The 71864-nt window shown below is 44.5% G+C and overlaps 1 protein-coding gene across 1 annotated transcript; it reads right to left on the bottom strand.

Annotated features, from left to right (window-relative positions):
* Nucleotides 1–39965: 39965 nt before the first annotated feature.
* ETS2 (ETS proto-oncogene 2, transcription factor) lies at nucleotides 39966–55480 on the bottom strand. Its single transcript, XM_030020558.2, has 10 exons — nucleotides 55168–55480; nucleotides 51649–51720; nucleotides 48485–48605; nucleotides 46478–46597; nucleotides 45851–46051; nucleotides 44938–45021; nucleotides 43896–44138; nucleotides 43475–43738; nucleotides 42641–42759; nucleotides 39966–41682 (listed from the first exon to the last, which is right to left on the bottom strand). The coding sequence occupies exons 2-10, from the start codon at nucleotides 51718–51720 to the stop codon at nucleotides 41467–41469; spliced, it is 1440 nt and encodes a 479-aa protein (XP_029876418.1). The 5' UTR covers nucleotides 55168–55480; the 3' UTR covers nucleotides 39966–41466.
* Between the last annotated feature and the right edge of the window lie 16384 nt (nucleotides 55481–71864).

Here is a 71864-nt window from a genome sequence, read left to right as displayed (position 1 = left end):
GTCATTGGAGCTTGATGAATATGTGTTATTTGTTCCTTGAACTTACAGTATCTCTCATGTTAAAGTGTGCCAAAATGCTTCCCAGCCTCTTTCAGAAAATAGAAGGGGAAAGGAAAAAAAAAAACAAAACACCCTGCTCCTGCTCCTGTTGAGGGTGCTGGTGTTTTGGCACAGCAGTGTAAGAGGAAACATTAATAATGCCCGAAGGTGGTACCCAAATGTGCAGCACCGGGAGGTGCACAGGCAGAATAGACTAGAACCACAGCAAGACTTGAGCTGTCTAAGTATTGCTGGAGGTTACGTCTACAGCAGCAAACAAAAATGGACCGGTGCTTGTTTTCCAGTGCCAAGGGCAAGACTTCTGCTTGCGCAGCTAAGCTCTCTTCCCTGCATCCTTGCAAAACAGGGCTGCCTTGTTCCTGCTGTGTCCTGGGAGAGTCCCTGGCCGATGCTCTTCCCATCAGCAGGGGCTGGCTCAGGCCACAACTGGCTGGGGCGCGGGCAACCAACAGTGAACACGAGGAGAGAGCCCCGCGGGCAGTGCCGGGGACCAGGTCTTCTTGGGCAGGAGCAGCCTCCGATTCCCAAGTCACTTGTCACTGCTGATGGGGAAAAATAGTGCCCAAGCAAAATGACCTCACCGGTGGTCCCTGTGTCACCTGCATTTGACTTTAAAGTCCTGGAAAATGAGGGAACAACCCTGTGGACTGGTTAAGGCTCTCCCTCTGGTTTGTTTCTTGCATACCCGAGCAGGTTGCTGCTTTACATTAGGTGCTTTTTAGACTAAGTAGAAAAATTTCAGACTCCCTTTTGGAGGTGGTGGCCCTCACCCTGGCCACAGGCTGTCATGCTCGCCCCATGCCCTCTCTTCCATCTGCCTGGCCCTGTATTTTTTGTGCTAGGCAACAGGCTTGGAGTTCAGAGGTACCTCACAGCAGCAACATAATTCAGTTAACAGCAGTGACTGTAAAATGCACTGATAAAGCAGAGCAGATGTTAAAGTGCAAACACTGGTTCCGGACATGCGTGCTTAGCTTTCCCCAAAGTGGCTGTGCAGGGCAGAACTGCTATTGATTCAGTGATGTTGTGCCGACTGGAGAAACTCTCCTGTAATCAGATAGCTGAGAAATGACTGAGAAATGTCACTTGAGTGCTTTTCATCAGCATCTCCTGCTGGATATTCCCTTTCATTTGTACATAAGTTACCTGCAAAAATAATCTGGCATGAACACAATGCCCACTTTTTCCAGTCTCCAAACCTCTCTTCAAGAAAAAAAAAAAAACTATTCTGGAGGACAACGATGTGTTGTGCACAAATTTGTATAATGTATATTCTCAGCTTGGAGCAAGGAATGACCTTCTTCCATGGGGTTAAGGCACAGCAGACAGAATGTGTGATGAATGGCTGGGGGATATTGTTAGCACGTGTGCCTGGCACATGGGAAAGAAAAGATGAAGTATCTGACTTGTTTTTTCCAGTCATTTTCATCGTACATCAAAACAAACTTTTCCTTATGTAAACGGAGATAATTAGTTAATCCATATACTGCCAGTATCTACTTTGCTACAAAATCAAACACTGTCCTGCATTCAGGATATTTTTCCCGCGATAGAAACAACAACAGAAGTGATATATTCAAGTCTCGTGAAATGGACTGTAACATTTGGCAATGCATGCAGGTCTTGGAATATGTATTTTACTAAGACTAAGCTGTGCTGAATATAATCCTTTGAATTCTCAATCTCACACACATTCAAAAAAAATAAACAGCAGAGTGTTTATTGAGCAACTGTCTTTGCCCCTCAACTCAAAGGAGGCATTGTGCTGTCCACCTGCAGATCTTCTTAACTTTCCTCCTGCTTTCTCCTGTTTTGTAATGATGAAAGCTTTCCCACTTGAAAGGACAAAAAGACATTTATTGTTTTTACGTTGAATTGCAGACCTTCATACGTGGAATTTCCAGGCAATATAGTTAAGATACAGAAGGCCTTCAATTTTAAAAATAAATAGCAGCCCCCTTTCTTTAACACGACAGAGTAACCTCAGAAAAGCTGAAGGGGGAAATCACTCAGTGCCTCTACCTTTTGGTGTCTAGTTCTTATGCAAAACCACGATGCTGCATGGTAACACCGTGGTGTAACACTTCTTGCCCACACTGTGTGGTTGTGTGCACCTCCTGCCATTGTAATGTGTTGCTCACACACAAGCAAACTTTATTATCCATATGATTTTCAAATCTGAGATGCAGCAACAATGTATGGTACTCATATGGTTCTTGCTGCTTCAATAAAGTGACTGGGGAATTATTCAGCTGTACTTTAGTAGCTGTGATGGTTTAACATAACTCTCATTTAAACTCTCCCTCTTTTGTTGCCCTGTTTGTAGTAGAAACAGAGACTACTTTAAAAGGCTTAGAATAAATCTGTTAAAGGAATTTCTTGAAGAAATGCAGGGCCCAATTGAGGTCATTGCTGTTCCTGCTTGATCTTGAGTTGCCACTGGCACTGAGGGATGCTGAGGGTTTGCCACTGGCCCGTGGGTGGTATGTATACTTAGCCAGGCAATCGCTGGGGTAATGCAAAATTCAGTGAGTCATATAAGCTACTTCTTAAGAAGATCTGAAGCCTTTCAAGCATCTCTGGCTCATTAAAATCCAAACTGAATGGGAAGGACGCAGACCTGACAGCTCAATGAGTTGTATGAACTCTTACGACATTTATTTTGATACCATAAAAACTATGTCCAAAAAGTGATGCCAAATCTCAATCTAGAGCTATTTGGGGATATTTGTCCTAATTTCATCTCAGTAACCACTAAAAAAAAAAATAAATCAAACTTGTCCTCCTGCCATAGTACTGCCTGCATGTCCCTCCCTTGGCCGGCAGTCTGGACACAAACCACATATGTTAACTTAAGTCTTATCTACAGGATTGAAAAGTCTGCTGCTCTTATAACTTTTTTTTTTTTTAATAGGTGTTAATGTTTCTGGATACACTTTAAAGGATACTTTACAGATGTGTATGGATAGTACTTACCAGTAATGTATTGTAAACCAGGCATGCACTGCAAATTGCACAATACATCACTGCTATTACTAAGCCCTGATAAAATGACTACTTCTGTGATAAATGTGTTCTAGCCTTTTCATATGTTACTTGAGTAAATGATAAAAGCTGCAGTTAAATTTTAATAGGGTATGTTTACAAAGGGATTTTTTAACTAATGCCAAAATATACAATCTGTAGTCTGTATTTTTATACACCCCAAGGTGGAGTCTAGGTTATTTTTATGGTAAACATATGGAAACTTGTTTTACTTACTATTTTTTTCCAAATAAAGTTTTTTTCATTAGACTGGGACTTTTTGTTGATGTATTCAGGCTGTTGGAAGAATTGGGAATGATGGATGTATCATGACTAAGTTTCTCCCCCTTTTGGGGGAGGATAAAGGGCTGGCATACATTCACTGCTTCGCTTCAGTTAAAAACAAGTAAAGTGTACAAGACAAAAAAGAAAATTTGGGCATATGGCTAATGATCTGAATCTGATGAGCTTTTTCATGGAAAAGCCATTGTTACCTGCTGGAGAACTTCTGAATCTTTGTCCCAAAATAAAAATGTTGGGTCCTTTTCTAGGAGCATTGTAATGGGGTAATATTGTCTCTGGCATGCTATTCCTGTAGCTTTTTTTTTTTTTTTGATCCTTGTACAAAAGGATCCACAAAAACAGTCCACAAAAATACCTTCTCCTGGGGCTTGATCCAATGCTTATTTCAGCTGAGGGAGGTTTTTCTTTTACTTCAGCAGACTGGATCAGGACTAAACTACTGCAAAAGCAAAAACCTTTGAAACTCTTTGTAGCTGAAGAAATGGGAAGAGCCGTTCCATGGAAATGGGGAAGAGAGTTCACTGGGAAATGAATGGTTGTATTAGATGCTTTGGCTCTCACTTAAATCTCACTCAGCTGTCTTAGAGCTCAGTGAGGCAGCAGCACCTGAAGTAGACACCTACATTAAGCAGTTTCTAACCCAGTCTCAGTATCCTGACAGTCCTTATAGAGTGTGTGTACACCTTTTGTTCCCTGCCTGATACTTAAACCCACTATATGCACAGTTTATCATAATAGTAATAGTAATAGATCACAGCTGAGTGAATTAGTTCACAGGAGATACCGTTAAGTCAAAAGAAAGTGTTGTCTGTCCTAAATGCCATAAAATGTTACAGCTCAGTCCTGGCTAATAACTGTGGTGATGGATGAATGTTAATACACAGGTACAAGCACTGGGATTTATTTATAGCTTGATCCCATGCCTTGTGCGGGCCACTTCTTTTGCACCAGGATGAGATCAGGAGACATCTGGCTGCTGGGTTTTACAGCTGTGCTCTCTGTTCCTTTCTCGTTTTGAGGGATGGTCCCCTGAGCCAGCCCTGTACTGAGGCTTTGGAGCCACAAGATCCTACATTTTTTCCTGTTTTTCCTGTTTGTGACAACAGAGCCTGCTGTGGGATGTAGCAGACCTCCAGACCCAGCCACAGTCGAAGGGAGTCTAACCAGCCCCTTCCCTTTCAGTGGCCCTGAGCCTCTGTGCTTGTGGGCACGTGCTTTCCTTCACACATGGGCATAGAGGCAGTGCAGGTAACTCATGCATGCAATTAAACAAGTATGTTCTTGCTCGTAGGGTTGAGGCCAAAAATCAGATCATACTGGCTTAGCAAGGGGCAAATTTGACCAGCAGTTTTACCAACCCTGTGACATCACATTTGCTTGACCTATCATGAGTAATATAATTACAACCTGGGATGAGCAAGACATGAAATATAGGATGCAAGGAGAAAGAAATTACAAGGTAGTGACGAGACAGAAAAGTTAACTTCGGAGGCAGGTCCAGCAGAAGTGAAGGCCAGAGATCCGGGGAGATGGTTGCAAGCAGTGATTTTTGAGAAGAGGAGCAGAGACACCCAGATGGGTTTCATTTCCCTTAACACCAGCAGTCACCGAGCGAGCTGCCCATGCCAAGCTCCTCCTGCAAAGCATGGGGAGAAGTGGGTACCTCCAGGGATCTGGGCATCCTACCAGTCCTAGATGACTATTGATTTTTGGGAGGGTCTGGGGGGCCAAGCTAAGACTAGAGCCTTCTTAGATGATGAAGTGATTTAGATGAGATAAATTCCATACAAAATCACGTAACACAGGAGGGAGGCAGCAGCTGGGACTAAGGTCTGAATCAAAGTTGCTGGAGCTCCACAGGTCCCTTGAACAAAAGGTGCTTGGCACTGGCCTCCAGAGGTGTAGGGGAGAAGTGAAAGGGGAATGAAAAAGGCCGTATTTGAGACAGATAGACTTGTTACATGTTACACTTTGGGTTGCTTTGTGCAGGGAGTAGGATGGTGGTCATCTGCCTGTGTGGGAACTGGTCTCCTGGAGAAAAAGGTTGCAAGAGCAGTGAGGAGAGGTGGTAGCCTGGAAGGAGGAGGTTTTTGGATCAAGAGAGGTGGAGCAGAGATAACATCTTGCCTGGTTAAATGGTAGGGATGAGCAGGGAGGCACATATGTATCTCTGGGGAAGGAGAATCCAACCTCAAGGCTCCGGGGTCAGCAGTGGCGATGCGGAGGCACCAGCCCCAGAGGGTATCGGAGAACCTGAGTGAGAGGGAGGATGGAACAAAGTTCCAGCTGTGTGCTGGGGTGAGAGGACATGTTGAGCTGGAGGGAGACTGCTGGGCAGGGCTTATTCCTTCCCTAGGCAGGACAAGGGTGCCTACAGGTGTTCCATAATAAAGGTCCTCTTCAGGAGCTGGTAGTCTGTCAGCTCATACTCGCTAACTAGATCCCAGAAACCACCTGGTTCCTGAGCGTGCATGAGGGGAATCCATTGAAAGAATTCACAAACATTTCCAAGAGGTTGAAAATTTATCGGTTTGGGACCAAAAGTCTGGAATTATTTGTTCTGCCCACAAGTGAAACAAAACTGACCAAATGCCTTCCCTCCTCATCACTGAGGAGAGTGGGCTGACACACATGTTGCATCCTTCTTTCATCTGTGACACCATCACTTCAGCTAATTTCATACTTGCTAGGACAGGACTCCCCAGAACTCCCTTTTGGGATGGATGTCAGGTGTGGAAGGGGGACTACTGGAGCCATTAGCAAGAAGGCAGGTCCCAAAAGGGCTTTGTTATATATGCTTGTGAATTAACCTTTTTCATGAACGCGTAAATAATGCTCTGGTAACCAAGCATAGGTCTCAAGTTGTGGAACCCATAACTGAACCCATGGGAATACTACAGCTTCAGGGGATCATATTCCTAGGACTGTCCGCTTCACTCACCTTGACAAACCGTAGCATCAAGTCCTGGAAGAACTGAGCTGAGGAGAGTTACCTGTCCTGGTATCTTGCTGAATGTATAAGCAAAGCAAGCTGTCCCACAGAGACTGAAAGCCACAGGCTGAGAGTTGCTGTGAGCGAACTTGGTGGAACTCCGTGATGTCTCCCTTTGCAAAGATGATATCATGCAAGTGGGATGGTTTGGTGCAACTCACACTGGTTAGTTCTTCATTAGCAACCATTACACACCTGATAAAAACATCTTATACTGCCTGTAGCAGGATGTGGCCTTAAGTGTCACTGAGTAAGGCATGTTACATGGACACCCCTGTGTAGTGGAAGTTTTGTAGGCACGTGCTCTGGAAAAATGTTGCAATCTCTGTCCACCCATTACTCGTAGGCAGCACTGATAGGATGTCAAATGTGATGAAGCCACAGTACCGCTCAATGTGTTGAAAGGGATGTTGTGATGAGCAACACAGTCCTTAGTTTGCTATGTAACTGTAAGCATAGTTGTTAGATCTGGGGAGGGGGGTATGGCCAAACCCAAGTTTTGTCCATAGTCTCAGGAAGCTGCTTGCCCTGGAAACATGAGTAATGTGGAATTCAAGCAGCTGTAAGGGATGGTCCCTTCTTGGCATTGTGTCAGCCTCCAGGGGCCCCAGTGAAGGCTCGGGACATCATTGAGCTAGTGGCAGGGCAAGCATGGATGAGGATGGGATAGCTGGTGTAAGTTTTCCCAGCTAGTGTGAGAGATGTTTGTACCTGGTGGCTGGTACCTGAACTCAGATGACCTGGTCAGAAATAAAAGACTTAAATCAACAGAATTTTTGCTAAATATTATCTATACTTTTGTTTCTGAATTAGCAAATGGGTCTTGTGTTATTTTGAAGATTACTGCAGTGACACTGAATGATGAAGATCCATCACTGTAACCTGTAAAATGTACCTGTGGCACGCTGGGCTCCTAACCACTGGTTAAGTCTCCAAAACGCAAATTGTGCTAAATGTTGTGGGCAGACTCCTAGCAGGTGTCAGTCTTTCAGTGGACAGAGGATGCATCAAAACAGTGCAGTGAAGATACCACTGCTCTTCAGTATGGGACTTCCAGGACTAGATGCTACTCTTTGTTGAAGAAGCAGTCCCAGGGACGTGACATTCTGAAATTAGAGAGTGGCCACTGACTTAGTCAAGCTTGGGACTGGACTTTGCATATTCGTGCATTCCCATGGGCTGTGGTGTGTGTGGCAGCTCTAGTTAAAAATTGTTTCCACAGGTGCCAGCCACTCATGCTTTTTGCTCTGGAGGGTCTCAGGTTAGTTTTCGGCATGTTGGCTGGGATGCCAGGTACAACGTAAACTCTTGCAACTTCTCTCGGATCTTGCGAAAGTGTTTATCTTTTTCTTCCCCCCCCGCCCCCCCCGTAGTGCTCAGCTCCCAGTTATACGAAGAAACTTCATGTGTGTATGTCTCTGGGGGGGGGGGGGGTGGGTTGTATATACAGCAAAGTTTCTGGTCTTCATGAGATCGGAGAAAAATGGGAAGTGCACACCCAGAAGGCCAGAAAAACAGAAGGCAAATAAAAGGAACATTATGTTAACATGAAAATTAAAAGGTTCTTGAAAGAAAAAAATGTTTTGATATTGGAGCTTTCCAGTACATGTTTTTTTTGTAAGCTTGCAATTGACCATAATGGTCTTGTCTAATGCAAAATTGAGTGATATAGGCCTTTTCCAGTTGTTTTTCCTTCTGAGTGACGAGAAGCAGTTTCCAGTAAATGAACAGCAATCAACTGCTGAATCATCGCTGTTGAGCAGAGGTTTCAAAACCTGAGCCAGATAATTGTGTGAGTGCTGTTGGCACCGTGTTCCTCCTCCCTGACTGACGGAGCCAACCTTGGGCTCACCTTACCTGGGCATGTGGTTTCCTTGGCTTCAGGATTGCTCTGGCGAGTGAAGGCTGCCAGAGCCGGCCCCAGGAGGTGAGGAATGAGGGACCTGTAGGTATTTGTCAGCCCGTTTGGTGAGGCAGTTCAGCTAACGTTCCTCTCACTTGGCAGCCTTTCCTTCCATATGCCGAAAATATTTACTCTAAAAAGAGGAGAACTTCAGGCTGGGTTTGGTGCCTGCTGGCTCTGCAGTCAAAAAAACAGACTTTGATTTCAGTCGTGCATTCCTAAAATGTGCAAATATGTGACTAACAGAGAAATAATAATACCTAACACAAAACGTTGTGCATTCAAGCCTTTTCCTTTAGGCTCACCTGGTTTTGGACAAGAGAAAGGTTTCATCTTGCCTGACCTTAGAGATTTACACTATAAGTGTCTCCAGCTCAGCTACTCACCCAGCCTCACTTTATAGGCAATGGAAGGAGACTATGTCCTCCTAGAGCAAGATCCACCCCATCCTGTTGCAAACACCTAAAACAGAGCAGAGGAGCTGGCTGCAGAGGGCATTTAACTCCACACTGACTCACACCTGGTGGACATCTAAAGTCTGGTGAGAGGAATCCCATCGTTCGCCACTGGGAAAACAAGTTAACCTGGAGACATCTTCCCACCCACCTTGCCTGGGTGGGAGCTGTGGAAACCACAAGCTGGTGTGCAGCGGCCTTCTGAAGACCAAGCGAATGACAGCAGAGGCTCCTGAGTTGTGTTCAGAGGACCTGTGCATGCCCTGCTTTGCTTTTGTCACCTGTGTGCATGCCCGGTGTAGTCTGCTTGCCAGCACTGTCGCCGCACCGTGCAGACCGCTTGCTCAGCAGCTGCTCAGTCACGGCTGTGGGCTTTTCCAGTAGGTGTGAAATGGCCTTGTGCTGCCGGCGCGTTGCTCATGCTGGCCCGCAGCGAGCAGGGATCGATGTCGTGTGCTTGGTTTGATGGATTGGTCACACAACTTGTACCAGCAGCGGTGAGAAATGCCTGGGAAATGGCATCAAACAGCATCTACCAATGCTCCCTTCTCAGGCTTAGCTGGGATAATGTTGTGCTGAATCCAGGATCTACCTCTTTCTGTTAAAAGATAATTTTACTATAGCAACACTGAAATGCATTTTTATGGGGGCCCCTCTTCCGGCATCATTGGTGGGGAGAACCCTGTACCTGCTGTCAGAAAGACCGTATTTCCTGGTTTTTATTTGTCTTCAAGGCCTGCAGTAGAGAGGTCAGTAATGTGACTCAGGAAAGGAATTTTCCCTTAGAAAGTTTTCTTAAGTGGAATACCAAGGTGTATTTGTTTATTCATTATGATGACTTGGTACCTTTTACTCAAGCTCCTTTAAAAGTTAGTTTTTGTAAGTTGTTATCCACCCACAGAACCAGCACGATTGGTTTAGATTCAAATAGTAGTACGCTGTACACACCTGTGACTAAGCAGCAGCTGGTTTTCATAACTAATTTTTCTGTGCTACTCCTCTAGAAGACCGAAGGAAAAGGAAGAGAATTGAGAAAAATGAGACAGACACTTTGTTGCTTCCAATAGTTTGGACCCCTTGAGGTTTTCCCAGAAGTAGTGTAGGAACATGAAAATAAAGAAGGAAGTTGCAATAGCCAAAGTTTAAAACGGTAAGAGAGAATAGGGATTTCCAGTTGTGGTAGCAAGCAAGTAAGAAATAATAATAGTTCCAACATAACACTATGGACAGATAGACCTAAAAGCCAGGGAATGTAGAAAGAAAGATGATGTGAGTAAGGGAGACTCCAAAACTTAGGGCCTAAGCAGAAATGCTAGGAAGAGAAACGCTTATGATACAAGGTTTATGAGAGAAGCGCAATAAAGTGGCTTTGGCTACAGGGCAATGGGTCGGTCAGCACGTGGGGATAGTGCAAGACGTGATCTGTCTAAGAGACGGCAGTCGTAGGAGAAACACAGGAGTACCAGAACTTGCTGCTGTGAGCGACGGAGGGAGGAGCTCAACTGAGCATGTCCTTTCCTGTCAGAATTTGAGATTTTTGATAACTTTTCCCTGGAAAATTTTTTTATGTTGTGAATTGGGGTGTTTTTCAAGCTCACCTGTTTGACATACGGAAAAAGTGGGAAACTTCATATTGCCAGATTAGAAACTCCATTTACTCTCCACTGCTTCGTCTGGCAGAGGTGAGGCATAGATTAACAAATGAAGACATTTTTCCAGGCTGGCAAAAATTCAGTGAGACTTATGTGTCAGAACAACATATCTAGACTTTTTACTGATTGCAGAAAGTTTGCATTCATTTACTGTGAAAAACAACAGCAAAAAAAAAACCCAAACCAACCAAAAACCCCAGGGGTTGGCAATATTGTGGTAGAAGTTAGAGTTAGGGAGATCACAGCTGCACTGGTGTTGGTGTCTTTTATACATGGGAGGTGATGTCAATAGGAAAAGGAGGTGAAGCTATTAGACTACAGGAAGAATAGGTGATGGAGATAAGTGAGGATTTAAAGCGTGCGCTGGAGATGACCTCTGCCTTCAGTAATGACTCACGAACCAAACGTGTGTGTTTAGACAGACATGACACCATGTACCTTGACAGGGAAAAATACGTATCTGTGAGGGGTGTTGTATGCAATTTCCATGAATTGCAGCAGCAGCCTTACTCATCAACATCATTGACAGGGATGAATAAAGTAATCTTAATGAGCGAAAAAGCCAGCAGGCAGTTCACCACGCCCTCGGAGGCATGTGGCTGCCTTGCTTCACAGGGGAGGAGCACCCCGGGATTGCAGTTTCCATTTCAGTGGCACGAGATCCATGCTAAGTGGGAAAGGGTTGTGGGTTTGGCATGAGAGAGCATGTGCTAATGTGGCAAGAAAGGCAGCTGAGTGTCTCTGGGGGGTGTGTGGACCTCTCCCTCGCTGCAGCAGAGGCGGTGAGGGCTGGGAGGTCTGGCACGTAGGGGCATGCGGTCATGTAGGCTGGAAGGGACCTCTGGGGTCCTCCGGTCAACCTCTCCCCCCCACCCGGAGCAGGGCCCTGTGGTGCAACATCAGGGTCAAATAACGTGCATACACTCCTTATAGTAGAATTAGGGATAAACCCTGTGACGCTGGCTGTATTTGGCTGACCCTTTTGCACCAGTGTTTAAGAAACCTGAAATCCAGGTGGGGACCTCCTCAGCAGTACCTGTGGGGCATGGGACATCCCCTCCTGAAACACCCCACCCCATCCCCAGCCAACAGTGCTGGTTGCCCACCTCCTGCCACCACCACTAGCAGATTTGAAACCAGCACCCGCCTCTGGCTGGTCCACCCAGGACTGTCCCTGGTGATGGCCCCGTCGCCTGCCCTCCTCCGTCTGTCCCCTTCACAGCTGTTGGCCTGCAGGAAGGGGCTGGGGTCCTCCTACCCATCATCTCAGCCCCACCTAACGATCGGGCTGGGAGGGACAGGGTCTCCATGTGCCACCTGGTTTCATTATATTATGCTGGTCTCTCCATGTGAGGTCCTCAGCACCCACCACAGGGGCTGGTGTACATCGTCCTTGTGTGTCACCATCAGCCAGCCTCAGAAAGCTGTGACAGTCAGCTTGAAACTGGGGAGAACTGCAGCTTTGTTCATGCATTTTTGTTCCCTGAGCCTTTGGGTGAGCCCAGGCCACATCATCTCTGCAGCCACTGGAGAAACAAATTGCTTTTTCTTTTCCCTGTTCTCTCTTTTTGTTTTAAACAAAATCTTGTGTTCTTCTGCTTCCCCATAATTCTAGGACCTGGGCCTTTATGGTAGGTATCGCGGGTCTAGGAACTCACGACAAGATCAAGCTGTAAAAAATAAAGGCAATTTCCACTCTGAGCACTGAAGAGCCCTTTCTAAGTCGTGTTTGTTAAAACATGGTCTCCCTTGTCACTACAGAAATTCAGATGTATTTCTCCACTCATCTGGTAAACACTGTTTACATCTTCCAATGTTTCAGAAGGAATGGCAATTAATAAAACTATTTATGTTCCTAAGTAAATTAAAAAAAGCTATGTCATAACATATTTGTTGTATCAGCATCATCTGCTTAGCTCAGATTTTTGAATAGCATTTGCTGGGAGTTTATTTTGAAAGATCTCCAAAAGATGTGACGGTGACGTCCAGCAGCGCAGAAGGCCTTTCTTCCCTGGTGCCGTGGCAGCGAGCTGAGGCAATTCTTCTGCCCTCTTCTGCATTAAATCACCTTTATCTGATCTGCCCACACTTGCAAATGGCTCAAGTGTCTTTTCAGCCCTATCTGGATGGAGAGAAACTGCTCCTGGGTGGAGCGCTGGTAGGAAGAGCGAACTTCCTCCCCTCTGTAGATGACTGAAATATATAATCTTTGAAAATTAAAGGCTCTAATTACCTTGCAGGGAGATGCGCACGTGGGAGCACTCCCCACCGCGGCACAGGGGTGGAGGAGAGCCAGCGGTGCCTCGGCAGGGAAGTCTCCTCCCTGGGTTGTGGTCTGCGTGCCCACACAAGGGCCAAGACTTAGGGAAAAGGAGGCAACTGCAGGGTTTTGTAGGAAAACAGTGGAAATCACCTGGAAAAAGCAAGGCAGTTTCCCCTTTGTAATTTTTTTACCACGTCCCCTTGCTGGAAAGCCATAGGGATGTGGTGGTTGCAGCATTAATGCTGCACCATCCAAGCCGATGGGAAAGATACGGGTCTTCTGGTTTTCTCTGTTTGCTCACCTGAGCTGTGAACAGAAGGGTGGCACCCAAAACCTTCAGCAGCAAATGCTGATCTCCGTCTTGGCAAGCCAGCTGGAGAGCTGACATTCCCACACTTGTTCCCATCTCTGCCGTTTCCTTAATGCCCTACGGGGCAAGGTGGCAGTGGGCCCCATGCCACCAAGAGGGTTTTCTGGAGGCTTTTCCTCTCAGGTACCCTCTCAGGTGCATGTATTTGGGAGGCAATGGAGGTTGTTGTTGGCTTTTTTTTAATACAAATTCTCATTTGTCATCATTTAGGATGTGTTACTAAAGGCGAGTGGTGCTTGCAAGCTGCCCAAGGTGGGCAAATTGTGGTGAGCTTCACAGGAGCCCTGGCAGCCTTTGGACCTCCATTGAACCTGAAGTGCAAACTCACACTTTGGGAAGGTGGACCCATGCAGGCTGAGGATGGATACACAAAACTAACAAACCGAGTCCCAACAAACTGCAGCAGCACCCACACAGCATTAATCCTAGCGTGGCTCTTATGCAAAAAAAAACCAAAAAAAAAAAAAAAAAAAAAAAAAACCCAGCCCACACAGGGTACAGCACAATCATGTCTCCGGGGCTTTGGCCAGGACCGCGGGCACACTGGTATGCTTATTCATTGAGCAGCTATTCCTCAACAGCCGTCCTCCAGCTGACTGGCTCCAGCCCACCTGCTTACCCCACCCTGGACCAGCTCCCCAGCACCCCGGCAATCTTCTGATCCAGCTTTTTGCCGTCTAAAAAGCACCACTGCCGGCGACCCAAAGGCAGGGGTTTGCTTTGAGTTCGGCGCTCCAGGTGCAAGTGCCTGAGGAGAAGAAAGGGATTCCCATCTAGAAAAATCAGTGGAGGGGGGAAAAAATCTTCAGACTGCAAAGCAAGGCTGAAAGGAGAGCATCACCCATGTGGCCCTGTGGGTTATAAGTCACCCTGGCTGCCTGGACGGACCGGAGCAGCCAGACCTGAGGTGCCCGTGCGTGGGTGCTGGGCACCTGTGCACACTGCTCCCAGTAAAGGGAGATCCCCCAGTGCCTCCTGGAAGCTCTAAGGTTTCTCCCCAATGTAGGTGGTGAATTTGAAACTGGCAACAAAAATGAGTGCTGGCTGCCTGGATCTAGTGCAGGCATTGGCTAGTAAGCGCCGCTCGGATGAAAGCTGTTTTGCAGGAAGCTGAAAATGCCAAAAATAGCAGTGTTTGGGTAAATCTTTGTATTTGCTTACAGATTTCATAGGTGTTTATAAAGCCTCAAGGAGATGCATATGGTCATTTTTACCTTAGAGCCAAGCTTAAGCTAGTCAGGGTAAGAGCCACCACAAGAAGACTTGATTTTGTGTTGTGCTGGACACATATTTTGCTTCTTCCATCTTTAGCTGAGTCCATGAAAAATGTAAATAAGCACCCAAAACATGAAACTCTTTGTGCTTGGATATTTTCAACACTCACACTCTTCCCCCTCTTCATCTCAAGCCTCCCTTTAGCCCTTCTGGTGGGTCTTTTCCGATTTCACCCAAGCTTATTTAAGGACAGGATATTTTTTCCTCTGGAGTAGCTGAAGCAAAAAGGCCACTTGGCATTTTTTTCTTTTAAAGGGACGCAGTGTCAGTTCTTAGAGCGCCAAGAGTACTTGTTAAGGTGCTTGCTGGTTATGGCTTTCCAAGAAAAAAAATCACTTACGAGCTAAAATTAATCCTGGGAAATTTCAAACCAACAGGAACATCCTTGAGAAAGCCGAAGCATAAACAGGGGGTGAGAAAACAAACATTGCTTTGAATGCTGCTGCTTGTGATGTTGCTTCGACAGAAGGAAACGGGCTCAGACTTTAATGGATCAAAGGAAACAAAGGACTGGCTCGGCTTCACTCACCATACCCAGCAAGCTGTATGTACTCAGTAACAGCTAGAAATAGACTATTTTTTTCTTCCTACAAGTAAAAAGAATGTCCCAACCAGCTATCATTTCTCAACCATGGTATGTAATAGTTTCTGAATCAGGGGGCAGGTTCTTTGTTGCAGATTAGGGTTAGCAGGTGGTTTCATTGCATGGCAGGTTTAGTAAAATACTGTGGGACAGTGGACTGAAACTAATGCGACTTCAAACATACGTTTTAAGAGAGCACTAGGAGCACAGCAAGTGCATTTAAGGTTATGCTTGATGAAGGGACTGTGTTTGCCTAAAAGGGCACCGCACTAAGTTTTGTGGACTGTAGTGCCAGCATGTCTTCCCAGATTTTTTTATGTAAATACAAAGACATAAATATATTGTAATAGTATAGCAAGTATATAATACAGGACAGACATATATATCACCTAAGAAAAAAATGATTGTTTAAAAATGTTACAGCTCCCCATGCAGCATAACTTTGAACACCTTTTGTTCTGTAATTAAAGAGCATCTCCATAAATACCTTTTCTTTTTCCATATGTCTTGGTCTAATTCAGTGCACAGCATGGCTGGTGGTCTTAAAAGATTCAAAGCTGATCTTTAAGAGTCAAGTACAATTGTAATATCAATTTTACAACTAACACGGTCAAAACACCAACTGCTGCTAAACATGGTTGCACAAGCTCAAATTAAAGTGCACTCTAATTTACCCAGAGCTATGCTATATGTCGTGTTTTATACTGGTTATCATCAACTACCCAGTTTGTCCAACACTTTAGATGTTATTACTTCAAGGAGGGGTTGCAGCTGCTCTGTGCCAAAATTGCCAGTTGTACTGGGTTGAGACAACCATTAAACTCCTGCAGACTGAAGCCAATTTCATTATGAATCATGGATTTTGTGGATTACCACATGCTTACTTAAAAGGACAAATAGCTTTGCTACTACAGGAATAACAGTCTCGGTGAGATCAAAAGCAAGAAGGAAAAAAAATGCCTCCAGTCATGAAGAATGCTCAAAGCAAGTGGTGGCACAAGGATTATATATTACCCATGCATATAGAGCAAAGCAAACTGTCATTAAATGTTCCCAGGAAGGCAGCTGAAGAGTGTTGGCAACCTCTTTTAGGCAGTGGAGATCTGGAGGCCAGCATTTTTTTTTTTTTTTCCTTTTAAATGGGTGCTTTTTGTTAAGCTCCTTACAGCAGCTAAAAGGTGTCAGGCTTGCCTTGGACTTTTATGAACACGTTTGAAAATCAGGGCCAGGGCTGATGATCTGGAGCTTAAGGACTTAGGAACTCAGCATTGGATAGGAGTAGAAGGAGATGGCTGGGTTTTTGCTCTGGTTGACATTTCTGAAAATCTAGATACTTAGGCTAACTTAGAGGTACAAGTCCTGTTTAGAACTGCAAATATTGAAATTCTGCATATAGCCCACCCCTGCATATGTAGGAGAAGAAACCAAAGGAACAGCTATTTTGACCTAGTGGCAATATACCCTGAGTGAAGACCTATCTGATGTATTTGCAGAGAGCCAGCTTCCTTTAAAAAAACAGTATCTGTATAGTACAGTGTCCCTTATGTGCTACACACCTGGCTGCAGGGATAACTATTCCTGTCTGTACAGTCTTCAGGAGCAACGCAAGAGTCTCAGGCAGCAGCTATTTTTCTTTCCAGGGCCTATTTTTAAAACATTAAAAAAAAATATTCAAGGAGCAAAATAACAAGCGTGACAATTTAGCCACAGGTTACTTGAAGGCATCCCTCAACTGCAGTAGGTTTCCGCTAACCTCACGAGCCTCCCCGTGCCGGAGCTGGTGGGCTTATGCCAGTGTCGGCCCCAGCCCTCAAGCCGCGGGGGCTCAGGGACACAGCCAGCACGGCCCCGCTTGCGTCCATGCAGCCACTGCTCTGTGGTCAGCACCGCTTTCCCCAGGACCTCTCTTCATGTTCATCAGGGCAGCAGCACTGCACAGAGACCAAAAGCTACTGCTTAGGCAAAGGATTTTTCTTCCTTCTGTGATGTGGCACAGTTCCCAAATATTTAGGAATAGTACAGGACAGAATAAAAGATTGATGACTTCTCTTTTATTTCTTTTCCAGCTTGAAGGAAGAAGGGTTTGAGATGCTTTTGAGGGTTCCCCCCTCAAGTCCAAGTTTGACTGTGGCTGCAGGGAGGTGCATGACTATATGTGCTGAAAGAGAACAAGCCCCAACGTGAGGTGTGATTTCAGTCCAGAGAGTGCCAGCTCTTTCATTTCTTTGGAACGTATGGGTAAGCCGTCTCCATGGGTTTCACCTCGCTCCTCTGAGAGCTTTGTTTCCCACCTTCATGAGCTGCCAGGCATGTAGCTGGCCATTGCTATTCACGTATGTGGAGGGAGAGAGAGACAGTCTTTCAGGAGTTTTGGGTGGTGGGCTGATGCTGCACTGTGACCTGAGCGGGGGAGGCAGGATGGTGCTTGGTGCTGCACTCATGGGCTGTGGGATAAGTGTGTAGCACAACTCTTTGGGATTTTTCATTCTAGCTTTATTTCATGCAGATGTATTTGTTTTCATTGACCCTGGCCGTTACAAATGTGTGCTCAGCAAATGAAAATGCTGGGGACTTTAAAGCATCTCTCATTTTCAGGATGAAGCAAAGAGAAAAATCTACATATTTTTTACATGGGGACTGGAGCTCCCCTCTGCTAAAGACATGGAGATGGAAACATGGGATGTTATTGTTCAGAGTCATGGGGAGAGAGAACCAAACTGTCCCCATGGCTGTGGCATGGACAGGGAGGCCCCACACATGGCCAAATCTTCAGTGCTAACTAGTCCCAGGGATGTGGCTGTGTCTGAGATATACATCTAGCAGGAGCCACATGAGGAAGAGTTGCCCAGGTAACTGAGGAGTAATGGTATGTGGTGCAGAACCAGGCCACGCTTGGCCACCCCACATCTATCTCTGTAGTGAGCGACCTCAGCCAGCTACAGGGAGATTTAACTCCTTCCCATTCCAGTGCCTTCCTACCCGTGGATAAGGGTTTTGGTGATCCCATTACATCTGTTTTGCATAGCCTGGTCTTGGATTTTACACATGTAGATTGCTTGGTCAGCTGAAAATACTGTATTGCATCTCATGGAGAACACTTTCCTTTGGCAATGTGTAAAGAGCAGTGAGCATTTACATAGGCCTCCTTAGGAGTGAATGAATCACAGGAGATAAGTGAACGAAATGACACAGCCCTTATGACTTAGTGCAGTCCCACGACATGTGCAGAGCATGTTAGGTCACAGTTTCACCTCCTTCAGATCCAGAAAAGGTGTAGACAGTACTTCTTCTGTATACCTTGGCATGGCCAGCAGGATCATAGTTCAGTTTTCTTTGCAACAGATGTGACGGCATTTCTTTCTCAGACAAACCCTGCTACGTGCGGCACTGGGATGGTGCAACGTAACACTTTGTGATCTGTTGGTATTGCACCACCAATATGCACAGTATGAAATGCACCAGACAGAAACTTTGCAGCCTTGCTAACAAGCTCTTAGCTTGTGCTCCCTTGCTGCAGCAGACCAAGCAGAGAGCAGCCATCCCCAACTCGGGCTGCAGCATTGCTTCAAGCCAAATAAGCTTAGACCAAGAGTTGGGGGGGGAGGTATGTGAATCTGGGCAGCTGGACAGCCAAAAAGGACTCGGAGCTGTGCTGGCTTATGTCCCACCAGCTACGATAGCTTGCGTCTGGCCTTTGTATATACGGTACCAGTGAGCATTGTGTTGCTACGCTGCATGCAAACCCCTCTGGGCCTTGCTCCCAAAATAACTGTTCCCCATCTGCCCACTTCTACAGTCACTTTCTGTTGCCTCTGGCCACCCCTGAGCCTGCCCCAGCGCTCCTGTGCTCCCTGGGACACCTCTGTCCTCCCCCCTGAATGGAGGTTAACATCACTCCCTGTCAGGGCGAGCTGCACTGGCATCTTCCTGTTTTTTACTTTGTAAGGGCTCAGCCAGGACACCCCTGCTTGCTTGAGAGAGGGAAGTAGTTTGCGGCTGAGAGGACAAAGTTCCCTCTGTAGGTGATACGGCTCATCTGGCAGCCCTGAACTCTTGTACAGAGCACACCACCTACGCTGCCGGGCATCCAGCCAGGAGCTGCGCCCACAAGGAGCCCGCCACATCAGGATGAAAGAAATCAGCTTTCTGCTGGCATGGGGCTTCTCCGGGTTGTGGAGTTTTTTATTTTTTTCCTCTCTCTTTCTCTTTGCCTTTCTCTTGAAAGCAGTTTAATTTTGCCACCAGATCTCATTCTTACTCTTTTTCTCTCTGCCAGAAGCCCATCCACATCCTTCCCAATTGCATTTAAAACCTTCTCCAACCTGTAAATAAACACCAAGAAAAGCTGAAGCTCTAATGATAGCTGTTAATGCTTGATTATAAAGCATCCACCAGGCAAGACGCAGGTGCTGACAGCAGCTAAATGCTGGCTTGGGCGGCCTTTGCACTGCTTTCCATGATGCTCTCAACACCGTATCAGTGTTAATGTGTTGCTACACTGCTGCTTGACCTGGAAGTCTCAGGACATGCAGCAGAAGGGGACCGTGCAGCTCAGGGACCCCACTCCCTCTGCCCAGCCCCGCTCTTTGCCTAGCTCCTGCCTCAGAGGGGACAGGGCAGGGCTCTGGGCAGGGCGGCCATCCCTGGCCTCTCTCTACACCTGCTCCCAGCGCCGGGGCTTGGACCTCCCAGGTGTGCCCAGATGGATGGTGAGGAAGGGAGTTCAAAGAGGCAGCGAGCAGGCTGGACACGACTGGCTGGAGATAAGAGCCCAGACGTTGATGGTGTTATGACTCAGGCAATGAATGAGGGCTGCTCCCTATCAGACTGCTGAAACACTTGCTCCTTCAGACAGACAAATGGAAAGCCAACACGCTTTGTGCTCCCGACCGCCCTCAGCCACTCTGAGGACAAGGCTGCTCCCTGTCCTGAATTTACTCACAGGTCAGGACCTCAAGCGCTAAGCCCCACTTCTGAGGCAACTCATAAAATGGATTTATGAAAGCCAGGGAGTATTGTAAAAGTTGACACACCCTTGCCTATACTTTATGCATCTGCAAGTAGGTGCTGCTTCCCTAATTGCTGCCTCGTAAAGGGATCTGGCTCCAGCCGCCATCCTCCGTGTGTCCCCTGCTACCCATGGCAGGGGTGCTGCTGGTATGGGTTCCTTGGTCGCTCACCCTGTGAGCATCTCCTTGGTGCAGTGCCAGCAATAGAGGGTGCCCTCCTTCACCACCCATGCCCCCGTCACACGGGTGGGAGAGAGCTAGTCCTGGCTGAGGGGAGCACAAATAGGCTCAACTGGGTTTTAACACAAGGCTGGGTTTGCACGGGTTGCAGAATCCTGCAGCAAGGTCAATGAAAGGCAAACAGCTCTATGATGGACCGATAGTGTCTAATTGTACTCAAACCAAAACAGACTTAGTCACCTTCTCTTGGTTGTTTTGGAAAATGTGCTGTGAGGGGGCAGCTCAGCTGGAGTGACCTCGTGGTGTGAATCCTCCTCGCAAACCCTGGCTGGTCCCAGCCATCGCCAGGGAGGGCTTAGCCGCTGCCAGTGTGAGGTCAGCCTCCAAAACTGGAGGCGAAGGCCAGGTTTACTAGGCTGCCTGGCTGCCTTCATTCTTGCTGACATCTTTTCGGTGCATGATCTGTGGGTGTTATCAAGGGAGACGCTCGGAGGGCAGAAGTCTCAGTCTGGGGATTGGACTGGCAAAGAGAGTTTCCAGCGGACAACTGAAGTCTTCTCCAGCTTTGTACCCCTCCATCCCATTTGCTGTCTCCGGCAGGGCAGGAGAAGAATGACTGCAGAGTGGAGCAGCTGGAGCCGACACGGACGCCGAGCGTGCCAGATGGGCCCCCGGGCCATGGGTGCAGCAGGAGAGGGGGAACCACCTCTGGTGCCCGGGGCATCGGTCCTTGGCCACGCCGGCTCTCTGCAATGGGTCTCTGCAGGAGGATAGCACTGGACATCTTCCTTGCAGGGCTCCTGCCTCCCCTCCCCCACTGCAAATTAAAAAATACTTCTGGACATTATAAACATCTTGTAACAAGTTTTGTCAGGTTTTAACGACCTTCCGGAGCTTACCTGAGCAGATAGGTTGGCAAAGATGCAGCGCCTCTCCTTACACACACACACACACACACTCTGCTGCTGCAGGTCTCTTTCGGTTATGTTTCAAGGCTCTAGGGAACGCTGACTAGGAAGGATGCTATTCTTAGAGGGCAAGAAACAGGCTCTGTGCGCTCCAGAAAGGCTTTAGCTTGCAAAGGCTTGTTCCTCCATTACCACTTTCAAGTAAGTTAAGGGCTGATTTAACTGTCAAAGATAATTACTGGATTGAGCTTACTTTTCCCGGAAAGATTATATTCACTCAAAATCAGCTTTTTCTGAAAACACTTTGCAGACAATAAAAGGTTATTGGCAGCTATTAAGTCCTAAACATTGTTTATCTGCTGCAGTGCAGGGACACAGGAGCAACAAAGGTTCAAATTCCACATCAGGGGTGCGGGCTGCACCTCTCAGGCCTCCCCCCGGCTCACCCGATGCCTTCGGCCGCAGGGACCTTTGCCTGGCCCAGACTCTGCTCAAAGCAGGGCTGGCTGCAGCCCTGCACCAGGCTGCGCTCAGCTCCCCCGTGGCACGGCGGCTGCTAGATCCTGGGTGCCCTCCTTTGCGACCACCTTCCGAAGGAGCCTGCCCGGCTCCGTTGTTTCCTCCACGTCTTTTTTTGAACGACAGGAATGAAATAATCAAATTGTCACAGAAAAGACAATTTTTAGGAAAAATTTTGGAGATCTTGAGGCTTTGCTTGTAATTAGGATGAAACCATCGTTCCTAAGACTGAAATCCCACACAGTACGGGATAACCTTTTCTTAGCTGTAAGCCTACATACTGTTGTAGAGGTGTTCATGTTTTATTTCCAGCACTGACTTTTTAGGCCCTAATAGACTAGACTAGACTAGAGTAAACTAGACTAGTTCAGTTGGAAGGAACCTACAACAATCATCTAGTCCAACTGCCTGACCATTTCAGTGCTGACCAAAAGTTAAAGCATGTTATTAAGGGCATTATCCAAATGCCTCTTAAACACTGACAGCCTTGGGGCATTGACCACCTCTCCAGAAAGCCTGTTCCAGTGTTTGACCACCCTCTTGGTAAAGAAATGCTTCCTATATGTCAGGTCTGAACCTTGCCTGGTACAGCTTTGAACAGGAGACATTCATGGGTGGGTTTACCTCTCTTCCACCAAGACCTCAGCAGATTTCTACTCCCAGATTACTTCAGGCTGATCTATTTCATATACATTTTTGTGTGTGCTTTTAGTCCTGATACATGGTGTCCTTAGCATACATCCTGAATTTCAGAGGGCCCTTTCAGGGGTGTGAATGCTGGCTTTGTCCAAACCTAGAGGTGTATGGGACTGGTGTCCCTTGGAGGCTTTGTGCCATCAGTTCAGAAATGTAGCAATGCTCTGTTCAAAGTCCTCTCAGCTGTTAACCCGGAGAACTCACTGAAGTTCATAAATAAAGTTGTTTCCAGCAATCCTTGTGTAAGTCTACATTTGCATCACGTGCTATTCCTACTGACTTCTTTGGTTTATGAAAGAGAAGCATGCTCTAAGAGTCTTGATTTGGCACTCTAATGTAATTTAAAACAGCCATGTAACATTTTATTTTAAATAAAAATATTTTTATATAAAATATAGTCATACATAAATATAAAAGGTGTGCATATATACGTATGTACATACATGCTATATATCTTTTTTTATTATCAAGGCTATTAGGCATGCTTATTATTTTTGTTAAAGATTCAGTTCTTGGGTTTAGTCACTCCTACACCCTTCTGCAATGGCTAAATGAAACAAGTCTGATTTCAATTAAAAAAAAAAAAAAGAGGGGAAGAAGTTATCCCATTTACTGTATGAGCTTGTAGGCTGGTTGGATTTCAGTGCCAAATTACGTTTTTTTTAGCTAACATGGAAACATTTTTTTTTGGCAGTGGGTTGACTGTGACTTTGGCTTTGCTTGGGGAATTAACTGTGCAAACTCAGTCACCATAAATGTTCATCTCAGCTGCTCCTCTCTGTACAAGACAACAGGGTACACTGTGCTTGACACTAGCACCAAATGGATGGAAGAACTGAACTCACTTCTAAACCTATTTTAACAAATAAGCAACATAGACTGAATCTATACTGGTTAAGTTAAACATGACCAGGAATATTGCCAAGCACTGACACCAGAAGACACAGACCAGCCTGTGTCTGTGTTGGTAAACTGGCTCACCATCCAAAACGAGGTGGTTCTGTGCAAGCCACCTTTTGGGAATGGTCCCTGAAATGCTCTACCTACCACATCATGCCTCAAAGTTATTTAGGTATAGTGCTAGCAGCAACACCAAATTTAGGCCAGGAAGTATCCCTATAGTTTACCAAAATAAGTGATTGTGTTGCAGGGCCTGATAATGCTTAAGGGCATTGACTTTGTCATAATGTTGTATCTTTTGACCAGTACACGGCTTAAATCTTCAGCTGATGGGCAGTGTATGGAGAATTTAAGTCAACGTTCCAACGCCATTTACCCAGACTTCTTGCAGTGCATTGCATAACTGTTTGCAAAGAATTGATGCTGCCTGGACTGCTGCCAACATGGGAATACCATCACATCACAAAATCTGTTCATGGTTAGATGGTGCATTTAGCTCATCCATCTGAAAAGCTGAAACACCCAGAGTTCACAAAGTTTGTGTGAAAGACAAGTTGTTGCTAATGCGTATCTTCGTGAGCTGTGTTGAGGGTGATGTTGCTTGCCGTGCTCTTGCTGCAGTATAAGTACTTGGCATTACTGGAGTCCCCTTACAAAACAACACATTTCCCTTGGCCTCCAGAAAAAGTTGCTGTTCTGTGTAAGCCACTTCCCTACAGCCAGTATATCCCCAGAAGCTTATCTCCATGATATATTTGTTGAATGAGTGCAAAAAAGACTCTAAAAATTAAAGGAACGTGCTTATGATTCACTCCTCCATCATACTGCTGCATACTCATAAACTCAGAGGTCAAAAAAAGGACTCATTTGGCTCTACATATGTCTAATAGAGAAGAATTTAGTGCAGACGACAGCATGTACTCTCTTCATCCCCATAGGGAGTAAGCGACTGAGGGAAGTTAGCGTGGGCACAGGAACAAATGAATACAAACTTGCCTTTGTTGAATTTAGGCAGGAGACAATGTACGGCTGCTCCATCAAAACAGTGAGGTCCAAAGACAGTTTACAGCAGGAGTACTGTGACAACTTCCTTCCAACCCTGAATAGTTTCTAAGTAGAGTTTATTATTATTTCTAAACAATATTATTTGAAATGGTAGCAAGAGAGCATATACTAAGCAGTCCACAGACCTCCAGTCATACATTCCTACTGGCAACCTCGGGATGAAAGGCTTGGAAATCTGTCCCTGAACTGTTTTCTGGATTGCTTGGAACCAAGAGAATTCAACTGGGAAAGCCAAGAGTTTTACTAAATATCTTTATGGCAAGCTGCTGGAAGGATTCAGCAGACAAAAACTCTGCTTCAGTCAGCAAACCGTACGGTTTAATGGGCATCACTTGAAAAGCAAAACAGAAGTTAACCAAAAGCAAAATAGGACGCCCTGACCGGGAATTCAACTCTGCCCCATAATAGTTTGGTATCATATCTACAGCTAACTTCCGCAGCTAAACTGCATGCCACATTTTACCTCTAACTCATATGTCAACACAATTCACTAAGCACTAAATGTAGGAGCATTTCTCCTCTCCTGCATGGCTCTGCGAAAGTATAATGAACTGAAGTTTGCAAAAGAAAGAAGTCTGCCTCTTGTTCTTCAGACTTCATTATTTTTAAGGATTTTTTTGGAGCTGTGTAAGATTCTTCTACTTCTAAAGTAACCACTTGGTTAAAAAAAAAAACAACAAACAAAAACCCATTTGCTTTCTAAAATCATAGATTTCTAACTGTAAGGCCACATCACACTATATGGAAGCAACTCCTAGTAACATCAATTCATGCAAATCGCATGCAGAAAAAATAAAAAAGCATTAGCTCTTATTGTTGCTCTCCCCCTTGCCTGCACTCCCCACAGCTTGACATTTGTTAATGATTTTTTTTGACTGAGTAGTTCTTCTCTCAGGCAGTCTTGGAAGAGTTTCAGCTTTGTCCTCCACTGTGCCCACGCAACTCCTCTTGGAGGTGCTTGGTGGAAAGTGGAAGGAGCTCTTCCAGGACCAGAGAGGCTGATCCAGCTGGACTGGACTCCGTAGCCTGAAACTAGCTAAAGCAGGATTTGTTTGTTCCAGGGACCCTTTTGGGAAGCAGCCGCACAGGTAGGTGTTTCTGAAAGGTTTGGGAGACTTTTAGTTTCATTTCAATGACAAAAGTGTTTGTGGTATTTTTATGGCCTTGGTTTCTGATCACTGGTTGACACCTCAGATGTTCTTGGCTTCTACCTGAATGGTGAGTCACAGCCTACTTTCACCTGAGGGCAGGTTTCAAAAAAAAGTCCCTTGCGTGGGTTTTTTTTTTTCATTCTCATATATCACAATGAGAAAGGAGCTCTGGCTGAGTTATGCCAAAGAAAGCCACCGTAATCCTCCACAAGCTGAACAGTGTGCCTTGTGGGTGTAAAAGAAGATTAGTACTTGCTATGAGGGACATGGAGACAGGAAAGAGGTTTATTTCCTAAAGACTTTTTGTATGGTTTGGGGTTTTTCCCTCTTGACACACTTGAAGTTAGTACAAACCATTTGTGAGAGGTAACTTTCCTTGAGATACGACTTTTATGGCCCAGCTGCTAGGCAGTTAGTTTGCCTGTTATTTCATAGTGAAATACTCCTGTTTCACAATGTTTTAACTCATAGTGCTTGAAATGACCTGTTGCTTATCTTCAGCAGTATTTCAGTCAAGTTCATTGCTCTGGACAATTCAGATATGCAGCCAAGAGAAAAGCACAAAAGTGCCCCCTCAAATAGTGGCAGCAATTTTCAGTGACGAAGCTCTGAAATGAGATTCAGTGCACGGGCAAATCTGTCTTTGCTTTGCTTTGTAGGAAGTGTTTGTGACTTGGTAATCCATTTGATTTGTGATCCTTAACTGAAATGAAACAGACCATGCAACCCACAAGCTGGGTTTTTTATTTCCTTGTCCTCTCAATTTTGCGTTGAGAGAACACGACTCTGCCACTAGAAGAGCTCATGACTTGTGTCATGTGCTGCCCCGACAGATGCATCTGTAATAAATGTGTGTCTAATCTTCGTAACAACAACTGATTACAATTTATTCTCTTATCATGAGGGATTTGTCAGCCTTTTGAATCCCTGGCTGACAGGGGTCTCTGAATGATGAATCACAGTGGCTGTCTATGCCTGATTCAAAGACAGAGACATTGACACACATGCTCGTTTTCTGAGAAAAGTAGATTTTTATGGGACATGGAATCCTCTTACTTTGCTGCGTCCTTCAGCCTTGTGACAGAAATGATCCAGCACCCTTTTGACATATGGTTCGGATTCAAAGTGCAGCACAGATACTCCTACTGCGTGGTTTGCTGCCCCAGGCTTGGAAAACTGAGGCAAGAATGAAACCAAAGAGCACTTCTGCATGTGTGTCATGGCTTCTGCTGGCTGCTCAGCCCTGTCCAGACGGACCCGAGCAGGAGGTATGTGCAACTGTGCTCACCTGGGAGTGCCACCTTTGCTGGTATTTCTCCTCTTCTCCCCACTATCAGAAAAGAGAGGGCTTGAGCTGTGATTAGGTATCTTAATTGTCTTCATATTGCCTGTCCAGGTGAGGCTGGTCTTGATCTGGACAATGGTGTAGATACCCAAGTGGCTAGAGCGGGCAAGCTGCCTGCTCCTTACAGCACCTGCAGTCCGAATCCCCTAAGCATCTAGCAAGTGAGTAACTCACAGGGTTGATATGGAGATGGGGAACTGGAGAAGGGGGTTTCCGCACATCACCATGCTCTGGTGCAGTTTTGAGCCCCTTGGTGGCTCCACTGCTCACACAGCAACTGCATCCAGCCTTGAGGTCACAGGGATACCTGCTTGCTAGGCTGGTGCCTGCTGCATTAATGTCAGTTGCTTATTTACATCAGCACCAAGTGCTGACTTTGCCTTCCACAGGTATGGGAGGCCTGATTTTGTTTTATAACCGGTGGCTTTCATTATCCCACTTACAATTTTGTGTACATTAAATTACTGGCTGTAACAAGTGTCAGCCATGCAGTTTGTTTCTAAGCTGATCATGCAGCAGGCTCCTGGTCTCTAGCTGTTCCTCTCCACTGTGGCCGGGACATAGAAGATGAGCTAATGCACCCGTGGTCTCACACTGGCACAGTGTCAGGAGCACTCCCATGTCCAGTGGTTCTGCTATAGTTATAATTGTGTGATAACACACCCAAACCACAGAAATACAATGCTGCAGGCATGATTATGTAGTCTCAAAATTGCACCTATTAAGGGTGAGACTGTCATGAAACTCAACAGGAAACTGAAGAGTACAACGACTTCCAGAAACAAAACCTGCCCCTTTTCTTGAAATGGCATTATTTTCAAAGCACGGAAAGAATGAGGATTAAACAGCGATGTCTCTTTAATGACATGTCAAAAGATCTTGAGCAACACCGAGAGGCTGCCTGCAAGTTCAGGCATTACTTCGAATGTTTGTTAAGAACAGTTTATAGAAGGTCTTTCCAGGCATTTGCACAAACAAAACTCCATTAAATTGCATACCAAACTGAAGCCTCCATTTGGTGAGCAAAACAAGGAGAATTTAGAGGGAACAGAGAAGCTGTGATGGGTGGCAGGAGACAACAGCAAAAGAAAGGATGAGGAGGTATTTCTTCCACAGTTTCTATTGCACTGCTCTCTAAGTACAAGTTCCTGTTGAAGGGTTGTAGGTTGTGTCACTGTCACCCTGTAAAAGGCTAAAGCTTAGAGACAACCACAGTGCTGGCCGGGGATCGGGAGATTTCCTGCTGAAAGAGATCATGTGGCCAGTCTGATCGCAGACTCTGATCTCAGACGTATCGTGTCATCTCTTGGATTTCCTTGAACTGAATTTTCCTTGAACTGATTCTCATCTGAACCTGAGCACATCAGCTGAAAAACCCCCTTCCTGTCTTGATGATGGCATTTCTAGAGATGAAGAATCCAGTACACAACATGAAATATTGTTTCCATTGGTTAATTCCCTTCACTATGAAACATGTGTTTATTTTCCATAGACCACTCATATCTGGCTTTAATTTTGAGACCCTGATTTTTGTTGTATCTTCATCAGCTATGCTATCAGCAAATTTGCATTTTCCAGGGATACATTTTTCAGCCCATGGTTCTGTCTTTTTTTTTTTGTTAAGAAAGCTAGACTGAGTTCTTGAACTTCTTCGAAAGAAACACCTGTTTCAGTTTAAAAGGTTGGGGTATTTTTTTCCTATCAGTAATCACAATTCTTCTGTAAAGTCTTTCCTAGAAAGCTGGACAGAACTGATACACTTTTCTGCCATTACTATGTTTATTTGCTGTACCAGAAGCTGTACCTACATGGTCCTGCCAAGGCTGGCTGTGCATGCGAGTGTAACAGCATCCCACTGGCCCCAGCTGAGGGCTTAGCCATGATCTGTACCTATGGTGGTCCATGCAGTACAAAAGGTTAGCTAGCACCCACTGTCATCTCTTCACTGCATTTGGTCATGGGTAAGGTTCATGGTCAGGACCCACAAGCTCAAAAGTATTCTCCAAACCACCTGCCCTTTAGACATAGCCACTGCACTTAGGGAACCTAGGGGAAACTAAGACGCCACTGTGCTTCATGCTGTACAAATGCTAACCACGGCCAGGGATAAACCAAGGAGACAAGAGATGGCAGCATTGCTAGCATGGCAGGTGATGGTGTCACTGCAGCAGCTGGGACGTGGCAGGAGCTGGACGTTTCCCCAGCTGTTTGGCAGTTGACGCAGTGGAGGAAAGCCTTATGGCAGGGTATGAGGTGAGGTAGGAAGGAAAATGCATGAATGTTTATGGGGAGTTCATCCCGTGCACACAAGAAGTGAGGTGTGGAAGAAAGTACGTCTTCGAGCTTTAGCGTTGTATGGTGATGGGGGCAGGTACGGAGAGGCAGCCACAGGCAGGGGTTGTGTTCTCAAGGCCGAGTGAGAAAAAGGCTGGGCTGGAGCTAGGCTACAGAGATCTGACTTGACTCTTCGACAGTAAGGCATCTGACTTGAAGATACCCATGATCCTGAGGGGTGAGAAGGCTGGTGCTTTTGAAACCCTAAGTACAGAGGTCACGTCACCTTTCCATTTTTATTTTTGGTGTTCTCCTAGCTACACATACAAAGATGATAATAGCTGTCTGGCCAAATGTCATACCATGACATTATGCACAGCTACGTCTGCTAGAAAGAAACACCACCATTATCAAAGTTTCTGCTTCCCTAGCCTATATTTTTTTTCCCCCAAGCTTTATGGTTTTACACATAGCTCTCTCAAAATGCAGAGTTTATGGTGTCCAATGTACCAGCTGGCTCTGTATCAGTAATCCGTCCTGTTATCCTCCTTGATGATGATCAGCTCTCAGAAATATTTCACAAGGCTGAGTTTTCTGCACCACACTTGTTTCCCTCCTCAGAGAGAAATACAGAAAGTACTACAAGGTGCCAACCACAAGGACTGTAAGCAGTCTGTTGCCTAACACTGGCTTCGAGGGCCTGGTGGCAGAAATGTTATTGTTGGGCCATACCCGCTGCCATTTGCCAGATGCCCATGTGGCACAACTTCAGCAGGTCTGTTGCATTCTGAGGTCCTCTCCAAGCCTTACGTGGCCTGTGGGACTTGCTCCTGAGGCTGTTGTTTGGGATAGTTCATCAGAGTTACTAGATGGAGCAGGCATGAATCCCAAATTAGAGATGCTAAGGAGGCTACTTTCTTCATTAGTGGGTTCCCAGCAGGGTATGAAGGCCAAAGAAGACCTGTTGCTTTTAGCATTCATCTTGAAAACAAGATTTTGTGTGAAAAAAGAGAGAGAGGCTTCAGAGGAGAACCTGGAGAGGGACACCTCTATGTTTCTACATTAGCAGGAGCAGATCTCATGGGTTATGTCCATACTGCTGCGCAGCAGTTGGTGTAGGGTGAACTCAGGACCAAATTGGCTGACCATCCACAAGACCTTCCTTAGGGACAAACGTGGGACAGCCAAGTGGCTATTCCCTGGGGGAAAGCTCAGGTCTCTGTGAGCTTTGAGCACTCCCTGAGATGGCCTCTTCTGCCATATCCAGAGGCCTGGCAGTCTCTGTGGCCCCCAGCTGCCCCATCAGCACCCACGGCAGTGACAGGCAGGACACCCAGGAAGGCTGCCCAAAGGCAGCCCTACCTGTTGCGAAGGCAGTTTAGAGGGAACCTGCCCTCAGGCCACGTGGAGGCTGCTTGCAGTGGAGGATACAGGAATAAAGGGGTTTGGAGCCTGGGGTGGCATAGCCCACAGAGCACTTGTGGGGCTGCCGTTGCAGCTTCATCTTGTAGTGGAGGTTAGGGCTGCTTGGTCGGGTAGGGACCTGGGGATAAGTACGAGCTGCAGGTCAGCATGTTCCCAGCCTCCGGACCCCGGAGGCTGCTGTACCACAGCTCTAGCAGGTGCCCTGTTTACTCCCTCTGCACAGACGTGTGTCATCAGCTCTGGAGGTCTGTGTGTAGCCCCAGGTGAGGCGGTTGCCATGCCTGTGACACATCTTCAGTCTTGGCTTCCAACATCTTCCGGAACAGGGAAGAGTTAGGTTCGCAAGTATTTCCAAGTAGTAGTTGTGTTTGGTCACAGTGTGTTTCATTTCAGGAATGGGATATGTTTTCCAAGCTGATAAAATTTCAAAACCTGGAAAACACTTGAAATATTTGCAGTTGTGAATCTACCCTTGTCTTTGCATCCAAATCCAGGTAATTTTCCTGTTGGTAATGCTTTGTGTATTGTGACTGAAGTCATGGATAATAACTGCGTTTCTTTATGATTCCACCTGAAATTTCAAATATGATAACAACAGTAATAAAATAGTCACAACCCTGGCTCACGAAGCTAAAAAGCAGATTAAGCGCTCTCCAGATCTAAGAAGAAAAACCAATTAAAATCCTCCTGCTAGTTATCTGTTGAGATTTTCTTCTGAATTGCTACACAGTTGCTTGTTTTCTTTTAAATAAGAAAACAACCAAAGAACAGACTACTTCCCTAAATTAGGTTTATCGGTGTTTGTTTGTCTTTCTCCATAGAAATTCAGGCCTTGGCCAGACTTGGAGCCTGTAACAATGACTGATACTATATCATGAGAGATGAGAAAGACGAACATAGCTGAGGATCAGATATGCTGTCAGGACTTTCATGGGTTGAGCTGCACTGCCTTGGTTTTATTTTTCTTTTCCATCAATATGAAAGCCAGTCTGCATTAGAATTGAAGACATGATGATACAAGTAGGTTTTTTCCACAAATACGTCATATTAAAATGTAAGGCTTAAACTGCTTTGTACATTGCATGCACAAACACCCCATCTCTAGCAAAGGAAATACCTAAAACACCTTATCTTGGTTTTCGTGCACTCCTAAGTAACTCAAACAAAAGGATGATAAAGATCCAACATTCTTTGTTTAAAACACTAGAATTAGAACCATTTTTTTGTTTTGATGGTTTTTCCCCCACTCCCAAGTACACAATTTACTTTTGATCAGATAAAACATTTCATTCATAAAGTATGTGATGTTCTGCTTTCAGTTCTCATTTTAGGCAAAATCGGGGAGGGACAGAAATATTGAAATGAAAAAGCAGATCTTTCAGTAGAACATTTTGAAACATGAGACTTAGTTTTTGTCCCCTACATATTTCTGTTTTCCCAGCTGAAACAGTGATAAGTCTGGCACAAAACTGAATCATCTCAACTGGCTTGTACATGAATTTTTTGGCAGATGAAAATATTTAACTGAGAAAGGTCTCCAGCTCACAAAGCATCTTCCCTGAGAGTGCTAGCCAGGAGTGGCTGCATTTAAAATCACCTAAACTTCAGAGCCTGATACTACAGGCAAGAAGCAAGAGAAAGTAACCTTAAAACAATTTAAAAACTTAAACTGTTATAAGTAACTTCTACTTGTGACGCTGTTGAATCTCTAGCAATGTTTTCCGTACGCTGACACACATGGTTACTCAAGAGCTCAGCACTTGTTCCTGACATGCAGGCCTGCCAGAGCCAAAATAGTAGGGACATTTACAATACAATGATGTAACCTTCTCCCACATTTTGTAAATGTGGTCTCATGTTGCAACCTTCCTTTTTTTAATAGTAAAGCAGCAATGTTTAGCACACAGAGTCTATGCTGCAACATTAAAACTCCTTCCTAGCTGCTCAGCTGGTATTTCGTAAATTGGTGGAGAACTCTGTGTTCACATAGTTATCACCCATGACTTAATCGGGGTACAACTTTCTGTTCCTCTTTTATTTTTGCAAACAGAGCTGACTAGCACTGCTCTTCATCTTCTGCAATGGATGGTGGCTTCATGGCCAATCCTGAAAGCAAAGGGAGCCGCCACTTCCCCAGGGCACGGAGGGTTTGTCCCATCCATGGCCAAAACCTTGTGTGTCCCACAGAGACAGAACAGGGCAAAGTATCCACTTTACATGCATCTTCGTGCTGCCTCTGCACTCCTATTCTGGGGCCAAGAGGAAAGCTGGAGCTATTTTAACTTTGGACTTGTCTACATGGGAAAATTAATCAGAAGAGCAACAGTGCAATAGTTCCCTGTGCCTTTCCCTGGCTTGGGCTGGGAGCAGAGTTACTCCAGAATGCAAACCCCACTTGTCATTCAAGCCCTGTTTTACGAGATAATCATTCCCCCCGCTGCAGACGGACCCATGCACGCTGCCCTGCGCAGTCCTCGGAGAGCTGTGGGAGCACGGAGCAGCTGAAGGCAAAGCCTCTCCCTCTCCTCCCTTCGTGCCCCCTGAGCCGGCTTGCAGGGACGGGCAGGAGAAAGCTGGGACGGTCGGTCGGAGAGCTCAGAGCTGGGCAGGGAGAGGAGGGGACGGCCATCAGGGAATGATAATGTGCTCTGGGTATTTCCTGGATCCTGCCACCGGAGCAGCTCTGATTTATCGCCAGGCCAAAGAGGCCTGCTAAGAAGCGGCTCTCGTATTTCTCGTACCGCCCACACACAGGAACAAGGAACAATAAGGATCTTGACTCGCTTTCCACTCGCATTCCTGGCCCTTTCCATATTGTCTGGAAGTGGGGAAAAAAGCATTGTGGGAAAAAAGCAGTCAAGTGGTGGCGGACGGGGCAGGTAAATACTTTGCTGGGTGTAGTGACAAGGCAGAAGCCATGTTTCCCCTTTTCCCTGCCTTGTTCTAGTGTTTTCAGGTCTCCAGCTGACTGGGTGGGTGCAAGAGTCCGGGCTAGCCTGGTGACTTACTTAAAACCAAAGCAAAACAGGGGCCTCTATCAGCAATATGAGAACCGGCTGTCTGCACAGAGCTCTTATGCTGACTTTATTGCTAGACCTCTCCTGCCTTGCAGACACAGCTCCTGACCAGGAGCCCGACAGCTGAAGCAGCACCTCGGTACCTGGCACAGCCCCCCACTGCCGTGCTGGGTCTCAGGCCTCAGATTAGGGCAGGACCCTCTACGAGACGTCTGGCTCAGCATTTCCAACCCGCTGAGAAGGTGCTGATGCACAAATTCTGTAGGGTCCCTGTCTCAGCAGACAAAACTTTCCTTACACAGCTGGGTGAAGGCAATTTCAGAAGATGGGTGGCCACCGTCAGCATCTGTTCTTGTTGCGTGCCGTGACCGTGGGATGTCAGAGTGAAGGATGAGTTGGGCCTTTATGAACAAAAGACCGAGACATACAATAACTGAGGCTGGCTGGGACCTCTGGTGCAACCCCCTGCTCAAAGCAGGGCCAGCTTAAGGGTTACATCAGATCGGTAAGGAGGCAAACCTGCTGACGGTAATGAAGCATTGCTATAGTTACACACTGTAGGCACTTTGTGATACCAGAGGGTGAAAGAGGAGGTAAAACCAAAACTGGATAAACCCTAGAGGGTTTGGGTTGTGTGGGTGTTGTAAATGGCTCCCGCTGGTCCCCTTCAGCCCCATTAGTGAGAAGTTAATCCCTGCGGTGAAGAAACTGAAGACATGGAGATGCAGTGGCCAGTTCCTTGTCTAAGCCATGTTTAAACTCTATTTCTGGAAAGCACCTTATGGGAATTGCTGGAAGAGCTTCCACCCAACACCACCTCTGCTGCTGCAGCGAGGACTTGCAAGAGCAGCAAAATCTTACTAAAATCTCATTTCAGCTGGATCCTCTGCAAATCCCTCTCAAGTGGAGGGAAATGCAGGGACAGTAATTGGCATGGAGCAGCAGCTTAGCTGTGCTAATGACTGAGAATACTGTGGGAGATATTAAGGGGCTGCTGTTAAGGGGCTGCTTTTAAAGTACTACTAATAATTTTCAGAATCATTTCCATTCCTATTCTTCCCCTGACGGTCCAAAACTGCTGTGGGTCCTTTTAAAGCCATTCTGCCTGCTAATAGTTTATTGCTTTATTTGATAGGTTGCTTAGGGATAGCTAGGCAGTTCATGTGTGTTTTTTCCCCCTCCCTTCAAATAGTGAGAGCATTTTAATATTTCTTGGAGAAAAATGGATGTAATAAACTACAAACATCTCAGGCCCAATCACACTGCAGTGGAAAGCTCTGCCCTGTGAGGCTGTTTTGCACTGGCTCTTCTAGTTGCCACACTCTGCAGAGAGCTGGCAGCACTACCGACGCTCCAGCTTCTGGTAAACACCTTCTTGCTTCAGCTAGTGGAAAGGTTCGCTCATTTAGGAAGGGAAGATGGAGCATATATGGACCTCTGTGGTCTCCACTGATGGTTTTTTTTGAATGAGTCATTGCACACAGCTGACCTGGGTAAAGTCACATGATGATGGCCAAAATTGCCCAAGCATTGGGGTTACCACTAACAAGTGTCATTTTGGACTGTGGTCTTCAAGGTTTGGTAAACATACAGCCGATAGCAACACCATGACTGAGAACTAGCCGTACTGACCCACTGGAGAAGCGTGCTGGTTGTGACTTAGCAGGAGGCACCACGAAACCAAAACAGCATTTGACTGAGTACGGGTGAGATCTGCACAAGGCTCCTCCAAGGGAAATGGCAAATCCCCCATTTCTGAGCTGCTTAAGGTTGGAGTGGGCAGAGAAGCGGGGAGCACTGTGCAGGGACTGGCCTCGCTGGTGGCTCTCACTGCTCCTCGCTACCAGGAATCTCCTTCCCTCCCAAAGCACGAGCCATGGGACAGGGACTCAATCATGGCATCGGGCTCTAGCTGGGGATTTTAGAGGTTGCTTAAAAATGTGTAATGAAAAGTGTTCAAGTGTATGAAAGAGAGAAGGAGGGATCTGTGAATTCTGGAAGGCACTGCCTGTGGAAAAGATACATCCTGAGTCTTCAGATCCTGGCAAAGTCCCTTTAGGAGAAAGTGGAATTTTCCCTGCATAAACAACAATGCCTATATTTGTTTAAAAGAAAAAAAAAGTTGGGAAGCCAGCAGACATAGAGTTCTGATGAGGAAGAAAAGGAGCGTTGTGCCCAGGACATTGGGGAAACTGTTCAAAACCAGTTCATCCTTACATAGAAACGGTCCCCGCTGGCTCACCAGCGGCAGCGGTCGCTCAAGCTAGGGCTGGCTGTGGGGCGGGCAGTGTGCGAGACGGGGTTTGGGATCCGGTCCTGACTTCAGCAAGAGACGTGGGTTCTTGGCATCTCCCAGGGGCTGGCACTCGAGATGGGGAAAAATGAACAAACAGGTCTGTTCAAAGGCATGTAGGAGGAATTATATTTCTTTTGGAAGAACTTGTCTTCCTCCGCAGGGCAAAAAGCACCCTGTAAGAGAACGAAAACTCCCTGCAAATGGGAGGAAGCTAAATGCAAGAACTGCATCTGCTAGATTGCTCTTTGCCTTCTGTCAGGGGAAAAAAAAAAAAAAAAAGTAAAAAAAACCCCAAGATTGATTCAAGATTCATCAGGCCAAAGAGAGGCAGCGCAAGTAGGAGCAGGTCTCTTTAGCCTAATAATCAGGCATCCAGCTGAAGGAGAGGGGGAATTCTGGTCTCTGCACCTGAGACTGAGTTTTAACCTGCAACCATTTCATGGAAAACACTTCCCTCCTTTTCTGCACTTCACTCAGAGGGCCAAGGTGGGAGAAGGTTGCTGGAAACCCTCCTGTGGCAGAGAAATCCCACCCCAGACCTCGCTGTGCAGGCGAGCGAGTTCTACATGAAGTGGGGCAGGAGCTGTTGCTCCACCACCATCCCCCTTGGCCATCCTTCAGGAGGAGAAGCCCAGCCCTGGTCTTCTGGGAAGGAAGGGTATGGACACCAGGTTTCCAGGGGGATTGCAGGTTTTAGCCCCTGTGTGTGTTGCCTTTGGCCCCATGTGTATATACCTGGGATGGGGCTAGGAGAGCTGGGTTAGCCAGCCCCAATACACAGCCGTGGTGGCCTGGGAGGGACTCACCACTCGGTGTGACGGCTCCCTCCATTTCCAAACCGTGAGCTTTCAGCTCAGCTTGCCCGCCTCCCTCTGGGTTCTGGATTTCACTCTGCAGCCCAAGCACTGAAGGTTAAGTAATGCATAGACAAATCTGTTTTCTTTTGTGGTTCTGCTCACAGTGAAAGAAAATAATGAACAAATAGTTTTTGTATATGCAGACTTCAGAGGAATTGTGCCAGGACTTTTGCATTTTGACCGTTTCGGGTCATGATGCAGAAAATCACGACAAACCTTTTATATGAAAGTTAGGGCCATTTTGCTAGCTATCTAGAGAGCATCTGGGAAAAATATCTTCCAAAGAATGTACCCTTTTGCATGTGCAGAGATTTCATTATACTTGTTATACTTGTTACTCATTATATTTTGTTAAGCTCATCATTTATGTCGTAAATGCCAAGAGAGGTAGAGGCAGAAGGAAGTAAAATGGCGGGATCCGATGCTTCTTCCCCAAACTACAGACTTGTCTTAAAACTCTTCTATTCATAAATGAAACTTATCACTTGAAAATCTCAATTTGCATAGAGCAAATTATGCTGTCGCTGGCCAACTTATTTTATTTATTTTTAATAACTTGCCATATTGTGTGGTTCCAGACTACACATCACATGGCACACATTGCAAATGAGATACTAAATATCTTTCTCAAAGATCGTGCACCCTGGGCTGAATTTTCTGTTCTTCTTGCTTATAGGGATGTCTTTTATTCCCTCTTTAGCATTTTGAGCATTCATGTGTCTAGCACATGAAGTACTGGTGCAGTCACATGGTTATGTGAACACACACAGTTCAACTAGTGCTCAGCTTCACACAGAGAAAAAGACATACATGAGACATAAGATAAACTGCGATGGCCGAGATCTGGCAATTCTTTACTCTGTCAGAATTTGGACCATCCTTGGAGAGGGCATCAAAAAGGCTTTCCACTAGTGCTGTGAACGTGTAAATTGCTTTTAAGTTCTTGCTTCCTTTTCAACTCCAGGAGGCTTTTTTAGCAAAAATACAAGAAGTTCCAGCGTCTGGTTGACATTTAAAGAGTACCATAGTTTCAGATCGCTTTACTGAACCCTCCTGAGGGCCAGGTGCTGTGTTTTCATATTGTACAAGCTGCTGCTGATCTTGTTCATTGCCAGATGTGGTCCTGCATCATAAGAGTGTTGGCCCACAACCAACAAGGGTCCAGTAGGTGGAGAGGGAAAGCCCAAAAAAGATTCGGCAGAACACCGCCTTGGTGCTGCTAGTCACACACACAAGGGTGAGTGAATGACTTTTATACTAGAATAGCAGCAGCCCTGTCAGAGAGGCTCAGTCTTGAAGTGTTTTACCTGGGGCCACCCAGAAACCTGTGGAAGAGCTGGGAACTGAAAACAGAAGGGCTGAATCCTGCAGCAGCCCTCTTGGTCCTTAGTGTAAGAACAGCCACCTTGGCTCTGACCAGGGCCAGAAATCCTGGGCTAACGAGCAACCAGTGAAACCTGCAGGTTTGCAGATGATACTAAAGTAGTTTGAGTAGTCAAACGCCACAGCGTTAGTGAGGAGCTCCAGGAGGACCTCACAACATGGTGTGAGTGGACAAAAAGGTGGCAGATGAACATCAGCGTAGATTAATGTAAGGTAATACACCCAAGGAAACCCAACCCAAACTGGGTGCATGTGATGCTAAACTCAGAAATGTTAGTTACCAAGAAATGGATCTCAGAGTCATCACTGACAGCTCTCAAATCATCAGCTCAATGTGCAGTGACTGCCAAAAAAGCCAAAAAAGCATAAGGTACCATGAGGAAGGTTACTGAGAGTAGAGCTTTGTTTTGCTGCTGAGCAAAACCTTGATGTACCCTTACCTCAGCCCCTGGGTGAGGTGCTGGTGTCCAATGCTTGAGGACAAGTCAGTAGAGAGTACCCAGGGGGGCTTCCTTACAGGTTGGGCAAGGCAAGAAGTCCTTAAGTCAGTAGTAAAAGAAATGGGCAGGGTATCCTCTCCAACAGGCTGAACTTTGTGGGGGGTACTGGGGAATCACGGTGGGAATGGACCAGCAGAGTGGCCAGGTTTACTTGATCCTCCTCCCATGAGTAGAGATGTAGTACTGGGATAAGTGATCCATCATCTGCCCCATCTCTCATGCTCCTACCCTCTACCTGATGGCAGCTGACAGCTGAGACCTAAAGCAAGTATAAGAATGGGGTGCAGTAGACAGATGTTTCCCAAAAGAGCCTCCTGGACATTGAGCGTTTGTGGCTTACAGATTTCCCAACCCAGAGGTGCAGTTTTACTTACGATGGGATTCTACCTTTTTTTTATTATTAAAAAAAAAAAAAAAAAAAAAAAAGAGCAAAGAAGGCTTTGAAGTTGAACTTTGTTATTAGAGGTGACATGCCAACCATGGGTAGGTGCCAACTGCAAGACTTTATTTTGATTGCTGTCTCACGAGGAAAGCTGGCAGCTGGGAGGCATATCCTAAAGAAGGTGAAGAATTCAGCCAGACTACTTTCAAATGCCTCTTTGACGCTGGGTGGCTGAGAAAACAGAGTGGTGTTTTCTGTGTGCACTGTGACAAACTATCCTTTAATAATTGTCTTCTGGGTCACATTGGGTTAGAGCTTGGACCGCTGTGTTGACCCAACCCAGTGCAGGACAGCAGGTGTTGCTTCTGGAAGACATACTCGCCTGCGTTGCATCTATCAGTATACTTTGTTGCTTCTGCTACCATGAAATTTCTTTTTCTGCTGAGGGAGGAAAATAAGCAACTTCCCTACAGTCTCCAGGCTGAAGCTAACACTGATCACGCACACAAGAGGCAACTAAGCTTTCAGTCTAAATGAAGAAACAGTTCTGTGTTCAGGGAAAATAAATTGAAAATAAAACTTGTACAGATCAACAGGATGATTAGGGCTCTGAAGCCACGGCATGAGAAGGACACCCAGGGGAAAAGAAAAACCAAAACCAACCAACCAACCACATTCGTTGCGACAGACCATAGCATTATTTCTTGCAAAATAAGGTATCATCTCCCCTCGGTAGGATCACAGCTCAAAGGCAGGTGATATGTAGCACTGTCTTTTTAAGGGTGTTAACCAAAGCCCAGGAAAGCTTGTTGGTTTGAGGGGTTGTTTTTTCCTCTTTGTGCCAAGTTCTGGCTTAGCTCGGGGGAGCGTAGCTCTCTACACCCTTACATCCTCTTTATCATTAGCGTGAGACCAGGCTGTGGGCCAGCACCTGCTGAGTTGCATCCAGGCCTGCAGCATACGTTTAGCTTGGTCTAAGACCATCAGCCTAGGCACTCTTGCAGAATTTTCTCCAACAAGCTCCCTACCCCTCTAAGACTGGCTGGTTTGTTGGGTTTTTTTATCCTGCAGAGGTTTCAGGGGGGTGGTGGTAGGAGGGACAAGAATTGAACCAACAAATAAACAAAAAAGGAGCCCCTCTGAAACTTCCCAAATTAAAAAGCACACACACTATTTTCTTGTTCAAGAGGTTTTAATAAACTCATATTTTTAAACCTCTCACACTGTACAACACATTTAAATGTACATCAAGCTCAGATAAAAAATAAAGCTTTCTTACAAAGTACATTTTTCCAGTGATTTTTTTCTTTTTTTTTTTTTTTTTTTTTTTTTTTTTGCAGTAAAAATAGCTGCTACATAAATCCCTCCTGATCTTTGAAAAGGAGTCACAGTTATTTCCAAAAATAGAATTCATATTTTAATCATACAGGATAAACTGCAGGAAGAAGACACAAGTCAACTGAAAAAATAAGGCTTGTATATAAATTTTTTTTGAAAGGACATGCATAAAAGTTGAAAAACATATGCCATTTATAAAGGAAAAAAAAGGTAGTTTTATCCATATTAATATTTTCATTTTCAGTTACAGAAGAAACCACAAACAGGCCTTTTATGTCCCAGAATATAACATTAGTATCTTGTAAAAATGCCAAAATGCACAAAAAAATTGCCAGCTTCAGTCTCGGCCAAATACTGAGCCAGCCTTCCCTCCCCCCGCCCCCCGCCCTTCATATCATAGGCATACCATATGCATGCATACTGAGCACTTATGTTGTCTCTCAGGCCAATTAAATATTTGCAGAAGGTTGTATATCCTAGACAAACATGAAAAAAAACATTTGATAAGTTTACATTCATCCTATTTCAAACACACACATACAATTAGTTTAATTTACACTATACAGTATCTGTTAAATAGCAACATTACAGAGTTTCAAAAAGAATCACAGAATATATACAAACTGAATATTGAAATGGTATGATTTTCCTTCCCTTCTTTAAAGGGTCTTTTATTTTTTGTTAACAGTTGCTACATCTGGTTTTGGACACAGAGTGTTTATGTACCTATGCAGCACATTTCTGGAGTAGTAATAATAATAATAATAAAACGTGCTTTAGAACAAAACTAATATCGATTCTCCTTACTGCTCATTTAAAATAAATTAGTTTGGGGTTGGGGTTTTTTTGGTTGTGGGGGTTTTTTGTTTGTTTTTGTGTTTTTTTTTTTTTTTTTTTTAAATAAATTGCATGATGTAAGATGTAAGCAAGGACGATGGTATTTTAAAATATCTGAGCAATAGTTCTGCTGCATCACTCGTTTCTCATCCAACCTTTGGTTTTAAAGCCAACCCATTATTAAATGGCAGTGTAAGTAGCCAAAACTCTTTACATGGCAGTACAGGTAGTCGAAATGCTTAACCTGAGAGCATTTCCATGTCTTCATGGCAGAGCTGGGGTCTGCTGACTTCCACGCTGCTCAAGTGCCTGACATGGCAACACCCGAAGCCACTGATGAAATAAGGCCACTTCCTTCCAGCTCTCCCTGGTTACAAAATCAGTTAAGGTCCTTATTTCCCAACAGTTGCACCCATCCAAACAGCCAGAAGAACTGACTGCAGATGGTTCCCAGACACAGTCCCAACACGTGATCTTCACCCCTGCAGCATCACGTCATCAGGCTCAGTCCTCCGTGTCAGGCTGCACCCCCAGCATCGCGTGCAGCTCCTCCGCCGTGTACCCCAGCAGGTTCTGCAGGTCGCACACGAAGCGATACACGTAGCGTTTCCCTGAAGTCTTGTGGATGATGTTCTTGTCATAATAGTAGCGTAGGCCTCGGCTGAGCTTCTCATAGTTCATTTTTGGCTTGTTTTTCCTCCTTCCCCACCTCCGTGCCACCTGTCAGTCCAAAAAGAAAGCAAAATGCAAAGTGTTTATTCAAGTCATGTTCTTCTACTCGATGGCTGATAAAATGCTCTGACTGAGAAAAGGTTTTATAATAACTGTGTTTATTTGCTCTGGATGTCCCAAACTCAGATAAGAGAGGAGTTGGTGACTGACCCCTCAGCTGAACATGCTCCGAGACAATTATTGGCAGCAGCTTCAGGAGAAAGGGATAGCAAGTATCAGTGAAAAGAATACCTATTTGTAATGGATGGGCCAAAGTGTGTTTAAGGAGATCAAGTTTATTTGAAATACAGTCTCCTCTCTCAAGAAAACACCATTTAAGCATTAATTTTCTACTGAGCAACATGGGACTGCTCTTTAATCGAAGTTGAATTATATGAAGTTCCTTGGAGTTAATGATTCCCCCCGTTTTTTTTAATAAAGGCTTCAGTGGACTTCCTATGACATCTCTTAATGCAATAATTTCCTACTGATAACAGTATCAGAAAATGAATGAAAATGCATTCTAGTTATTTTTTAATGACTAAAGCTGTAAGTTCCCAAAAGGTTTTAAAACCCAGCACTACCGTATTTGCTGTGTATCTAGAAAAATGGTGATATGCAGAGTGTATTTTCCCCATGCCTTCATGCAATCCCAGGCATTGTTGATTCAACTACATTCAGTAAGCTAATCTACAGTATTATACTGTCAAAAGAACTAACTCTGTATACTACCTTTAAAATTTCAAGCTATACAATGTGTTCCCCTAACTACAAGCAGATGCTGATATCCCTGGGTGGGAGGAAAGGGGGGAACATCCCACAGCAATCCTGACTATACAATAAAGAATTTGCAGATGAAGAGATTTCAGCAAGTGTCTGATCATGTAAATGCTTTATATTCAAGACTAGGCCCACAGATGGCAGATCAGACCCTGAATCTTTTTGATCATCACAATTAGCCACATACCTCATCTGGGTCAGCAAGTTTAAATTCCCATCCATCTCCTGTCCAACTAATGAATGACTGACAGGACTTGTCAGTCAGTAACTCCAGAAGGAATTGCCATAGCTGTATAGGTCCACTGCCTGTGGAGAGAGACAGGGCGGGGAGAAACCACAATTAGTACTTCTGCAAGCTCTTAGCACAACCAGTGTATGTGACCATACTCATATCACAGGATAGATCTTGCAATTACTCTGATTTACCTTTTTTTTTTTTTTTTTTAAATATCAAATAACCTAAGGTTTTTCTCTATAACACAAATAAGCTCCTGAACACATCAAAATTAAAACAAGTCAGCTTTTTCATGGAAACACAGGATTTGACAAAAGCTATGTCCTTCCCCTTTTGATATGGATCCCTTAGCCCTCACTCCCACCTCCCATCAGCTGCATTTCAAATTCCAGGGCTTGTCCTGCAGTCCTTGGCTTGGCCAATGCTCTAGAGGAAAAAACAATTTCAGCAAGGAATACAGGAACAAGGTCTTAACCGGCAAGCCAACACCAGCAGAAACTCCTGAGTGTGAGGGATTTTGTCCAAGTTGCCCTCTTTTTCAAACAGATCAAAAAGTGCACTTGATTTTTACGTGTTCTGACATATCTGCTGTTCTTGCTTTAGATGGACAATCCTATAAGGCTTTCTTTAGTAACATTTAAAACTGAAACTCTGCACAAGTAGTGGTCTCTGACTAACGTGTAAGGCATACTTTACAAGTATACAATTTTATCACCATCCTACATGTTTATAGAGAATATTGATGTTGCATAAGAAGAGGAGTGACCATTTTGCTTCACTACTTACCAGTAAAGCCAGCTAGAATTGCTGCTGGTATAACTGGTTTCCCTTGCTCTACAGGATCGCTTCGTTCTTGAATATAGTCTTTGAAAGACATTGTAGGTTTGCTCAGACACAAGGACTGGCTACAGTCATCTTCAAAACTCTCATAGGATGGCACACGCTGTAAATCCACTAATGATGACTGGCTGTTCCAGGATTGTAGCATCGAATCTGAGCTTTCGTAACTTTCTGCACCACTGTCACTAGATTCGTGTTCTCTAAGCTTACCTTTATAAAACAAACAAAAAAAAATAATAGAGAAAAGTGTTGTAGGGTTTATTTTCCTCCCCCTCAGTCTAGCTTGTATATATAAATTATGCAATGGAGGAAAAGACATACAAAATATGGCCTTGGACCCATGGTTATTATGCAGATGATGACTCACCAGAATTATCTATCAGCAAGTTCAGATTGCTTCTTGGGAAATCTTGATTTACTGCACAGTAGTTCACACCAACAGCATCTGCTTGGGTTTTAGGGAACAATGAAAACTCTGGTTCTGGATTGAGGAGGTTTGGTCCTGTGGAAGTCTGACAGATATCAGTCAGGAGACTGGGTTTGGGATAACTGAGGGCTTTAGGGTATCCAGGCATTTGCATACCATAGGAGTTCTGATCTACATTAACAGCTGAAGAAAGAAATAAAAGAATTAATTAGATTATTTTCCCTGCAGACCTTTAAACAGACTAACACACCTCCAGCACCTCACTACAGTTGTGCCACCAGGAAGTAATTTTCCCATGAAAATCCAGCTAAGGGTGATAGATGCTACAGACCTACTAGAAAGGCTACCGATATCAGTGAGAAGATCCCCATCTGATGGGCTTTAAATCAGATCCTGTAAATCTCCCTCTATAACATGCGGACCACAAATATGTCTATTGTTTGTTCTTCAAGGAAACTACAGGGCTACAGAAAAAGCTGAAGAAGCTTAAGTGGTTTTGAGTAAGGCCCTCATCATTAAGTGGTGTAATAAGGTTGAGCTGGAGATTGACTGTGGGAGAATGATTGACTGGTGTTGTATTTCAAACAGAGGGAGGTAGCACTGCATCCCACACACTTTCAAAAGCTCTATTACACTTCCACAGCCTTCAAAAAGGCCTAAACATAACTCTTGCTGCTCCCCAGTGATGCTAGTTTTTGACTCTCTTTGCTAGAGGTGGGATTGGTCATTCTGCTCCACAGATGTAGGCTTTGGCATACCAAGAGGAAATATGACTTTCTCAAAGCCTTTGCTCTTCAAAAGATTTCCAATATTAATTAGATGACAATTAAACAATACTTGGAAAGAAGACTGTAGCAATTGAAGTCAAGTGTTCTCCTCAAGCACAGTAATTATTCTGGTGGTTTTGTTTTTAAACTGGGATCTGTGACACACTTAGAATAAACTGAGAGATGTAAAATGTCAAGTTTCTTAAAATACTTACTTAAGGAATTATTATTGACCCAGTGAGGAACTGAGGTGAGATGAGAGTTCTCCACATATTGATCCTGCGTTTTCTCTTGGCTGTCTGGGGAAAGGAGGGGAAAAAAAAAAAAAAAAAAAAAAAAAAAAGGGAAAATTTGGTTTTATACTTTTAAAGATCTGACCTGTATGCCACGAAAAGCTTCTGACTCTCTTCAGTATTTTGGGGTCATCATTCACATAAATTTTACTAACACACTGCATTGCATTCTCTCTCTTGAAAAAACCCACACCAAAAAACCTAACCAACTTCCAATAGGCTTGAAAACCATCATACCAACTGAATTTTAACATAAAACGTAGAAACAACAATAATTGCAGTGTGTTTTAAGGTCCAAGTCCTTAATGTAATGTCTTTAGTGGATTTACTGAATGCTACATTCCAAACCCAATGGAACTCACAGGGCACTGCATGTCGGGTTTTAGCAATACCATCAGCACTCGTCTAAGACACCTCTAGGTGTCTTTGACTTCTTTACATTCATTCATTGAGTTACCTCAAAACACTACATTAAAGGAACAAAAACTTGTAATATTAAGTGAACAAATTTTATCCAACTCTTGGTTAATCTTTTTTTTTTTTTTTTAAATGGGGTATTACAGTAGCCTTATCCTAATCTCATTTATTTCAATGATTATTCCAAATAAAGCCTGACCGCAACAGATACTCGGTCTGAACATGGAATGATCTCTGCAGATATCTGCATCTGTGCTTTGCACACCAAGTATGTATTAATGGTTCTGATAATGCTTTTATTAACGAAGTTTTAAAGTTCATTTTGAGTTTTCATATGTAATAAAAGCCCTTCATAGTGAAACAAGGGTTGAAAGAGTCCCGTTTCTTGGGGGACAGCTCTTTCTGGCTTTGTAACTACCTTTTATCATCTGTTCCAGGTGTTCCCACAGAATATCACCCACATAGTCAGGTGCCAGTTCCAGGAAACGCTCTTTGCCCAGGTTGCACAAGTCTTGGCCACTCATAAGAAACTGATGGAAGTTCACATTTGCCAAGCTAAACTCATTAGTAGCCCATGAAAGCCACTGGCAAACTTGCTGTTCAGTCCACAGCCAGGGATCTGCAAGACAGAAAGTATCCAGCATTTAAAGATAACTCCTGACCTTTGTCAAATAATCTTCATTAGAAGGCAGCGAATGAAAAAATTTGTTTACCCAAGTTACTTTGTTCTGAATGAATTCAGAATGAATGTATTCTTGAATTTAAAAAAAACAGTCCTCTATTTTCCTTCTGCATTCACTTGTAATCAGAGATGTCCTCAGCTTACTTGATTCTCTCTTATGCTGCCAAAGCACGAGCTCTCCATGCACCCATTTTTAATACCAGCAAGTCTGGTCTTTCCAAGTCAAGCTGTGCCAGATTCACATAGGATCCATTCTTGTATTTCCTACTGACATCATTCTTTCTCTTTTGTAAGAGCCGCTATTCAGCCTCCTCCTTAGCATTAAAAAAAAAAAAAAAAAGCTTATAAATAGAAAACACTTACTATTTGGGATACCCAGCCGACACTGTTCCTTTGTGAAACCACTGAAAGTATCTTTCAAGGCCTGACTCATCACAGCCTTACTGCACGGGGTTAACAGAGGCAATTCACAGTTGTTCGACTCTACAAGAAAGAAAAGGGGTGGAGGGGAAAGAGAAGATACATTAACTTTTAGGCCAGTGAAAGGAGTGACAGGTTTTTGCTGCTCTATTTGAAGAATAAGAAAAGGATGCTACAAACTAGGTATTTTAAAACCAGAAACAAACACTGTAGATCCATTTTTTGATATATTAAGTCTTTGACTTAATATATCAACACTAAAATCTCTATGCTACTGGTTTGATAAAATTGCATCACAGTAAGTTAAAGCTTTGCAGCTTTCCATGATATAGATCCTCATTTACTCTTAGTAGTTACATAAAGTGCCTTTGCTGTGGGGAAACTTAAAAAAAAAAGTAATAGTAAGGAATAAGCAGTCTCATATTTCCTTATTTAGTCACCTATAGCTTGACCACAAACTTCCTTATAACTCCAGACAGTCTTCATTTAGTTTGAGACCTAAAGTAACTGATAGTAGGGTTGTGAAGAACTAACTCGCGCTGTTTAACACTGCTTTCCAATGGACTGTATTTCAGACCTTTCCATGCATCTCAATCACCCAAGTACATGGTGCAATAGATTATACTACCATCAGAACAAAAAAATGGTGCCTGGTAAGCTGGTACCCAGTGCCTAAATAATGCAACAAAATCCAAAGTCATCACCATCCTATGCCAGTATAAATTACTAATCTGCTTAACCGATTTTTAAATTTGCAAAAAGATTCCATTTTAAGGACAAATTTGGCTTCCACTCAGCCCTTCTTATTGGACAATTTTCACCAGAAGATGCCTTATTTTACTCTGAAAGAACTTCTAAGTTGAAGAAAGCCAACCACAATTCCTAGATGTTTCAAATTAGGAAACCTTTTACTGATATTTTTTTTGTGATTGGTGTCATTAAGCTAGAGGTAATTTGAAGACAACTTAACCAGCTTGCTATGCATCCCTGAACATTTGAGAGCTTCTGAGAACTCACACGAAGGTCACATTTGAAAAGAGGCATATAACGGTGCCAGGGTATATAAAAGTGATGAACTTGGCAGTTCATGAAGCTGTGTGGCTCTTCTCGTTCTCCTAGACTATCTACAGGCTCCACTTGACCCAGCAAGTGGAGCTCATTACCAACCCGTGCTTAACTTCTGTTTTTACCACACCCATCCTCAGTATCTGCTAGGACTTGCTTTGCTGACCAGAGAGGGTGACTGATTAGAATCACATCAGAACAAAGGACTGGTGGTTTTCAGAGGTTTGAGGTTTTGTTGTTTTTTTTTCCCCCCCCTAAGGGGAGATAAAGGCAGCATCTGGTAAAATATCTATATTTTGGACAAAACTCCCTGTTTTGTCAGGGATCTTAGGCAAGGGTTTGTAGAGAACTCTTGGTAGGTACTGTCCTACATATAAAAAAGAAAAAAAAGAAAGAAGAAAAGAGGAAAAAAAAAAACCAACCCCAAACTGTAAACATCCCCAACCCTGTTTTTTAAGGTATGGAGTAAACGTACTGGGATTTAACACCAGAGGGTCAAGAAAGGAGCTTGCAGAATATTTGCATTTTAATTATGGTTGAGATGTTGCAAGTTTAAATACACATAAAACTTTTTTTTTTTTTTTTTTTTAATTTTTAAACTCTCTTAGCTCTGCTTTAATACCTATTAAGGCTTCTTCCATGGACAGTCAGTCTATTAGGCTACTGAATCCCAGTTCCCATTCCTTTTCAGTACAGAGAACAGCAACTATCCACAAAGCAACTCACATGGACAAAATCAAGCATGTACACAGAAGTCTGTCTACTAAAACACTTCTTTTTAGGGAAACCCATGTTCCACTTCTAAGAGTAAAACCATGAAATGTTAGACAGACCCCACAAACTTCTGATCTGCTGACTGGACCAAGGAACAAAGTGAAGAGTTACCATAAGAAGTAGAATCAAATCCCGTTGGCACTTCTTGAAGCGTTTGATCTTCATTTAGTGACAAAAAATATCCAGCAAAGAGAGAGTTCGAGCTATCAAAGGTATCAAATGCTGGTTGACGCTGCAAAGCAACAGAATAAATAAAAACCAATGTGAGCATTTTGCTAGAGCACTGTCAACTTCATTGCTAGGAAGTGGCTGGGTTAGATTTCCTAGATTTGGAGATCATGCACAACCGCTGCCTTGAATCAGCTAACTTGTGCCTTTGAAATATAAACACAATGATAGCATAGCTTCTTGTACATGAATACGAAACAGCTAACATTCAGACCACAGTGCTAGGTGGGTGGCATGTTCTGCAGGTTACAGTAAAGCCAAGTAAGGATATTCTTAGTTTTCCTGTAATTGAGTCTCTTAACAATAGAGAATGCACGTGTGTGTGTGTATAGATATACATATATTTATTTCCAGGTATATTTTAAAGAATTCCTCATTTCCTTAACCCTTTAAATCAACTATCCACTTGAGTACTTGATGGCAGAGGAAGGATCAGTAAATTATGGAAAAGCACCTGCCAGTGCAAGACCTACAGTCAATTTATGCAGCCTTTTATTTTTTTTTTGAAAAAGAAAAATTTAATCTGAACCACATAACTTGAAGCTATACAGCCAGCTTTAGAGGACTCGAGGAAAGATGTTACTCCTTTGCTGTGACTTTTACACTTCTGAGTTACTGGATTTGCCAGCTACCACATTTTGCAGTCTTTCAAGTGCTCAGATGCTCACTGAAACACTGCCAGTTTCATTATACAGCAAGGGATAAACAGGAATGATAAAAATATTCCAGATAAAGGTGGATTCTACTGATATATTGTCAACATTCAATTAATATTGTTTTATTTTGAAAACCTAACTTCTTTCAAACTTAACTTGTGTCAGTTGTGTATGCTAGAAATACTAGTACTTTTACTAGATTCCCCCAGCCACATTAGTCTTGGGGGGGCTAACAGAGGAAGAAATAACTTTAAAAACAAGTTATGCAGCGTGCCCGTTAGTCACAAGGAAATCGTATCTGTAATATCTAGAGGCATGGATGGATAAAAGTTGCCACTGAGATTTTTAAAAGCACCTGAGGATAGAACATTGTTCTGGAAAGCTACAGCTTGCTCATGGCAGCTACTGCAGTTCAGGGAGCTGGAGACAAAGGCAACTTGCAAGTGCTTATTTGTTTTAAGCATTCACTGGTCTGCCAGCTTATGCCAAGGTAGAGGATTTAGCTGAGGACAAGGCAAAGATTTTTCAGGGCAGTAGTCATGTGTGATGCAAAAGCAACCTGAACTATGTTTCTGGAATAGCAAATGAGTATTAATATTTCCTCACATTCCCTAACTTTCCTTTTTATGTCACCACAAAGTTTCAAGTGGCTTAGAGTCTTTTTGCACCAGGTGCCTTGTGTGTCATCCCCTTCCCCAATCTCCCCAAATTACATTAACCCTAGTAGAAACAAGGAACCATAATTTTTTAGTTGTCTTTTTATAACAAGCTGCAATGCATCCTAGTACATACAATATGAAAGCATATACCCCACACAAGAAAAAGCTGGTAAAGTAAACAATATCATGCCTCGGTTAACTGGATTCAGAAATCTCCGCTGAGCACTGGCCAGCAGAGACAAACTGTGTATGGTTGGTTCAGGTACCCCCCCACAACTAGAGTCAAAGCCAACCCATGAAAAGGCTTACATCTGAATGAAACAAGTTAATAACAATTGCCAAATCTGCTAGTAAAAGATTCTTTATACATTACTAGATAAAAGCACTGACTCATCGCTAGTACCTAAAAGAAAGGGCAAGTTCTTTCAACACAATCTGGAAACTCCTGTGTTTTGTGTAAATAGCTGACCCCTATCCTGAGTCACTGGAAAAAATGCTGTGGCATGTGAACGAGTAAAATCCATACTGTGCTAGTTTCATATTTCAAAAAGCAGAAAATTAATGTTTAAGCAGGTTCTTGATTTAATAGTAGTAAAATGGGAAAAACCCAATGTAGCATAAATTCTGCTTGCCCTATCAGTTATGCAACCATTTTATTTGGCTTTTCAACATATGCAAGAGTAATTATTAAAAAACAAAATTTTTTAAAAAAATGTGAACAGCTACAAAATAGTAGAATACAGGTCTCTATTTTGACTTAATTATATGACAACTGAATACTGAATAACTGGTTAGAACAACCACTGTGTTACAGAGCACACAGCTGTTAAGTTGGGGGATCTCTTGTGGATTTTGTTGTTGTTGTAGGCAGGAGAGAAAGCTAAGAGGGGACATAAAACATCAGAGAAGTTAGCATACCAGAGTCTCACTAACTGATTCTTCAAAACATGGACATTCCTCAAAGTTAGTGAGAGCAGAAAGCGTCTTCCTAACCTTTATTTGGTTTACATTAATCAGTGCTGTGTAAAAAATTGATACTGGGATTAAAGAGCAATTTGCACAAATGGGGAAGCGGGAAGCCCTTAAAGACTGAAGTCTGCTTCTCATTTGTCGTCAGTTTTAAGTTCCTTTCAAAACAAGGTAACAGACACAGTCTATCTAAAGATAAATGTATTTAATAACTACATTTGGTTTCTTACAATGTATTGGACCTCCATGTCACATAGTTGCATGTAGTAAGTGAATAACCTACTTTTTTTTCATACAATGCTCTTGAATTAATCAGACCTAACCAGTCATATCAGAACAGCCCTCTGCCAGTCTCATCAAGTTAAAGATATAAAGACCAGCCCTACTGTCAATCCTGTAACCTTTATTTAGGCAAAAGTTCCACCAACTCCAACGAATTTGAGCTCAGTTTTTATCTACCTTCTATTTTCAAATTCTTAGGATTTGGGGGATGGAGGGAGGGAGCCTCCTTGGGGGAGAGAGTTGGGGGTGCAAGAGTTACATCTTCCTATTTCAGTTCTGCTTTTCACACCTCTACTGAACTTAGTGGGAATACTCTAGAAGAAAATTAGAGGTTACAAGCAAGCAATTAAAACCTGAATATCTGTGTTCACCTTGGCACGGTTATACAATTCCTGCGCTAGCATTAATAAGAACACAATAAATGCATTAGCTGGGAGATGCCCCAGTTGGGTTTAGAAGGTGACAGCTCAAGAGTACTCACCTTGAGCATTCCTCTGTACATGTTAGACACAGGAGCTACTTGATCCATGTTCCTGATCCCAAAATCACTCATCTGAAAAACGAGAGGGGTCACATGAAAAATGTTGCTACAGAGGAAGCAAGCATGTTAACAGACGTATCTCACTGCTTCAGCACAGACTACAGAACAGCTCTCGGAATGAGATACAGGGAAAGCTTTCCTTCTCATTGCTTACATCCCAACCACACAGAGCACATTTCCCGTCTTGCTTAAGCAGCTTTTTAAGTGGAAGACCTTTCACAGGCATCACTGCTGTTAAAGTCTTATGAAATGAGCAAACAAGAGGATGGCTAGCTTCTGATACCCGATGAGAAGGCTTTTAGTACCTCACTCTGCTAGTCTGAAAAACCTGCAGAAGTCCTTTGTCCACTAAGTACCTATCCCTTTGGGATATTTTCCAACTTTCACCCATTATCTTAAACATTCATTTTTGTGTTATTTTTGCTTATTACATTCCTGCTCACATGCCATGATTCACTTTGAACTTTGGCTTTCAAAAGAAGAAAGAGAAGTGACAGAGCGCTCACCGTGATATACCTTCATGTACTAACATTCACCCCTTTCACCCTTTTATGAATAATCCTTGAAGCCAATACTCAGTATTAGCAATCTGCATCCTTTACTAGGCAAAGCATTTCCAAAGCATGTTATCTTGCACATTTTGTACACAGGATTAGCATATCTAAAAAAGCTCTAGAGGGCCTAAGTTTTAATTGAAAAGGGTTTATGCAGCATAATACCCTTTTTAAAGAGTTGATAATGGGACCACCATCAATGTGTTTGTGCTGTTGAAGGCAAAGCTATATCATATTGCCTGTATTACCAGGAACAGGGTTGTGTGAGGCCTGTATAACTTGTTCTCCTATATATCACTTAAGAAAAAGAGTGATAAGATTCATATCCTTTTACTGACCTATGGGAGAGATCAAACATAAGTAATAACGCCAGTTTTATGGCCATTGTTCAGGTTTATTGTGATGCTGTAATTCAGGTGTTGGTGAACGATACCCTACCAGACTACACTGCGGCAAGCTGTCTCTCAACAATTTTCCTTCTCCTTTTTCAGAGTGTTGGCTAAACTATCTTGCTCTATAGAAACTGTCTGAAAATGGGCATTTGTATTTAAATAGTCACATAGGACATTATCAATATTTCCACAAAACTGTGGTCACTTATTACAAGCAAGTTCTCTTTTTAGGCGTTAACACGAAGAGAAATCAAACTACGATCTTAAACTCAGAAAAAGATGGCAAATTAGGAATTTCACAAAATAAGCCCAGCCTGTTAAACCGACAACACATTCAAAAGCCGTCCATATAAGCAAACAGGAAAATAAAAACATCCAACAGCCAAAAACAAGTAACGTTTTCATCCTCTTATATAGTGGGTCACTTAAAAATCCAGAGTCCTTAACCTGAAAGGCCCATTTTGACTTCACTCTTATCAGATGTATGGGGCTTATCACTGAAATGAAATAAATCAACTGACTACAAAAGGAATATTCGACTTACACTTCATTAATGTTACCCAAAAGTGCAATCTACTGAATGATGGTTTTTACCTCAAATAGCATGTACAAATATTTGATCTAAATTACACATCTCGTTGAGCAGCAAAGAATTTTACACAGCATGAGTCTCACTCAACAAGCATCCTAATCTTTTTGTTAAATTTGCCACAGTTTAAACAACTGTTTATCCTTGCATTCGGCTGGGCTTTTAAAAAAGTAAATGGCAATTTCTAACACCCTGTTTTGCCTTTGAAATCTGCTCTGGTGTCTAGGGATAACCAGTTGTAAGCCTTACCAATGGGAAAGTATTTGTGAAAACATTATACATAGCTTCAGTAAGTTTAGATCTGATCCCCAGTTAGGGCTACAAATAAGATTTCTGACACTTTCAGGTACAATCCTGGCCTCTACACGAATCCTGTTAGGAACTTCCCCATTGACTAAAAGGAGTGGGATTCCCTCCTTCCTGGGATTTTTTGTTCCTTTAGAAATGTTTAGGGTCCTAAAACAAAAGGTTTATATGAAGTCTTCGTTACATGGCATTGCTCATCAACCCAAGTCACTGTTTCTCCATGCTAGTCTGCTCGTTTTTTCTGTGGCCCTGCCTGCGCGCTACACAGCTTATGAAAAACTAGACATCGAGCTCCGGTCTAATAACGCATGAAGATCTTTAGCATGTTTTGTAACACTCCAGTTTTCTTCCTCCAACCAAATCTCTCATCTTGTTTGGAATTTCTATAGCCTTTGCTCATTGTACGTCAGCTTTCTCCCCATCTGCAGTACAAGTTTCCAGCCTGAGATCCAAAACCCTTACAGAGGTATCGCAAGACAAGCGGAGCCGAAAAGGCAATACGGCTTTTCACGACACAAAGGGTTAAAGCTGGCTTGCTGCTGGACTTGGAAAGCTGCTGTTTAAGTTCAGAAGAGACACTACGGCAGGCACACGGTGTGACTGGGCCTCACTTCCAACTCCTCCACTAATGCTGATGACTGCTACTTGCCAGCTATAATTGGTTTAACTGGCAGGACACCTTCTTCAACACCCCCGCATAGCTGAGTGGGTGAACCAGAACAGGGTCAACAGGATCAGGCACTTATTAACTAATACTCCTGAATTCTGATCAGCTTCTTTTCAGCAATAGCCAGGTGCTTGCCCACAGCTGCATTCAGCTGGGAATCACCCACAAGGAGATCTAAACCATCCTAGCATGCACAACATATCTCCACCAGCTTTTCGCTGGGGTTTTGTGTTTGGTTTTTTTTGGTTTGGGGTTTGTTTGGGTTTTTTTTTTTGGGGGGGGGGGGGGGGGGGGGGAATGTCTGGTTGTTGTTTTGCTTTTAAATGGCAAATTTTTCAGGCAAAAAAAATCCGTACCACTAGGTTATGAGACAACCGCCTGCCTTCGGAGCGCTGATCCCCCGCGCAGCTATCGGGCTCCCCAAGCACCGATGAGAGAGATAGCCGAGAGCTGCTATGACTTTTCACACATATGACACACTCGCCCACATAAAAGTTAGATGAGGAGATCATACAGCCCAACATTTTTTAAGTCCCTTTAAAGTACTAACGAAATCCAGAGTGCGCGCTGCCCATTAACCCCTTCCCGCCGGGCGCGCAGCCGCCTCGCCGAGGCGGCCCCGTCCACCGCCGCCGGGAACGCGTCCCTCCCGCCCCCGGGCTTCGCCCCGCGCGGTCCCCTCCGCCGCCCCGGCGGCCACCGCCGCCCCCTTCGCCCGCCGGGTCTGCCCGCTCCCCGGCCGCCGGCAGCGGCTCCCGCCGTCGCCCCCCGGGGGAGGTCGCTCACGGGGCCCGGCCGCTCCTCCGCCCGCGGAGCGGGAGCGGGGGGGCCATGCCCGGCTTCTCCGGGCGGCCGCTGAGACCCCCCCCACCCCCTGCCCGCCGGCGGCGCGGAGCGGGCGGGTGCGTACCGGCGAGCCGCCCCCCCTCCCCGCGGCCGCCCCCGCCTCACCTGGCCCCCGAGGCCGGCGCTCGCCCGCTCCTCTGCGTCCCTCCCCGGCGGCGGCGGCGGCACCGGCACCGCGCACGCAGAGTCCAAAGGAAAAAGGCGCCGCTGCCTCTCCGGGAGCCAAAATATCCTCGATGTGGCAGAGCCGGCCAACAACAACAGCGGCGGCGGGCTGATCCCAGCGGAGAGTCCCGGAGGAGGAGGAAGGGGGGCGGGAGGAGGGAGGGAAGGCGGGTGCCTGGCGGCGGGTGCGTGGGCGCTGCCGGCCGAGCCGAGCCGAGCTGAGCCGTGCCGAGCCGAGCCGTGCCGTGCTGTGCCGCACCGCCCGCCCTCGCAGGCGCTCTTCAGCGGGCGGGGGGAGGTGGCGGCGGCGGCGGGACCCGCCTCCCCGCAGGCCCGGCCCCTCTCGCCGCCGCGGACCCGGTTGTTGCAGTCGTCGCCGTGGCTGGGGCGGCGGGGGCCGCGCCGCTGCCTGCGCCGGTACCGGCCGAGTCGCTCTCGGCCCGCCGGGGGCTGCCCCACGGCCGGGCCGTTCCCCCGGCCCAGACGCCTCCTCCTCCTCCTCCTCCTCCCCGCCTGGTGCTGCTGGGCAGGGGGAGAGGAAAAGACAGGTTCAGCTCGTTCAGAGACAGATTTTTTATATCCCCCCCCCCCCCCCCCGGCTATACAGGAGATAATTCATGCTGGACGTTTTCCATGCTTATTTTTAATTAATACCTGTCCTCGAGATAGATAAGATTAGGAGAATTAACCCATAAAACCCAAGCATCTGTATAAATAGTCTCTTTTCATAAGTAAACTATGACACTTGCTACTGTGGAAATTCCGCAGTTATGTCATGTTGCATCTTCTACAATTATTTTGGGGAGTTCTTAATATAACCTAGATGTGATGTGAAAGCTGTACTGACAGTTTCATCTTGCGAATTGCAGATCCAAGCGCCACAGTCAATAAAACAGAGCTGGCAGACCTTGAAAAAATTTGGTAGCCCTGGGAAAGTTGCAAGGAGCTCTACGCCACCAAAACACAAAGTAACTTTCTGTTATTTTGTCAAAGCCAGTTCCTCCCAAGACGTTGGAGAGACTGGGTGGACAGGCAGACAGGAGGTGTGGGTTGCTTTACTTTGCTCCACACTCGTTGGAGCCACCTAAATTTCCTCTCTTGCCACATTACCGAAGACTGACTTCTTTTATGTGGTGTTAAAAACTTTGGGTGCACCCGGCTGGGGGGATCCGCGCGTGATCCCCAGCTCCCGGCCTGGCTGCCCGCTGGAGCTGTGTCCTGACGGTGTGTTGGTGTGAGACCTCTCTGTGTGCCGGCCATCACGCTCCGCGCCCCGGTTGGGAAGAAGCCCTGGTGTGTCTGTCCGGCAGCTGTCCTGCTGTGGGTGCCCAGGGGACCTGCACGGCAGCCTGCGTCCCACAGCACCCACCTCGCAGGTTACAGATGCCGGCCTCGGGAGCGGTAAATCACCGGGCTGTGAGGAGAAAACAAGCTGGAGCTACAGTTTCTTGTTGCTTCCACCCTCGGCTTCTCTAGATTTTCAGTGAACACCAGGGACCTAAACTGCACTTAAAAAGCTGTTCTTTAAGCTTGCTATTACACCTTGCTTTATTTAAACTAACTCCCATTTCAAATTAACACTTGTGTCATATGGTTGTAACTTTTCTTGTAATAGGAGCCCAATAACTGCTACTTCTCACCAGATTTCAACTTACCCTTTACCAAGTGTCTAAGCTGTGATTATTTTTTGCCATTAAAAAGCCATAGTTTCTTTGGCTGATGGCAGTGCAGTTGTCAGGGCTCCCTCCTCCTATATTTTACAGCTATTCCTGGCCGCAGCAAAAGCTGGACCATACAGCTTGTTACCCCAGAGTACGATTCTCTAGTATTTCTTTCAAACTCGTCAGAAAACTTTCTCCTTAGAAAAGTGGGATATATTTCATTCCTTGGGGTCAAATGTCACCAGGCAAATTGTGACAGTCTACTTTGAGAGACTGCAAGAAGTGTCTTCATTATGCCAATGACATTTCTTACTTCAGGAGAGTCCTGTTCTAATAAGGCAACATCTGTTATAATCCTAAGGGAAACCATTAAAAACTGTATGTCAGCTGCATAGCAATTTTAATTATAACACTGACAAAAACAATTATGCCACCCTTTATATAGGGGAAACATCTGTCAAAAAGATAAGACAAAAGGCTGGGAGTTATTTATTTCTTGCTAAATTAATGTTCTGGGATCCAGAGCAAAATTATTAACCTGGCCATATTTTGCTCTATTAAAATTTCTTATTTTTAAAGTAAGTCTTCTTAGATAAGAGTATTTAGTGTCATTAAATAATACTTAGCATAGAAATACACTGTTGCTCCATTAGAAGTGGTACATGCTTAGTGGGCTGGAGCACATGATGTATGAGGAGGGGCTGAGGGAGCTGGGTTTCATTAGTTTGGAGAAGGGCAGGCTAATGGGGAATCTCATTGTTATTTTCAACTACTTAATGGGAAGTTATAGCAAAGAAAGAGCCAGACTCTTCCAGAGGTGCACAGTTGCAGCAGGGGAAATGCCAGCTGCATATTTGGAACTAAATGTTCCCAGCGCGAGTAAAAGCTTCATCCGTGGAGAGTCTCTGATCTTGACTGGCCAAAGCCCCGAGCCACCCCAGCAGAAGGTTGGAATAGAGACCTGCCACGCTCCTCTCCAGCCTGAGTTACACTGTAATTTTGTGATCACACTGTACTGCTCATTTTCAAAGTGTAACATCTTTAAGCTAGAAAGTCAAAGAAAAAAATAGTTTTGGTTTTGTTTTGCTTCTTTAGTGTCCCTGCATGCTTTGTTCTATTTCAGGAATTGTCCATCCTCCTCACAATTTCTTTAGCTCTTACCTGTGTTTTTATGCGTGCGTGTGTTGGCATACTGTCAGCCATAGAGACAAAAGGGTAAGTTCTGCATAAACTTAAGAATAATCATGGTATCTGCACCATGCTGCAAACTTTTGATATTTTTTCTTATTGCTGTTGCAGACCTACTGGTGCCTTCTTTTTTTGCAGAAGTGAGGGAGAGCTAGCTGTGGTACTCAAGAGTGAAGTGGCTAGAAAGGGAAAAGGAAAGAAAAGGGATAAAGACTAAAGATCAAATTGCTGAAAAGTCACTGTGCTGGGATTCTGTGGTAGACCAGGTAGAGAAGACTTTTTCAGTCCTTCTTGCTCATAAATTTCTTGTTTGAAAGAGGACCCACACTGCAAGTGGGTGCTAAGGGGTTGTTTCTGGGTTTTTTAATTGCCTTTCTCTGCAATGGTGTCTCATTATGCTGGAGAGTTACCTTCTGGTAGTGAACTAAGGTAAAGGAACTTGTTAGATTTTTTTGAAGTATGTAAGTACCTGACATTTTGCACTGAAAGCAATGGATCGTTGTTTGAGGGGATAATCTGGCCCTATATTTCTGATCCAAGCAGCTGCAATGCTGATTTGTGAGTTCATTGCCAGACGGGGAGGAGGAGAAGAGCAGCAGCTGATGGTCCGGGCATCCCAGGGAAGGGCTTCACTGAGTCTCTGCACACCATATTCTCACTGGGGCCAACAAAGAGGGGGAATACGATCCTAAAAATGTAGAGGTTTAAAGCACAGAGAGGGAATGCGAGGCGGCAGGTATGTGGACGAGCTGCATTGCAGCCAGCGCTCCGGAGCAGCTATGACTTACTCCTCCAGAATTTCTCTTGCGCCACGGGAGAGGACACAGAGGAGTGAAAACCCTGTCGCGCTGTCAAAGTATGCGTTGCGCACTCATCTGCATGTTGGCTCAGCTCCTCTGCCTGCGTATGTTTGGGGCACACGTGTCCCTCCTCCTCCTCCTCGTCCTCCTCCTGCTGCTGCTGCTGCTGCCGTGGGGAGTGGGGTGGCTGTGCTGGGCTGGAGCAGCCCTCGCCGGGGGAGCCCCACGGATGTCTGGTGGGTGCTCAGGGGTGCAGTATGGCTGATAGGCCCGTGCCTCCTCCCACTCCTCCTCACATCCCTGCAGCGCCGGGGATGCCTCCTTGTTCATTTGCATTCAGCAATGTAAATAAACAGACTCATCCTGAATTTGAAAGAAAAGGCTGTACATTTGTGCCCTAAAAGACAATTAACAATGAAGCTCCAGTAGTGACCGTCTATAAGATCACAGCATAAAGGGTCTCAGGAAATAACATCTTTGAAAAATAAAGGCCCGGCTATCTCGGTTTGAAATAGCAACTTCAAACTGATGCTATTATGATTGAAACAAAGGATGACACTCATTGACTCCACCGTTCAAACGCAACTAAACCACAATATTTATACAGGATTGGGGAAAGGGGGATATCAAACAACCTTTCACTCAGACGTATATTCTTTGCTGTTAAAATAAAACACCACTGACTGTCCCCACCAAAAAGTTCTCCCCACGGTGTTTGGTGCATGAAGTATGACCAAGATAATTTCTGCGAAGGCATCTCGGTGAGTCACAAAGTATAGCAAGTTATTCATGTGTGTGTCATTATTCTGAGCACGTGCAAACCTACATGAATAATTACTGCGGAGAAAAAAATACTATGTCAAAGTTCTGTCAGCATGTTTGAGCAGTACCAGAAATTGCTACATTTTGCCCATAAAGCGCTACATTTCACCTTTATAAAACTGAAGGAAACAAAGTAAACTGCCAGCTCTGTAAAGCATAAAAATTTGAAGTCCTTATGGTTCTGACTTTTTAATTAAGTGAAAATGTTACAAGCATGCCTCAAATAATGTTGCCGGTGGACAGGAGAGATGCCTAACACATGAACTGTAGGATGATGTCTCACATGATTGAAAAACCTAAGCCTTTACCTTTCATATTAGGGCAGAAGATTAGCTGTTAAACTAGCTAGTGCTTAAGAGATTGCTCATACCATTTTGGGTGTATTTAATTCATTTCATGCAGTCTGAGGCATAAAATAAAAAGCACATGTTAATATTTTAAGGCCAAGTGTATTCAGAAACAGCAGAGTTTAATAACTACTTTTGGATGACTGTGTTCAAAAAAATACACTTGGGCTTCCTTTAGCAACAGAGCTTTTTCTTTTTTTCTCTGCATTTCATGTACTGCTGGTTTCATTTAAGAATTAGCCTGCTTGTGTACAGGCTTACGATTTTGCTGTTCAACTCACTAATCACTGTGATGTGCCCTTCATCTCCACATTTGCTCTCCCACCTACGTGGGCAGCGGCATGCTTCTTTTACCAGTAAGGGCAGTACTTCATCTTGTGATGGGTATGGTTCCCCTCTTCTCCTCCTGCATCACCAAAAAGTCTAGGAGTTTTGCATCATTATTCTGTGGCTGTAAAAGTTGCATGCTGGCACTTGGTAAGTTGTCACAACTATTTAAAAACTTGTATTAGCCCTCAGTATATTGATAATGATGTTTACACCACACAATGGGAGAGCCCATTGCTAGGAAGGCTTGCTTGCTGTTGCTGCTCTTGTACTTTTGTAAGTGGGAACTGTCTGTGTGAGCACTGGGTATACTTCTGGAACAATGACTTAAGATTCTGTTTTTCATACTGACATATACCCCTGCGTGTGAGTGCCCAAGCCCCAGCATAATAGAATTTGTTCATCTTTTAGGTTTTCTATTGCCTTGTTTAGTATTTTCAATCATCTACTTCACTCTCATCCCTTACCTTTCAGAGCAAACTCCCAGTTCACTTTTTTATCTTATTGACTTATGTTTGTGTAGCGAGCAGTACAAGCCAAGCGCTGGGTGGTGGCAGAACTTGTGGCACAGAAAGTGAGCACAGAGTCATATCTAATTGCTTGTTTCTTTCTGGCAAGAAAATACTATGATTTCATCCATGTGTCCCTCTTACTGCATGTTTAGTGCATATGCACACCCTTACATAAAGAGCAGCGGTGAGTCTCACTGTGGTCAGTGAATAAGAAGAGTATCTCTGTTTACACAATATTTTGAAATTTGTTCAGAGCCTGGCAGGTGCTACATGTTGGGACCTACAGTACATGTGTTTTTCAGTACTAAGAGTGAGGGAGAAGTTGCTGGCCTCTTTCCTGACCTAAGCAAAAATTAAGGCATAGAACACTGTAGTTAGCATCATTCATCCCACTCGGTGTTGAGGATCTCAGCCTGAAGCGTCTGGAGCAAAAAATCATCTATTGAGTGTCCTTGACAAAAATTACATCAATGCAAGACCTATATCCCATTTTATTGACCTGCTCTTCTGTTGGAAGACTGTTCAGGCCTTCCTGTCTCAAGGAATTTAACCCCAATGTCACAGAAGCAGGAAAAGGAAAGGCAATGCCAGCTTTAGCCATAAGTGGATGTATACATTATTGTGTCCACTGGTGCATACATTGGTAGACTTGGAAAACTGCCTGTCTTTGATTCATAGACATCTTCTCTATGAAGCACTGCTCCGTCTTAGCCAAATTGGCTGTCTTTTTGCTTTTACTTCCCCAGGGGCATAATGTCAAATTAGTCATTTTTACAAGAGAGGGAATCTTTATAACAGCCACAACATACGTTCTCTGGAACACTGACAAGATAAATTTGCTTTATACAAATAGGAGCAGCAGTTGCTGTATCTGTCCTGGTTTCTTTTTTTTTTTTTTCTTTTTCTTTCTTTTATTTTCCTTTTTTTTTTTTTTTTTTTTTTTTACAATGGAGCAGGTGCAATGCCTATATCTGTTATCAGTATCTAATATAGTTTAAGCAAACACTGAATTGCTCACATTGTCTAGGTGTTGCATGTAGTCTATTAGTCATCCCGTCTAGTCCTTATCAGAATGCAAAAAAACAACATTTGAGATGAGTCATTAAGATTCATTAAAGAATATCTTTGTCATAACAGCAAATGAGGGAGAAATATGGAAGAGATGGGCGGGGGTATGTCTAATATTTGTGGAGAACACATGACATATATGCTGTATACCAGGGATCTTGAAAACAATACTGTTTGTAAGAATATTATTAGCAGAGCAAAAAGTGAGCTTAGCTGTGTTGATCAACCCTACTAAGCAAATTCTGTATTTGGAGTTTCAAGTAATTAGCTTTTGGGGGGAACTGATTATAGGGCATCAGGGAAGCTGATATCCAGCACCAGTGTCAAACCAGGGCCAAACCATAAGTCTTGCTTCACCCAATGTGCAGCTTTGTTAGTGGCAGAAACCCTGGGGCACTGTGGTCCCCTTGCCCTGCTAGCAATGTCCCCAGCAAAACAGACATTCCTGCAGGATGTGACATGGCCACTCGTGTGGCCACACGTCCCTGTCCTGTGCGACTGTGGCCGTCTGGCCCTGCATGAAGCCCAGACACTGCAAGCACTCTGCAGGCGCTTAATGACACACAGTGCTGAAACCACCACCTCTGTGTCGACACTGGCCGGTGAACTCTCTAAGGGGGACAGCCTGTGCCGGACTGGCATAAAACAAGGGGGAAATAATTTTCTTAGCCCGTGAGAATCTGCTGGAGCTCAGGCACTGTTTTTTTTCCCCCACAGGAACAACAAAATCAGTCTCAAAAATACTTTGTGAATTGTATTTTGGAAAAAACTCTATAAAAACAAAGCAAAACCTAGCCATGATTGATCAAACCCTTGCATTCTTTTTGCTCCTGGCTTTTTTTATTTTTAAACATGTTTTTATTTTAAATTGTCTTTTTTACAAACAGTGGGTTTTGGTGGACCTCTGGGCTCATCAAGCAAAGGCTTCGTCTTGTGGGAGAGCACTGTAGGCAGTTCCTCTCCACACAGATCTCCATGTAGTTTTTTCCCCACCAGCACGAATTCCCCTCTGTGGGCCAGATGTGCTTTTGTCCTCATACAGATGAGTGTTTCCATAGCTGAGGAGTTGGTCCTGCTGACAGCACCGAGATTTCTGGAGTCGCTGCTTACTTGCAGGTGTGAAGTGGATTGCTCTCTGCCCTTGGGCAGATAAGCAGCCATAGGAATTTGTTGCTCTTGTGCCTTTTCCCAGTGTTGGAAATCTTTTAATTAGGGGAGAAATACACTGTCCACATAATTTCCTTTTTTCTGTAGTGCAATCTCTTTCCTTTGTCTCAGGACAAACTGGTTTTCTTAACCAGGCTGATTTATAAAGAAAGCTGATGCTTGCCCAAAAGTCTCTAAATGAGCATGCATATTCTACTATGACCTTTATGGTAATCATTCATTTGCTTTTTTATTGATGTCATCCAAGTGATTGCTACCCACATCACAGCTTTAACTCTGCCCATGTATGGAAACTGAACTTTGGAAGCAATACGCTCTCAGGTCCCACTTGGGCAAGCTCTGCTGATTTCCATCAGGTTTCTTTAAGCAGAACCTGTATTGCTTTTAATGCTCTTAAGTAAACCCAGGAGAAACTAACTGTTATGTGGAGCTCTTATCTCAGGGGAACACATGCTTTGGCCATGCAGGAAACAAACAGAACAGATTTTAAAAGATAGGGATTTTGATCTCACCTTCTTTAAATTCCTTCTGTGCTCTCACAGAAACCTGGCATTTCTGGGAACCCACACACAGCATGTGCTGGGGTTTAAGGTCAGCAATCATCCTTAAACACTCTTTCCCTGCGCTTGGACCCTCTGTCCCTTCCCAGTGTTTTTGCAGCTTGCAGCCCTGCCTCAGGTTGGTTGAGCTTTTGCTGCTTGCCTCTGGCAGCTTCCAAACACCAAACACATTTGGAGCAGTGCCGTGAAGATGCTTCCCAAAAGGAACTTGCTGGACTCTCACCCACAAGGGCCAGCATTATTAGTAGCAGTGTCTCCTATTATAAGAAAAAAAGGTTGAGGACTGTGTATAAAATATCCCCTAAATCATAAATAACGCATCTTTAGGTCTCTGTGTCCTGTGTCATTACACACTCCGGTGGATAATTTAGTTACTGAGAAAGAGGTGAAGAGCTCCTAAATGAGCACACTTCACTCCTTTTGCTGTTTTCAAGGATATTGAAAACATCTAAAGGAATTCAGTTTTTCTAGGATATTTCCTTCTCCCACGTCTGCGTGTATACCCTCCTCTTCCCTTGAAAGGAACATGTCCCTAAAGAAAAAAGGTTATTTATCAATTGTTACAGGGGCTCATGCTTTCTCTGCAAGGATGTGTTTTAGCTGGGTTTAGCTTAAGGAAATGAGAGTCACAGAGTCACTCAGTCATTTTTTCTTCTGGCTTCCTGTTTCCCCCAAACAAGTTTTCAACCCTTTGGTCAACTTTAACCAAAGCTGGGAAGGATCTCATGATCTGAGGGAAATAAAGTTCTTACACATCTTCTTAGAAATAAGAGGCAGCAGAATAGATAAAAGACACCAGAGCTAGTGCCCCCATGGAGATAAAGGCAGAAACATGGGCTCAACTGCATTTGTTTCCAGAGAATTGCACAAGAAATAAATGCTATTAACAAGAACCTTTGATCAGAGCTCACATCTTACTAGGCTTGAGATAAGAGTTTGTATCTTATTAGAGATGAGATAAGCCACCCCAAGATGCAAGTCATGGGAGCCAGGCATCATTTGTTGTCCTGCTTGCAGAATGGCTTGTTGCTTTAGTAAAGTGTAATATTTACTTCTACTTGGTGTTTTCTCTTCACTACTTAGGCTCTGTCTGAGCCAGCTCTCTTGTGGGGATATTTGGTGAGATGTGAGAGGAGACCTGTGTTGCCGTTTCAGTGTTGCCTGAAGAGCAGAATTGCTAGGATCAGCCTTAAATCCACTGCCAAGCCTACAAAGAGTGGGGCTGGGTGACTCCCAGGCTTCACAAGGAGATGCCAAATGGACCCGTTCCTGTCCAAACGAGATCAATAGTGACTGAAAATCATGACTGTCTAAAGGCTATTCAAACTCTATTAATTAGTGATTTGGCAGTTTCATTTGGGAACCTATTTGGCAAATGGCCACTGCTATTGATACTTAGGTTTGTCAAATCTTACCAGGAACAAGTGAGCAGGCATGGAAAATGGGCACCTATCCATCCCTAGAGAGTGAATCAGATACCTTATTTTATTTCAGGAGGTCATTAATGCCTCCTTTTGCTTTTTTTTTTTTTTTTTTTAATGTGCTGGGTCTGTAAGTAATGTGGGGACCTCACGCTAGAAGTCCCAGTGGGAGGAGTGGCTGAGTACCTTCTGTGCTTTTCTCCCTGCTGTGGCAGTCTTCTGGATTTCAGTGCTCCCTACCTAAATCTTACCAGTTTCCCATGTTTCTGGTATTTTAGTATGGATGGTATATCATATATGTTCATTATGAAGAGTAGTCTCCATACCCAGTAGTGGTGAAGTATGAGACACGTTCAGTTTTCTGATATTTGGGATACTAATCATGCAGGTGATGATCTTAAGTGATTTACATATGTGTGCTTAGCAGTGTGGAACTTGGGATCTGCACAACTTTGTCTTTGGGTTTCAAAAAATGAATGACATCTTTTGTAAACACTAAATTCAAGAACAAACTTTGTAAAGCTCTTAACCCTAATCTTCCTTATACGCTGCAAAGGTCAAATTACCAATTATGCTTTGTGTTTGTTTTCATCTTCTGGGTCTCAATTTTCATGCTTGCTTTTGCTCCCAGCGACTCTGTGAGGCTCTTAAGTTAAGTCAGGCTTTGTACAAGTAAAGCAATCCATTCCTTTTCTAAAGACTTGCCATCTAGTTTAAAGAAGGCAGTGGAGTGCAATAATAGCTTGTACTTCGTAATGCAGAAGTGGCAGGTTTCGAGCCAAGGTTTACAGAAGAAGTGAATTAATTTGTACAGGATACCAACTTGTTCTCCAACTCCATTATTTAAAACATGTTTTCTGTGCCCTCCAGAAGAAACCCAGTGGATAACCAGCTGCTTTGCACTTTTTCAGGTGGAAGGAGCAGCAAAGTCATTCCAATCTGGAGTTCAGTGGGGGCTGTGGGACCATGTGAGAAGGTACAAAAGCAGCCATGTAGGAACGACTAAGTCTTATGAATCATGTCTCTGGTAAGGGCTGGAAGCCTGTGGCTAATGTGATGTAAAGCCTTGGGGAAAAAGGTGTTGAAGTGACAAACCACGAGGATGACTTTAGTGGCAGCATTTTCAGTACAGCTCGCATGGGGAAGGGTTGAAGATGGAAGAGACAGAGAAAAGATTGCAACAGTTCAAAGGGAAGAGAAATGTCCATTTGAAGGATTATGTCTGCTATTGCTTCTCTGCGGGATACTGGTTTAAAGCCTAGCAATAGTTAAATGAAGCCTATTTTCCTGTGTCTCTCCCTGGTGGCTTCCTGATTAATTCAAGCTTCACAAGGTTTCTCTTTCAGTGAGGACACTGACAAGGTCCCTCTTCTCTACTCAGTCACTCATTTTCAGTAGGGGTAGAAACGTAATACATTTGAGACCTCCTGTCTTCTGCAGAATGTGACTGCAGTTGCCCCGGGGGTCAAAATTTATTAAAGGGAAATGGACGGTCGCCTCAAACATACTGGGGTCACTTATTTCCTTATAAAAACATGATAAAAATAGCAAAATATCTGAGTTAGCTCAACAGCTTTTAAATAGCAGTTCAACACACCTTAATGAATTATGTACTGTATGTTTCACTTAAAAATATAGCATATCTAACTTTACTCTTTCAAGCTAAAAACATGCCAGAAATGGCTTTTGGTGAACCAATAATTAAGAGAAGAGCTCTGAGAAATGTTGTTAATGTATCGTGTTGTTGGCTAATGTTTTGGTTCCCTTATTGGGGCAACACACTGCTTCAGCCCCAGTAATGACTTCTCTGAGAGATGGTGGTACTTCTGAAGAGCAGGTATTTGAATAGACAGTTTGAATATTTGATAGCATACTCTGAGGTGTTTGGATGAATTGGTCATTTAAAAACAAAATCAATAGGCATGCATCTCTAGGGAATAGTAAACAAAGTTGGAGTCATTCCTAATTATTGGGATACAACTCTGTCATCAGCTCCTTCTCTAGATACTATTATTTATAGAAATAATTATTATGCAGCATTTAAATTTGGGATGCACACGGTTCTTTAATTGGGGGCTGAACTTGTATTTGGTGATCTGGATTCCTATCCTTAGTCATCTGTCTATCATTTATAAAGATTATATATCTGGAACGTGACCTGTACATAATTACAATTAATTAAGTCACCAGCAGTATGCTGAAAAACTTGCATTTAAATCAGGGGTTGAATAATTAAAGCAATTAGTTAGAACTGACTATTTGTAATACGGCTTCTTGAAAATATGGAATAATTGCTAATCTTCTAGGCAGAGATGGACAGAACATCAGCCTGGTATTTAATTTTGTAAATATGAATTAGGTGAGGTGGTGCAAATATGAAATCCCTTCTTTTTTCCAAATTTTCAGATGTCACATGAACCGGTAAATGATGTGCAACCCAACGGATTATTTCAAGGCACGGTAAATTTAGAATGTCCACATGAATCCTCAAGCTATTAAAACATTTCCCTCTCTTGGCTTTCATCATTTTTATTTATAATCCTTAATTTGTGTGGTCAGGACAGTGCCGCTCAGAGAGTAACAGTCCTTCTTCCACATCCTGCTCTTCCACGCGCTGCCACGGGTGCTTGCCCCTGCAGCTGCATACAAGCTGCAGCACGGCAGGCTACCCACGGGCTCCGTGCCTCCCTTAGCAAGCTCCCTGTTGATTATTTATTTCAGGAAGGTGTGAGGGAATCTAACACCCACGCTCGGCAAACTCACCTCTCCGTCACCGTGCGCTGGTTCGCAGGCTGTGGCTGGACCAAACGCGCCACGTGTGGGAGAAGTCAAGAGGAGGAGATCAGCCGGCGTGGAGAAACCAGACCCAGCCTCTCCTCCCTCCTCCCCAACTTTGGCCGGGCTGACGAAGGGGCTCGTTCAGCCCCAGCCCAGCCTGCCGGCACTTTGCTTCCAGGTAGATGGTCTAGATAGGGCAGCCCTCCAGCCTGATGTGAGCACCCTGCCTCTACCTGGGGAAACGCGGGTGACTCAGAGAGGGTTGTAAATGGGAAGGTGTCCAAGCAAGCCAGCCCTGAGCCTGCCCCGGCCTCGCAGGGCAGCGGCTAGGTGTCTTACTCAACGCTGTCGTTGGGTGGTGATGGGTGATACTATCTGCACCTTTCCCAATTCGGTTGCTGAAAAAATGCGTCACGATACCAACAAGTACCAATCGGGCACCCTTCAGAGAAAGGGCTGGGGACTTCCGAGGGCTGCGGTGGCACCAGCCCCCCCTCTCGCAGTCCCAGCCCAGGGACGGAGAGGGTGTCCGTGGGCTGGGGCTTCGGGGCTGAGCTGGAGGTCCTCACTGAGGATGGGGAGCTGTAGTACGCTTGCCCCAGCCAGCGCTGCCTAATGTCCTTTGTACTTCTAGCTTTTCATTGCTCTCTGTAGCTGAGCCGATATGCTGTAACTTGGACTGGCAAATTTTTGTTTGTATTTTCAGGCATAGAGGGTAGGGTGTGCAACAGAGGCACTGTGTGGAAGGTGATCTTGGTGTAAAACAGTCTTGATTTTACACATATTTTTGTTTTCTTTTTAAAAACCTGCTGTGTTTATGGAACTGGACACCATTATACAAGAGAGGTTGGTTCAGTTATTTAATTGAAAGATCAGTTAAATAATTCGTTGCAAGAGCTTAGCTTTTGTGCTTATACCGCAAGAAATTTAGGAGGATATTGCCAGATTTTGCTCTCAGGAACACACATGCATTTTCCAGAACTTGCATAATTGCTTTCAATGTTTCTCCTATGTCTGTTTTGTTGTTTTTTTTTTTTCTCAAATCCCATTTGAAAGAAGCACTCTAAGACTGTGACTTGGAAGTTTTGCATGCTTAATGTTGGGCATATGCACAAAGCAGCATTGGTGGGACCTTAACAGGACACATAACACATCTCCCTGCCCCAGGGCTTTGTCGAAGTAGGCTTTGTGCTTTTAAAGCAAACAGAACAATCCAGTGTCCTGTATGTGGGGGATGGATCCTAACCAGTTTGGAGATGTTTTTAGAGGCTGATAAAATGACGCTTCATAAAACACCAATCGGCCACCTCAAAAGAGGAAATAGGGGTGGAAGAGACTTTGGGAAAACACTACTGTATTTTTAATTATCAGTCCTTTTTGATGTTGTCAGCCCATACCTTAAGCAACAGGAATAATTGTTTAACTTCCTTCCTATTTAATGTGGTCATTTTATGGCTTACAGAAACGGCTTTTGCTGGTAACCCTTACCATTTATGGCCGCGGCTGTGACACGCACAGGGCCAGCCTGGTGGCGGGGGGTGTTTTGGGCTGCACAGCTACCCCGGCAGCATGCAGAAGCATCCTCCCCGGCACGGGGAGTGGGATGCCTCCCTGCCTGCTGCCTGCCATGGGCAACTCCCCTCCATCTCCTCCTCCTCCTGGCCCTGCTCCCTGCAAAGTGGTCACCTGGTTCCCCTCCCAAATGCACACGGGAGGGCGATGGCAGGCTTCCCCTCGCCCCAGCCCCAGCAAGGCTTTGCCCAGCTCCCCGCAGAAGCGGGGGCTGCGGGAAGGCAGGGAGAGGGGATAGTCTCTCACCTTCACTTTTATGGGGCCGTGCATCTCTGAAACCCATCTCCTCGCACTGCCGCGCAGTGTTTCTTGCAAAGCACTGCTTGCTTGTGCCTCTCTGCTGCTCTCCTGTTATTTTTAAGGAGGAGTTGGCACTCATTAGTAATTATTACCATAGCAAAGACCCACTTCATGAAGTTGGGCTCAACTTTCTCCACCATTAGAGGTAGGACCTGGGAACAAGAACGGCGCTCTTGGGCAGCTATGCCTGCACTCCCTAGTTTGGTGCACTGCAACTCTGTCCTGGCTGTAAGTCATATTGTTTTTTCACAGGACGCACGCGTTCACCTCATGGAGTCCACTGAAATTTCAACTTGCTGGGGCTGAAATATTCCCATATATGGTATCGGCACATGAATAGCCGTCTGCTGAGCCGGTGAGGGAGGCCGAGCCCTCCGCTCCTCTGCTGGCTCCCAAGCGAGCGGGACGTTCTCTTTGGGACAGGGCAGGGGTTTGCAGGTGTGCTCCAGAGCTTGCTAGCTGAGCTGGGAGTGAAGTGAAAGAAAAGGAGGAAGCAAGTCCAAGTTTGGGGAAATAAATCATTTCAGTGCAAAGGGGAATAGGGACTCAGGGAGTGTGGGGGTACTAAAATGTACAGAAATGCACAGGTCTAAAATTAAAGCAAGATTTCATCACCTTCTACATTGTATGCTCAAGACAGGTGAGTCGGCCTATTCTCACTGAATTGTGCCAGTCCACGCCAGTTGAAGGTGTGGAGCTGTGGATGAAGCCTAAATGTATTGCTCTTTTTTTTTTTTTTTTCCCTCCATTTTAGTAGTCCTGATGGCCTAGGACAGGACATGCTCAGCTCTTCAGATAAAGGTATCTTAGGTCAGAGTTATCTCAGATTTTTTTCATAACACTTACACTCACAAAGAAAGGAAAGAGTTAATATTCTTTCAGTTGAAATGCTGAGAAGACAAGCAAAGTGTGATGCTACCCACAGTATGCTCCCTGTTCAGTATGACAGCTTGCAGGTCAGCACAGGGAGAGACCATGATACTCAGTAGACTCCCAGTATTTCTCCACCACAGTGTGGAAAGAAGCTCGGATGAAACAAGCTGTTTGGTTTCCCTTGCAGCTGACCCCAGCAGGGATGCTCTGAGGTTCTGACTCCAGGCAGTGGGAGGTGATGTGGGCTGCTCAGTGAAGGAGATTCACATTCATCCCCAGAGCTCCATGGAGTCTCAGCAGAAAGGATTATACTGAAAGAAAGATATTCCTGTGTATGCAGGTTGCCCAGAGAGGGAATTTAACTCCTGGAAGAAAGTGGCCTGCTAGAAGGCTCTGAGAAGTTGCCTAGACACAGGTTCCCTCGTCCATACATCCTCTCCTGAGAAAACAGGTCTGTTCTGGGATTGCAAGACCACATATGCCATGTGTGTTTAGCACTGTGCAGATTCCCTGTATGGCAGAAGAATCTCCAGGTAGCAAAGTAGCCAACATTATAGACCCTTTATGTTCTTCAAGAAGTATAAGGGGCTGCAGCAGTGGCGGAAGATGGACTCTTTGTCTTAATCTGAAGGAATCATCCCTAAACTAAGGAAGGGCCCACCACTCCAGCAGAGCAATGTGCATGCTTCAATGCCCCTTCATTATTAACAGTGCAACTCTGGGGACAACAGGCCAACGTAGGACTGGGAATGTCTCTATTACATAGACGTAATGGAGAAAATTACCTGTTTTGAGAGAGACTTTCACATTTCTTGCAGCTTTCCCTTTTCCCAGTGATGCAGTGAAAGACATCTGCCACGGGAAAACTGTACCCCTGGAGAATTCCTCTGCCTGCCAATAAACTCTGGCCTGAGCATTCACATCTCTATATTTGTAAACATTCTTAGCATATCTGTTCTTTGGGATACATACAAGCTGTACTGTACTAAAATGCTGTTATATTACTGCTCGCTGATGCAGTTCATCACACTTTTTGTTGTGTTTCGCTTGTTTCGATGGTCACCAAATAACTTTCAATGAGACAATTTTTTTATTAAGATAGTTGGTGAATATTGTGTTGGGAGAAAATAAAAGTTTAAGTGAGAATTTTCTAATCAAAGTCACTGGTTTTTGTTGTTTGTAATCTGGAAGAAGACAACGCACAAATGAAAAAAGACGGGTAGGTGGATGAGTCAGTGTAA

This window comes from Aquila chrysaetos, chromosome 7 (assembly GCF_900496995.4).
Source record: "Aquila chrysaetos chrysaetos chromosome 7, bAquChr1.4, whole genome shotgun sequence".
In the NCBI taxonomy this organism is placed as follows: domain Eukaryota; kingdom Metazoa; phylum Chordata; class Aves; order Accipitriformes; family Accipitridae; genus Aquila; species Aquila chrysaetos.
The sequence above is the reverse complement of the archived record's forward strand: the minus strand, read 5'-3'. Positions and strand labels throughout refer to the sequence as shown.

Coding starts and splice junctions, on each gene's coding strand:
- ETS2 (XM_030020558.2), bottom strand. CDS start 51,720: ATGAGTGATTTTGGGATCAGGAACATGGATCAAGTAGCTCCTGTGTCT. Junction 43,739..43,895: donor CTTGCTGATAGATAATTCTG/GTGAGTCATCAT, acceptor TGTTTTATAAAG/GTAAGCTTAGAGAACACGAA. Junction 42,760..43,474: donor AATTCTAGCTGGCTTTACTG/GTAAGTAGTGAA, acceptor CTCTCTCCACAG/GCAGTGGACCTATACAGCTA.